General features: G+C 33.8%; 1 protein-coding gene and 2 long non-coding RNA genes across 4 annotated transcripts; 1 reads left to right on the top strand and 2 right to left on the bottom strand.

Moving 5' to 3' along the window:
• The first annotated feature begins 12178 nt into the window (after nucleotides 1-12178).
• LOC129905209 (uncharacterized) lies at nucleotides 12179-14396 on the top strand. Of its 2 annotated transcripts, XR_008770563.1 has the most exons (5): nucleotides 12179-12350; nucleotides 13366-13636; nucleotides 13723-13843; nucleotides 13930-14055; nucleotides 14115-14396. It is a non-coding gene; the product is annotated as an uncharacterized LOC129905209 (long non-coding RNA). The 2 variants fall into 2 exon arrangements; XR_008770562.1 differs by lacking the exon at nucleotides 12179-12350 and having other exon boundaries at nucleotides 12935-13636; nucleotides 14115-14392.
• A 9480-nt stretch (nucleotides 14397-23876) lies between these two features.
• Nucleotides 23877-30093, bottom strand: LOC129906806 (uncharacterized). Its single transcript, XM_055982733.1, has 4 exons — nucleotides 30081-30093; nucleotides 29047-29686; nucleotides 26115-26613; nucleotides 23877-26041 (listed from the first exon to the last, which is right to left on the bottom strand). Exons 1-4 carry the CDS (start codon nucleotides 30091-30093, stop codon nucleotides 24971-24973), a joined length of 2223 nt encoding a protein of 740 aa, XP_055838708.1. The 3' UTR covers nucleotides 23877-24970.
• A 2622-nt stretch (nucleotides 30094-32715) lies between these two features.
• LOC129905208 (uncharacterized) lies at nucleotides 32716-52952 on the bottom strand. The gene is made up of 3 exons (XR_008770561.1): nucleotides 37165-52952; nucleotides 35663-37095; nucleotides 32716-35594 (listed from the first exon to the last, which is right to left on the bottom strand). It is a non-coding gene; the product is annotated as an uncharacterized LOC129905208 (long non-coding RNA).
• Between the last annotated feature and the right edge of the window lie 19137 nt (nucleotides 52953-72089).

Genomic DNA, 72089 nt, shown 5'->3' with positions numbered 1-72089 from the left:
TTAAAATGAACAACAAAGCAAACATAAGCAATCACGAGCTAACCGAAGAGGAAGAGTACAATCTCCTCCATCCTTTCGCGAAACTCGACATGGAAGATGGAGCTAGCGCGATTGACGTCGACGATGACGTCAGTGAGTTCTCCTCAATCGCGAGCTCCAATTTTTCGAATTCGTCCAGGCGGAGCAGAATCTCAAACTGCAAAAGGACGATCCAAAGGCTGGGCACACTGGACTGGGGCCAGAAAGAAAGGATCAGGCTACACAACGCTCGGGCCTTTATGGACAGGGAGGGATTGGGGAAAGCTAGTCTTACTCCAAACCCCCCCTCTTCTAAAGGTCCGAGCAAGAAGACCGAGATGGGACCTCCTACTCCCCATGTTTCAAAACAAGGGAAGGACGTCTAGTGCCAAGACTCCGTTATTGGCAGACGGGCTATCGTCCAAAGAGGGTCTGATAGTGCGGACACACGTCGTTGTGCCGAGCGTCCCATCAGCCAAAACAATCGTAACACCTAGTGGTACGATTGACCAAGCGGGTGAGAAAGACTCAACTGACGAGGGTAAGGATAAGAGGGGGTGCAAGGATAACTTGGTAGGCCAATGCCCACAGGATATCTAAAACACTTCCTCGGAATCTAAACCCGCAAACCGCACTCTCAACACCAAGGGTAAGGACAATATGGGGTGCAAGGATAATTTGGTAGGCCAAAGCCCACAGGTTATCCAAGACACTTCCATGGAATCCAAACCCGAAAACTGCACGTTCAGCACTACGGTTAAGGATAAAGGGGGGTGCGAAGACAACTTGGTAGGCCAATGCCCACAGGTTGTCCAAAACACCTCCACTGAATCTGAACCCGTAGACCTGACGAACAACACGGTAAACAGCCTAGCTACGGTCATCAACAAAAGGACCAGACAGCGAAAGGCTAAAGCGATAAGCGAAATGGAGTTACGCCGCCGTCAACGTCGCAACGCTGAAAAGATTATCCGTCGCTTTGCCAAAAGGACTCCAGAGTCCCTTACGGCAAAAGAGCGAATCGCACTGGACAAATCTCAACAGCGTTTGCGTGCAGCGGCAGAGCAAGGAATCGAAGACGCACCTAGCTCCTCCAAAAGAACCAGGAATGAGACTGATTCACCAACCAACTCTTCGCCTAACAAGACGAAGAAGAAGTTCAAGACCTCCCGGGCTAGCGCAAAAGGCCACCAAGTCGCTATAGCTGACTATGGTAAGCCCACACGCAAGCTGACTGAGGATGAATGGCATCTCCTTGAACTAAGAATCCTGGAAGAAGTCAATGAGGCTATCGTCAAGAGCTGGACAGTTCCACTCTTCGGTAACCTTAAGACTGTCCACGGTTTCAAGGTGATGGACTGTGAGAACGACGTGACTCTCGAATGGCTCCGGGAGTTCATACGAAAAACGTCAGCTCCATGGCAAGGCGCCGAATTACGTCTCATTGACGTAAAGGAGATAAAGGATCTCAACAGACCTCTTGGTAAGCTGTTGGTCAAAGGCCCGACCCTTCCCAGCGAACGGCTTGAGAGATACATCCTATCTTTGAATAGTGATCTCTTGAGCAGAGAGTGGGAAGTGGTCAAGAATGAAAGAACAAATGATGGCACCGAAGTGGTGGTAAGATTGAGCCACAAATCTTTACCACTCCTGAGGAAGGCTGACTTCAAGGTACGCGTTGGAATCACTAGGTGCAAACTTAGGTTGATTCGCAACGATAGAAAACAGGTTAGTAAAGCGATGAACTTAAACTTTATTATATAAATGGAATTGAAAATCTTACAAATCAATCTTCACCATAGTAAAGCCGCAACCGCTAACCTTGTCTACCTCATGGAGAGTAGACAATACGACGTAGCCCTGATACAGGAACCCTGGGTTGTAAGAGGGAATATCAAGGGTCTACAATCTAAAGAACTACAGCTGTACAAGTCAAATCTTGACAGTCAAAATAGTAACCCTAGAACATGCATAGTAGCTAAGAGTTTAATCTTTTTCTTCTAACTACTTACAGCAACTCTGACCAGACCACGGTAAGATTGGAGCGAGATGGGCTCCCAATGCTCATCCTCTCGTCTACTTATATGCCGTATGACGGTACAGTAGGACCACCAGCAGATATCACTGAAACGTTGGTATCTTTTGCAAGTAAGAATAAATTTGATATTATTTTAGGTTGTGATTCTAACTCACACCATATGCAATGGGGTAGCACTGATACTAATACCAGGGGCGAGTCCCTTTTTGAATTTATTATCGAGAAAAACTTGCTCGTAGCTAATAGAGGCAACACCCCAACTTTTGTTACAAAAACACGGGAAGAAGTTCTTGATATCACCTTGACGAGTAATTCAGATACTTGCCAATTAGAACAATGGAAGGTTTTAGATGAAATCTCTTTTTCCGACCATCGCTTAATAGAATTCTACGTCCCTGATGCTGCCCGGCACATTAAACCTTTTAGGAATAATAGGCGTACCGATTGGCATGTCTTCAATAGGGAATTAGTAAAAAACATTAGTCACTTAAACAATGACAATAACCTAGACACAAATAGTCTTGATAAACTGACAGAGGAATTCACAGGAATTCTACGCGATGCATTGGACAAAAGCTGTCCTCTCATTGCCGCTGCGAAGAAAAACAACAAACCACCCTGGTGGACTGTTGAGCTCACTAGCATAAGAAAAGAAACAAGAAAACTGTTCAACCTTGCTAAACGCACTAGAACAGAAAGTGACTGGGAATCTTATAAAACCAGTCAGAGAAAGTTCAAGACAGAAACTCAACGAGCCAAACGTAGCTCTTGGAGAAACTTCTGTAGTACTATCGAATGTACTAACCATTCGGCGAGACTAAGGAGAATTCTATCCAAGACGAATACTTCTATAGGGTCCCTAAAGAGGCCTGATAATAGATGGACAGAATCCTGTCAAGACAGTCTAAAACTCCTGGTGGAAGCCTACTTCCCAGGTTGTAACTCTGAATTGGACAATGATTCCACAAACTCTTTGCACTCAATATGTGAAATTCCTAGAGAAATTATTACGAAAGAAAAGTTGATCTGGGCCATCAACTCTTTCTTTCCTTTCTCCAGGCCTAGACGGCGTCTTCCCCTTGATGCTGCAAAAAAGTAGTGAATTCATTGTTCCATACTTGATCACAATATTCCAAAATAGCCTAAAATTGGGGTATGTACCTAAAATATGGCGTGAAGTCAAAGTTGTCTTTATACCAAAAGCTGGCAAATCCAGTTACACAGAACCCAAAGATTTCAGACCTATCAGTCTAACTTCTTTTACACTCAAAACACTTGAAAGGTTAATCGATATACATATCCGCAGTTATTTAATACCGGATACTATATCACCCTTTCAGCATGCATACACAAAAGGTAGAAGTGTAGAGACAGCTTTACACTGTGCAGTCAGAACGATAGAAAAGTCACTTGTGGTTAAAGAATATACCCTCGCAGCATTTCTAGACATAGAAGGAGCATTCAATAATGTTCACAATAGTGCAATTGAAAAAGCACTCACTGATCTTAAAATAGAAGGCACGGTCATAAAATGGATCGTGTGCATGTTAAAAAACAGACAAATAAATAGTGAATTAGGTGGGTCACATATAAAAATGTACGAATACCCCACAAGGGGGTATTCTATCACCTCTTCTCTGGATTTTGGTGATGAATGAGATCCTCATCAAATTGAAAAACAGCGGCGTCAAGGTTATAGCCTACGCAGATGATCTAGCTCTTCTAGCGACAGGTAAATACCTAACCACTGTAAGCGAACAATTAGAAAGCGCATTATCCCAGGTCAGTAACTGGACCAGGAGATGCGGTCTTAAAGTAAACCCCCTTAAAACAGAACTGGTACTTTTCACAAACAGAAGGAAAATTCCTCCTTTTGCAGTGCCAAAAATTGATGGCACCCCACTTAAGATTTCGGATAAAGCGAAATATCTCGGAGTGATCTTGGATAAGAAACTTAACTGGGGTCCAAACATTCAAGAAAGATATCGACGGTTAAACTGCAAAACCTCGTAAGTCTAAAAATTCGAAAAAATATTATTAATGCAAACAATTCAGAAAATTCAGAGCTATCTTTTGGTATATTCAGCTTAGCAATGTTGTTCTGAACATTTTTCAGAAATGACAAAATTCAAACACTCGTATTGATAGATCCCATACAAAAACAAGAAACACAACATTTTGTTTTTTGATTTCTGAAAAACTTGCAAAAACGACTTACGAGGTTTTGCAGTTTAACCGTCGATATAAGAAAGCCACGTTTGCACTCTACTCATGTAATAGAATTCTTGGCAGAAACTGGGGACCAAATCCTAAAATAATCATGTGGATGTATACCGCCATTGTCAGACCCATTCTGACTTATGGCAGTTTAGTCTGGTGGCAAGCTCTGGAGAAATCCACGAATTTGAAGACCCTAACCAAAGTACAAAGAGCAGCTTGCATTAGTACTACGGGGGTGATGAGGTCCACTCCAACCGCGGGTCTGGAAGCAATCCTTAATCTCACTCCCTTAGATCTATTTGTACAAGAATTGGCAGCGAACAGCGCCCTACGACTCAGTCAAACCAACATTTGGAATACTAGTCAAAAGGGCCATACTACGATCCTTTCTAACTACGTTGGCTACAACGTTAGTACAGATTACATGACCCCCTACTTAGACTTTAACAAATCCTTTAATGTCAGTTTCCCTAACAGACAAGATTGGGAAAACAGTATACCTTTCTCAAATGAGTCGACTATCGTCATCTTTACCGATGGTTCGAAAATGAACACTGGGGTTGGTGCAGGTTTTTACTCAGAAAACCTCAACCTTGCCAGTTCTTTCAGGCTCCCCGATCACAGCAGTGTCTTCCAAGCCGAGATATTGGCAGTGAAAAATGCTGCTAAACAAATATCCATGATGGCGATATCACCTGCTGACATCACCTTTTTCATTGATAGCCAAGCGGCAATAAAAGCGATTTCTGCCACCTTAATCAAGTCTAAGCTTGTTTCTTGCTGTCGCAAAGAGCTTAGGGTTCTTGGTATGCAGCATAATGTAAGACTCTGCTGGGTTCCCGGCCACAGTGATGTGTTCGGAAACGAAAAAGCGGATGAGCTTGCAAGGGAGGGCTCAGTGCTTGATCCCTCTCTCATAGACCTTAACATTAGAATCCCACAATGTGAAATAAGGCGAAATATCGTCAACAAGATTTCACAAAAAACCAACGATAGATGGAACCTCCTAGAAACCTGCGGTCACACCAGGAAACTATGGCCGAACTTCGACGAGAAAAAATCAAATAAGATCTTACTACTTAGTAAGCCTTCTTTAAGATCCCTAATAGGCGTCAACGGGTCATAACCTACTGGGATACCACAAAAAGAAAATGGGGCTTTGTACGGATGATCTATGCAGAGGCTGCGGTAATGAGGACGAACAGGAAAACACTGTTCACTTCCTCTGTCACTGCCCAGCACTCTGTCGCACTAGGAAAAAATTCTTAGGAAACTACTTCTTTAATGAATTAGAAGAACTAGCGGAACTCTCAGGCAATAGCCTACTGAACTTTGTCAAGTCCTCCAAATGGCTCGAACAACCATAGCATTCATAGGTTAACACTTTTTTCATGAAGTTACAATACTTCAGGGTATCACAAGGGATCTACATTGATCTAAGTGTGACGGTAACAATATCAACTGTCAGCCCACATAACCTAACCTAACCTCCTAAATAAACCCACCCAAACCCAACACCTTAACACCAGTTCCAGTCCGGCCTCCGACGATGTTCAATCCTACCAGCTAGCTCCAGTCATCAGCATCCTCCCACGACCTCCTAAACTCCGCGACGAAGAACCCGAAGCATCACCACCCCGGTTGAGGCCCATCCTGCCTTTGCACGAACGTCTGCACAATTATTACGAGACCAGGAAGCGGATATTCGGCACAGAAGGGACGGCTGTCTCTGAAAAGGTGGACCGACTGAGGAAGAAGTTTTCGGAGAAGAAGAAAGCCTTTAAAGCCATAGAAGCGACCACCCTATGCAGCTCAGATGACTTACGACCTTATGCAAACGTCAACATTTTTGGAGAGTCTGTCCTAGGACTATTGGACAGTGGAGCCAGCATAAGTTGCCTAGGTGTCGATGGACCCGAGTTCCTGAAGAAGCATGGCCGAAACTTCTCCAAACTTTCTTCTGAGGTCAAAACTGCCGATGGAAATCAACAGCGCATAATAGGGAAGATCTATGCGGATATCTGCTACAAAGGGATGACGAAAACAATGCCACTGTATCTGGTTCCGTCACTGCAGCAGAAACTGTACCTAGGAATCGACTTCTGGAAGGAATTCGGCATTGCGCCTCAGTTAATCTCTGAACTTTCAGCAGTTCAGTGCCCAGTCGAGAAGGCACGAACTCACCTTTGAGCAATCCAAACGGTTAAAAGATGCCATTAACTTGTTTCCATCCTCTGCCGTTCAAGGCTTAGGAAAAACATCTCTAGAGGTACATACTATTGATACAGGTAATGCAAAGCACATTAAGCAACGTCATTACCCGGTTTCTCCAGCGGTACAGAAACTCCTATATGAGGAGTTGGAGCGCATGCTTAAACTTGGGGTGATCGAAGAGAGCAATAGCGCCTGGAGATCTCCTGTAGTTTTGGTTCGTAAGCCTTGCAAAAATCGCTTATGCTTGGACTACAGGAAAGTCAATGCGAAAACCAAGAAGGATTGCTATCGCGTCTGCAGGATACTCGTTTCATTTCGAGCGTGGATCTTAAAGACGCATTTTGGCAGATCCCGCTAGAGAAAGAATCCCGAGAAAAGACGGCGTTTACTGTTCCCGGCATGCCCCTGTTGCAGCTTACTGTCATGCCCTTTGGCCTCTGCAATGCTCCACAACGCATGGTCAGATTGATGGACAAAGTGGTACCACACCAACTGCGAGAAAAAATCTTTCCGTATTTGGATGACCTCTTGGTAGTTTCGAGCACATTCGATGAGCATGTGGAGCTGTTGAAAGTTTTGGCAGGTCGCCTGAAGGAAGCAGGATTGACGATGAACGTCCAGAAGTCGAAATTCTGCTTCAAGGAGCTGAAGTACCTAGGCTACATTGTTGGAGATGGCTGCCTGAAGACGGACCCAGATAAAGTAGCAGCCATTGCTGATTTTCCTGTTCCGACTACATCTAGACAGGTCCGACGCTTCCTGGGACTCGCAGGATGGTAACGACGTTTCTTGCGGGATTTTTCAACGCTTGCGGCACCGATTTCAGACACGCTGAGGAAGGGGAAGAAGTTCCAGTTCAACGAGGCTGCGCTGGAGTCCTTCAACCTCCTCAAAGAGGCCCTGACATCCCAGCCGGTGTTGGTGCACCCGGATTTCACGAAGGAGTTCATCATCCAGTGTGACGCATCCGACACAGGAGTCGGCTGCGTTCTGAGTCAGGTTGACGAGAGTGGTAGTGAACGTCCAATCTACTATCACTCACAGAAGCTCAACACAGCCCAACGCAACTATAGCGTTACCGAGCGTGAGTGCCTTGCTGCTGTCATGGGAGTGCAGAAGTTCCGTGGCTATGTAGAGGGACACCCATTCAGGATAGTGACCGACTATGCGAGCCTAAAGTGGCTGATGGGACAAAAAGATTTGAGTGGACGGTTAGCGCGATGGAGCCTAAAGCTGCAGGGATTCGATTTCAGCATCGAGCATCGCAAGGGTACACTAAACGTTGTGCCGGATGCACTTTCACAGGTGCATCAGGTAGATGCACTGGGTTGTGATGTCTCGCAGCTGGAAGATCCTCACGATGTTCTGCATATCGACCTTGAGGACCCAAGTTTTAAATCTTCGGAATACCTTAATATCATTAAAGACATCGAAGAACAAAAGGAAAAGCTACCTGACCTTCAAGTCTCGGAAAATTTCGTGTATAAGAAGGTCAAACATTGCACAGGGAATCCTGTTGAGGACGACCTTATTTGGAAGCTTTGGGTCCCTGAACCGCTAACCGACCGCTTAATTTCCCTGGCTCATCGACCACCTAGGGCTTCGCATGGTGGAATCGCGAAACCCCTGTACCGGCTGCAGCAACGATTTTTCTGGCCTAACATGGCAGCGCAAGTCAAGGTCTTCCTAGAAAAGTGCGACATCTGCAAGGCCTCGAAAGCTCCGAATGTTACCCTTAGACCTCCTATGGGTAAAGCCTTCGTAGCCGAGAGACCCTTCCAGATGTTGTACATCGACTTTTTGGGCCCGTACCCACGCTCGCGAGACGGAAACACACACATTGTAGTTGTGTTGGACCAGCTGACTAAGTTCGTGCTGATAGAGGCTATTCGTAGGGCGACAACGGACATCGTGCTGAAGTTTCTCTACGAAAAGGTATTTTGTGTATTTGGCGTCCCAGAAACTTTATTGTCGGACAACGGGAAGCAATTCGTCAGCCGGGAGTTTCAAAAAACCATGGACACCTACGGAATAACTCACGTTCGGACCGCTGTTTACTCGCCACAGGCAAATGCTAGCGAGCGGGTAAACCGGTCTATTCTCGCCGCCATCCGAGGATATATCGACAGCGATCAGAGAAACTGGGACAGCCAACTGCCAGCCATCGCCAGTGCCCTTCGAACAACAGTCCACTCAGCCATCAACATGTCGCCCTACGAAGCGCTCTTCGGTCATGGTTGCTGGAACACGGATCCGACTACAAAATCTTAAGGAGGTTGGATGCCCTCAACAATTCGGGAATCGACATTATCCCAAGGTCTGCTAGGATGAACATCATCCATTCCTACCTGAAAACCTCCTTGGCTAACGCCCATTCTTAATACGAAAATGCGTATAATTTACGGAGCAAAAGCGCAAAGTTTTCCGTGGGAGACGTAGTGTTCCGGAGGAACTTCGCGCTCAGCGAGAAGTCGAAGAAGTTTTGTGCAAAACTGGGCCCAAAGTTCCTTAAGATGAGGGTGTGTCGTCTAGTGAGTAACAACCTTTACGAACCTTCGTTTGCTCTAAAAATCCCTCTTAAAAGGTCAAATTTGGTGTTTTAACTAAAACGACTTTTAAATTTAATGCTCAATTAGTTAATGATGCCAAACTTAAAAAAAATCCTTAAAAGAGACTGAATTAAACGAATTTGGTTTTAAATTTTGAAATTCCCTTTTTTAATGGCGATTTAAGTTTAATGGAGAGTCAATAAATTGGACCTTATAACAAAATCAAACTAAAAAAGCTTTGCTCAGGGATTTTCTTCGAAAAGTTTTTTTTTTTGGTTGACAATTTAGGTTTAATTTTGTCTTTTTATAAATCAAGCAAAAAAAAAACCGAAAACCGGTTTTTCCAAAAACCGGTTTATTGGCCCGGTTTAAAACCGGTCGGTTTAAATGAAAGGAAAAAAACCGGAAAAACCGAAAACCGGTTTTTGTACTAACAACCGCCATCCCTACGACTCCATTAAAAATCTCGCCGAAATAAGAAGTTTTGTGGGGAACGGCACATAACACGCTAATAAATAATAAAAAAAAATATAATATAAAACTTATAATAATAACCACCCTAACATAATACTTACCTCCTAATAATACAATAACAACATAATAAACAATACTTACATAAAAATAATATAATAATACCTGTAAAATAAAATAACTTAATACTTTCCTTATAATAAAACAATAATAATATAATAAAACATTCTTACCTATAAATAATATAATAATACCTGTAAAATAAAATAACCTGATATTTACCTTATAATAAAACAAAAATAATATAATAAAACATACTTACCTATAAATAATATAATAATACCTGTAAAATAAAATAACCTAATACTTACCTTATAATAAAACAAAAATAATATAATAAAACATACTTACCTAAAAGTAATATAATTGTACCTATAAAATAAAAAAATAAATAAAATATAATAATATACCTACTTACCTTTAATAAAAATCGACGATAAAATAATACTTACCTTATAATACATACAACAATTATAATACATACAACAATAATAATACAAACAGCAATAATAATAGAAACAACCATAATAACAGTAGCAACAATTATAATACAAATATAAACAATAATATAATATAAAATAATAAAAATACATAATCGACCGACCCGCAGTGTGAATTTAATTCGACACAAAATTATGCCCAAAAATAAACAACAACAAATGCACATCATTGCATAGTTTTTCTTTTTTCTGCGAAGTACCGCTGCCCACCATGTATGCTAAGGGCCAGTTGTACAAATTGAGGGTTAACCCACAGATCAGCTGAACTCGAGTTAACTCTTGAACCAGGTTCAACTTTGAGTGTGTTGTACAGTTGTGGATCAGGTGAGAGTCAGCTGAACCCCAGTTCAGGTTTATATACAAGAAAATTTTAGTATATATATACTTAATGTCACTGTCAGTTGTCCTTATTTTATAAGGCACAAGTTCGTGTAAATAAATCTTCTTTTTATTTCACTAAAAATCAATCTATTAATTGCGATTCTTGATTAGGAATAAAATACACAAAAATAAAGCATTATTTTGGTGAAGTTAGTTTTTTGCCACTCCTAATGGCAGCTGGACCATTCATTAATCAAATGGAAAGTGGACTGACTGATCAGGAGGATTCTAGGGTGGTTGTTTTATTTGTTTTTTGTTATGTTTTTATTTTTTTTTGTGGAAAATTGTATTACCTAATTTATAAAAAAAAAATAATAAAATCAATCAATAAAAAAAGTAAAAGCTGTGTTATTATTTTGTTTATTTTTTATCATCACAAACACATCCAAAACAAATAAAAAAAATACCCCAATCATTTGGGAAAAGCAAATTAATTTCCACCACCTATTAGCTGAACTGTCAAAAAGTTCAGATCAAAGTGAGAAAACAACATTTTTTTCACTAAAAAGTGTCTGATCCATGACTGAACCACTGCTAACCCACCAATATCGGTGGGTAACATCTGATCGTGGTTCAGCAGTGGGTTAAGACCTGAACCTCGATTGTACAACACTGCAAATGAGTTGAACCGAGTTCAAACGTTGATCCGAGGATGAACCACGTTTGTACAACTGGCCCTAAGCATAGCAACGACGTGCTTGGTAGGGAAGAAAAGAAAACCAAATCCATTGCCACACAGCTTGCACTTGCAGAAATTTTAACTGCTATGTGTATGGTGTGATTTCAAGGGCAAGCTAAGTAGAACTTGTTGCCGAAAGATAGCGGTCCACTATATGGGCTGATCGTGTGCAACGGTTCTACTTAGGCAAAGGCAGAAAAGAAAAAAAAGTATGCAAGTGCGAGCTGAGTGGTGATGGGTTTTTAGGACAGTTCGGGGCGGTTCTCGAACTAAAAAGGAAAAAAAAGTAGTTAATAAAAACTTAGATAAAAAAAAAGGACAAAACCAAAAGAAAGACATAAAAAAAAAGAAAAAAAAAACCAAGTGCGGAAATAAAGAAAAAAAAAAGGTTATGCGTGCGTGGTCGGTAATAGGTAATTATACCTAATAAAAATAACTACCTACGAAAATAAAACCTATTTTATTAAATAAAATAAATAAAAACTAAGTGCCTAAACTATAAACCTAAAGATAAAATATTTTACTTACCTGTCAATACACACAGTGGGACAAGTGGAAAAATTAAGTGAACCTATAAAAGAAAAAAAAAAAAAGAAAAAGAACCAAAAAAAAGAAAAAAAAAAATTACAAAAAAAAGGAAACAAGTAAATAAAAATTGGGAAACAAATCTAAAACAAAAAAAAATCGTACCTACCAATTTTTTTTTACCAATTAATACTTGCCTGATACCTCCCCTGAAAAAAAAAGTTAATAAAATTAAAAGAATAATAATAATAAAAACAATAAGTAGCAGAACACCAGCAGCACCAGCAGTAGCAGCAGCCGCAGCAGCAGCGATCCAGCAGCAGACAGCACTTCCCCCTTTAATAATAGTGTCCCCGTCCTACCCCATTTAACAAAAAAAAAAAAGCCAGTTTCCCTAACATCCCCTCGTTTATTTTTTTGTGTTTGTGTGTTTAGTTTTAAGTTATAATTGTAAATAGAATTAAGTGAAAAAAAAAAAAAATTTGCAAAAAGGTATAAAGGTGTTTAAAATAAAAAGAAAAAAAAAAAAGGAAAAAAAAAATTAAAAGAAGAAGAAAAAAAAGATTATTCGAAAGTGAATGAACAAAAAGAAAGAAAATTTCCTTAAATAATTATTAAATTTTGTCCACTATCTACAGCTCCAAGTCCAGAGCGGTGCACTGCTGCGGAAATTCATAAAAATATCATAAAAGCGAGTAAGTAAATTTTGAATTCACTTAATTATTTGAAGAATTTCTTGGTTTTGTTCCACTATTCAAAATTGAATACTTATATAAAGAAACAGAAAAGTTTACCTGAAAGAAAAAAAAAAGAAAATTAATAAAATAAAATATATATATAATATTAATATATAATATTATAGATATTAAACACAAGTACTTACCAACTTACCTGAATCCTTACCTAAATACTTACCTACACTGAAATAAAAAAAATAAATAAATAAAATTAAATACTTACATACACTGAAAAAAAAAAAAAAAATTTTGAAAATACTTACCTTACAATAAATAAAATTTTTTATACTTACCTTTTATAATTACCTACACTAAAAACAAAAAAAAAATAGAGATTACATTATATATGTATATATAAACATATACCTACTCACAAAAAAAAATACCAAGAATAATACAAATTTTTTTTTAAATTATTTTTATAAATTGAATAATATAAATATACTCATACACTGAAAAAAAAAGGAAAAATTTTTATAAAAGAAAAATATAATGTATAAAAATAAATACTAGCTTTACACTAAAATAAAAACATTAATAAATTTAAATTTTTAATACATACCTTATCCTGAAACCAAGTTGATATAAACTTAAAAAAAATTAATTAATACTTACCTTATAAAATTGTTTAGTTTATAAGCCATTTAATAAATGTATTCAATTAGTTGAAAACCAGAATTTTTATGGTTAAACAGTTAACCGTTGAAATTTTTATCCTTTTTGAGAAGCTCAATATGGTGTTTAATTAAAAGTTGGGTCAGAAGCAGAGTAAAGCTGGATGATTAGGGGATTTTAGGGACAAGTTGGTTCGGGATTAGGGGCTACCACACAATACTGGAGGTCGTGGTAGCCATGGTGGTATCTAAAGGATACATGGGTGGGAAAATCCTCCGAGGGCCAACAACATCTGGACCCTCGGCCCTACTGGAGTCACCGCTCCCCCTAAAACTTTTAGCATAATTTTTATTTTCAGCATATGGACAGCATATGGAGGACATGAGGACAGTTCGTAACAACAGTCCAATACTTCGGCTCCAAGAACTCACCCCCATCCAACGAGCAACGGCCGGTTGCCAGCATGCCGAACGGGGGCCGGAGTACTGGACACCCCACCCCTCTGCCTCTTGCTGCCCGGACCAGCCTCATGTACCTGTACATATGAGGTTGTAAGGGTGGTCTACGAGGAGTGCAGAGGGGCGAGAGTCTATTTCGTTACACAGACAGGAGATCATCATGGCTGCTAGGTAACATAACATATATATTAATCTGAGTAATACCGATGTATATATATTAATCTGAGATTTTAAATTATTGTAACTTCTTTTTCAAGGCGATAGTGGGAAAATAAAATGGAGGAAGCGCTCACGATAGCTTCGTTTGGGGCCAAAGTGAAGAGAGAGCGATATTGGAAAGAAATTATTTATCAGACAGGAGATCATCATGACTGCTAGGTAACATAACATATATATTAATCTAAGTAATACCTTTGCATATATATTAATCTGAGATTTTAAATTATTGTAACTTATTTTTCAAGGCGATAGTGGGTATCCCATAGGGCCTTTCCTAATCACCCCTTATAGAAACGCGGATGAAAATTCTCGTGAACTGAACTTCAATTTTATTCATTCACAGGCCAGAAGAATCGTCAGTTGTTTAAAAAGTTTGTTCAATTACGATTTTTTTTTAATGCTCAAAACTTAATCAATTTAACTAATTTAGGTCGATGGCGTATAATAATGGAAGAAAGGAAGTTAAGATACAAGCCGAAAAGAGTTGTAGAACTAATAAACGTCTGCGCTGCCTTGCACAACATTTGCTCAATCCGTAATGTGCTACATCCAGAACCCGAAACTAATAACTCTCAACACCATGGCCTTCAAGTACCTCCACCTGGAAATAACTCTTCGATTACTGAACCTAAAAGAATCTGTGACAGTATTCGAGATGATTTTTATACCAACTATTTATTTAAAAGCAATTCCGCTAAACTTTGTTAATTAAATAAAAATAAACTAATTTCACAGAAAATATTTGCTTTTCTAAAGCTTTTTATTCAAAAATATTGCTTTTCTAAAGCTTTTTAAGAAACTTAACGAGCAAAACGCTTTAACAAAATACAATACAAAGTAAACCTAAATAAATACACATTCATAACTGTAAACTCTATAAACAAAACACTTAAAATTAATTTGGTTTGTACTTCCATGTTCTATAAGCCATTTTTTCCTATAACTCAATTACTCATTTATCATTTTAAACGCATAACAAAAACAAACTACAAATGTAAGTATTTGTTTTGTTTTTTATTTGCGAATAAAATCATAAAATGATTAGATACTGAGTGTAGAAAAAACTTGACTATAGTTGTAGTTTTGGGATTACTTGGCGGCCTGAGAGTTGAGTTCTAATAAATTTTAACTCATTAACTACTTTTGCCACTTCCAACTCCCTCTTCTTGATTTCTAATTCCTCCTTCTTTAGGTAAGTTGCATTTTCATCTCGTATTTCACCAAGAGTTTCCAATTTTATTTGTATTTTCTTTGTCACTGCCATTATGGGGTGAATGTGTTAAATCCTCCAGAAGTTGTGCGATGTCATCACTCTGGTGATCACTATTTTCTGCTGGGTTTCTTTAAAATAAAAATTTAACCATGCACACACAAGAAAATAAAATTGAAAAATACCTTGTGTAGCACTAGCGGAGCCAAAAGAAAGGCCACCTACAATGCCGGTAACTGCTGCTTCCATACTGCACACAGCTGCTATGGCTTCGTCAGTTTCGTCCAGCTCTTTTAAATCAAATGGACCGCCACCAGTTTTTTTTATGGAATTTTTGTTATCTGTGAGTTTCTTTTTTGTTTTGTATTTGCGAATTGTCCAAATCTAATACAATATTTGTTTCTTTATTTTTTCAATTTTCATTATAAATTTATCTTGTTACTTACTCTTTTCCATTCTGCAACAGATTTTGTTGGTGGGCCATTTGCATATTGCATTTAAGGACCTCGCCAGTTGCTCCCATTTGTGCTTCTGCGATGTTCGCCCTGAGCTCGACAAGGCAATGTATGACTTTGCGAGCTCGGGGTGGTTTTCCATATACACCGATATCATTTTTATTTGGGCTGTTGAGGCAGTCCTTAACAAAAATAAACATTTTTCTTACATTATAAATTATTATTATTATTTATAAAATATGTATACTTACATTTTTGTAAGAAAGAAAATTACACTGGTTAACAAAATTAAACTTTTTTTTTGTTGCCGAAACAAAAATATACTTTTCTGAAGGTTTTCGGTGTGCTGAACTCGAATCCGAAGTAAAAAAAAATTAATCAGCTCCCGTTTTTTAAATATATTAGAAAATGCTGTACATCGGACCTTATTCTTTTGTATAAGGAAAATTTTTTGAGCGTATTTAGTAACGGTTTTTTAAGAACTATTTTCCACCTTTTTAAATCTGTTTAAATTTTTCCGATATCTTTTTTACTGCCCGAGATATCCTTAGTTGTTTGGCCTCCTTTATTATGTATGAAGCCAAACTGACTTACTTCATTTAAAGATATCTTGGGCTATTGCCCGAAAGATAGAAAATAGTTCTTATAGAAACCTTTACTTAAAACGCTCAAACAATTTTCCTTATACAAAAGAATAAGGTTCAATTTATAAGTTGAATTATATTCAATCGCTCCACTTAAAATAAAAATAATTTTAATAAATTTTTATTATTTTTTTTATTTTTTTCTTCGTTATCAAAAGAATAAGGTCCAAAGAACTCAAAAAAAACTTTTTTTGATTCGAGTTCAGCACACCGAAAACCTTTAGAAAAGTATATTTTTGTTTCGGCAACAAAACCCTTGTAAACCAATGTTATCAATCACTCGACAGTCGATAAATTGAAACACAATGTGACTTTGGCGAAGTTTATGCTTAGGCTTTGGTGAAGAGATAAACAAACATTTTTCCAAGGCTAAATAGAGCAACAACATTTTGCATTGTTTTTGTTTTCAATGATAAAATTATTGACATCTTTTCACCACTCCTACTGACAATTCGCGCGTGAACTCGTCGATAGCTGTCAGTTTATAGAATGACATTTATAATATGTTAGTGCTGCCAAGAACTCAAAAAAAATTAGTGATCACGTTACGCAGAACAAAAGAAAGGGGGCCATTAAAAGTGACGGTCAAATACCACGGCTTAGCATTAAAAAACAGCTCAAACGTGCACTTTGTGATAAAAGCATGAAATTTACATCATTGGTAGTACTCAATATAAGAGCCTACCACTTTTTTTCAAAGAGCAATTGGTAATATTCTGATTCTAGCTCTTTAAGTAAAGACTATTCATAAAGAGTTCAATAACTTTTAACATGATGGTCGAGACACTTTGGTATTAATTTTATTCGATCTTAAGAAAATACCTCGAAATCATGTATCATATTAATCAAAATGTTTCATTACTTATACTATGATATGCAATAAAGCAAGTGCAACACAGAAAAAAAAATCTATGACGTCACGATTTCGAGATATAAGCAGATCAAAATTAATTTTTATCTTCGAAACGTGACGTCATAGATTTTTTTTGACTCCGGATTTGAATTTAAAACGCTAAAATCTATTAGAAAAGTATATTTTGTTTTACGGAAAAATAAATTCTCAGTTTTATTGGTGGTAGTTGAAAAGTAGTAGCCAGAGGTCTTCATTCCTCGTGCTCTCCTGAGGAAGTAGTGGAAGATCTTGTACAAAAAGGCTACCAAGCCCTTGATGCAGTCAATCTATTTAAGAATGAGACAATTAAAAACTCCTCTGGAGAATCGACGACAAGTAAGAGGTTACTACCTTTATTCATGCTAACTTTTGACAGTAAACAAAGTGTCGAAGAGATTTATAAAGTAAGATCAATCTTGGGCATAGCTGTTAAAATTGAACCACTCCGAAAATCTAAAGTTGTTCCGCAGTGCAAACGTTGCCAAGCTTTTGGTCATACCCAAAAATACTGCAACCGCGAGTTTGCTTGTGTAAAGTGCGAAGGAAAACATGCAACTAAAAATTTTCCGATGAGCAAAGATCAGAAAGCAAAATGTGTGAACTGCCAGGGTAATCACCCGGCAAGCTATAGAGGCTGCCCAGTTGCCAAGAAAAGAGTTCAGAAGCAAAAATACATCTGCTAGAGACAAACCCAGAAACACAGTAAATACCAATTTAACTGCTGAAAACAATACTAAGAATGAACCGCCTAAAACAGCTGTTCAAAGTAAAAGCGATGAAAATAAAGCCTATTCTCAGATTCTAAAAAATGTGCGGAAGAATGAAGAGACTTCCATAAAAGAAATGCTACACCTCATTCTTCAACCGATACCCAACAAACGCGGCTGAAAATAGCTTACAGCTTGTTGATAAGATAGATGAAAGTGAAATACCAATTGTAAGATTAAAAGAAATAAAAAGTATGTGTTTACATCAACTATCAAATAAAAAATCACCAGGTTACGATCTTATTACTGCTCAGGTTATGAAAGAAATGCCTTTGAAAGCCTTCATAAAACTCCAATATATAATAAATGCATGCATTAAGCAACGGTATGTCCCACACCATTGGAAAATTGCTGAAGTTATTGTCATACCCAAGCAAGGTAAGCCACCTACAGAAGTGACGTCTTACAGACCAATATCGCTTATACCAATTATGGCAAAAGTTTTTGAAAAACTGCTTCTGAAGAGACTTAGCAAAATTATAGAAGAAAGAAGGTTAATCCCAAATCATCAGTTTGGCTTTAGAAATAAACATTCCACGATAGACCAAGTTCATAGAATAACGGATGTAATAGAAAAAGCATTAGAAGAAAAACAAGTCTGTTCAGCTATTTTCTTAGATGTTGCTCAAGCCTTTGACAAGGTTTGGCATGAGGGACTTGAGTACAAACTGCAAAGGGATCTTCCCAGACAGTACTATGAAATATTAAAATCGTACATCTCAGACCGATTGTTTAGAGTAAGGTACGATCAAGAATATTCGGAATTGAAGAAAATAGAAGCCGGTGTACCACAAGGAAGTGTCCTAGGTCCTACCCTGTATTTATTATACACAAGGGATATCCCAGTTGGGAATCACACCATAATGGCTACTTTTGCAGATGATACCGCAATTTTGGTACCCGACAAATGTGTCTCTAGGGGAGCAGTAAAGCTGCAATATGCCGTCGACACAGTCAGAGATTGGACCGAAAAATGGCGTATCAAACTCAATGAAACAAAATCTTCACATATAAACTTTACAAATAAAAAGATAAACAATATTCCAATATTCATTAATAATCAAGCTGTACCTTACGCCAATACGGCCAAATACCTTGGAATGACTTTGGATGCAAAGCTAAAGTGGAAAGAGCACATCAAAAAGAAAAGAGAAGAACTAAACTTGAAATATAGAAAAATGTACTGGTTACTTGGTAACAACTCTGATTTATCAACCCAAAACAAAATAATGCTGTATAATCAAGTACTAAAGCCTGTTTGGACCTATGGTATCCAATTATGGGACTGTACAAAGAAAACAAATACCGAAATCATCCAAAAATTCCAAAACAAAGTCCTTCGTGGAATAGTTAATGCACCTTGGTACATAAGAAATAGCGATCTACATCGTGACTTACAAATAGAAACGGTTACAGAAGTTTTTAAAAAATACGCTGTATCCCATAATCAGAGACTGCAATGTCATACCAATTCTGAAATGGTGTCCGTCTTGAATACTAGAAACCATGTTCGGAGATTAAGAAGAACCAAGCCTCATGAGCTTATGGTCTAAAAAAACATGGGAAAGTATTAAAAGTTTAAACTTCCCCCAAAGTGATTTTACAAAGTTAAGAAAGAAAAATCTGATGTCGATCTCTCAAGATTGGTCCTGATAAAGAGGTGGTTTTAGTGGTTAAGAGTCCCACACTACTTAGTGTCGAATACTGCCAAGTGTCTTTTGAAGATTTCCTCCCGTCAAAAAAAAAAAAAAAAAAAAAAAAAGTTTTATTGAACATTGAAACTTTTATAAAAAAGTTATATAAATAACGAAGTCTTTCCAATCGATGTTTTATTTTTTTTTTACATTCACAAAGGCGCCCCAATTTTTTTCTATTTTACATTTTCAACGGCGCTCGTATTGTTTGTCCTAAACTTTTTGAAGAATGAAGGCGCCTCCCAATTTTGGGTTAATTTATTTGGCTTCCGGAAGGACAATGGTGTCCAAAATCTTCGTTCATCTTTGAAGAACAAGGCGCCCCAATTTCTTTTGAAAGACTAAAGCAATCCTAATATTCCTCCTACCAATTTAATTTTTGCAAAGGTGCCCCTATAATAATGAATAAGGAAAGAGAAGGGAGACGGACAGAATCCCGAAATTAAAAATCCAGAAAGCCCAAAATCCAGAAAACCCTTAATTCCGAAAACCCAAAAACACAAAATCCCGAAAACCCACAATCCCAAAATCCCGATTTCCCGAAAACCCAAAATCCAGAAATGCCAAAAATTGACAGCTTCTCCATTTCTCATAAAAACTACGTTTCTGTGCGTTGTTCCCCCCTCCAGGGCACTCTAAGTCATTTCAATTAACTGTGAAAAAAATCAGAGTTTCTCGGGTTTTCATTTTACATCGAACACCTCAGAGCTTTAGTTTCATCAGCGAACATCGAACACAGAGGAAATAACTCTGGTTGAAAAAGGAGCTACAAAAAACGCTTGACAACGAATTCGGAGCGACCCAGAGTGCCCTAGAGCTCACAACGAACAAACCTTATACTTATAAAGGTATGTTGTTTTCGATTGGCCGTCCGGAAGCGCCTGGAATCATTAAAAAGCGTGCTGCAAGTTTTTTATTCTCCTAGTGAAAAAACAAAAACAAAATAATTGATTTTTCACCAATACAGATATTAAATTTTAGAATTGGGTGGAAGCGATTCAAAGTTTTTTATTGGATTTCAGAATGAGTGAATCATTGAGTGATTCCAATTTAAAACGACATTAATGTACCTTGTTGAAAAAGTTTTTGAAAAAAATATTGTTCAAATAAAACCAACTGTACTTTGTACTGTAACTTTAAATGTGTTTAAACAAAAAAGTCAGAGATAAAGGTAGTCTTGTCAATTGAGCCTAAATGACATAAATAATTATTTTTTTTTTAAGTTAACCTTTTTAAGTTAATACACTGCACATTTTTAATAAATGCATTAACAAGTATATGAGGGGTAAGACATAATCTGCTATTGCTTTTTTTCGTGATTTTAAAAAATTGTTTTTAGATGAATTTTTTTTTAGAGGCGCCACTTGCAATCTTGCCCAGGGGCGCCGGTAGTGCTTAAACCGGCACTGCTTAAATCGTGGGGGTCATGACCCCCCCCCCCCCCCCACCCAAAACCTCAGATGAAAAACAGAAAATTATAAGGCAAAAAGGTGGAAACGAGCTTTTAAACCATAAGAAGGGTTTCTTTATTGTTATGACTATGCTTTAGGAAATGATTCATGGGCATATTAGCAAGAAGTCGTTTTTAAATGTAAATATAATGAGGCCATGAGAAAAACTTTTTGATTTCTTACACATTTTTTTAATGAAAACTTTTAAAACCTGAATAATCATATAATTTTCCATGATATAATAACTATTACATGATTACATGTATTCCGATCCACGAACGCCCGGATTTTTATGCAAATGCATATTTTTTTTTGGACAGCCTTAGAAACAAATGAATCAGATAGTTTTTCGAATCAAGAGATTTGCTTTAAAGTGGCATTCAACTGTTTGCGCATATTTTGGTATAAATGCATATTCTTGCTTAGTGACCATATTTTTACAATAAATGCATATTTTTCGAGCATATTTTAAGAAAAATAAATTTAAGGACCTTAAACTAATTTCTCCGATAAAACATTTCTATCTTCATCTGGAAAAGAATACTGTTGAGAACTTGGCAGCACTAAACACAACCCCAGCTGACTTTCATAAGTTTTAACTATAGGTTTCTCAGTGAGGCTATAGTAAAACTAGAGGGTTGAAACTCGCTTAGTAAACAAGTAAGTTTGATGAAGGAAGCAATTTCGAAAATAAATGCAGTAGAGTCTTCAATGGGTCAATCTATTTACAAAAAAATAGAAAATGTTCTTAAAAAAAAAACGAAGGATACATAAAAATGATTAGCTCTTTAATTAATGCTCCACTAACGTCTGTGGATTTGGAGAGGTCATTTTCCATGTATAAAAGTTTATTAAAACCAAATCCCAACGTTTTAGTTTTGAAAACTTCAGGAAGCATTTCATGATTCATGCTAACAAAACCTTTTTACGAAAATAATGTACTAAGATATTATATAAATGATATATTTTTTACTAAACCTACCTGAATTTAATGTTAATTTTATTTACTATTTGTTGTGAAAACTTTCCATTAATAAAAGATTGAATTATTTTTTATTTTATTTAAATTTTTTTTTGTTTACTTTTGTATTGTACTGAGTATTTTTGCAGCATATTTTAAATTTATTAAGGCATATTTTAGATTTTGATGGCATATTAAGTAATTTTAAGTGCATATTTTAGGCGCATATTTCGTGTTTTAAGGGCATAAAAATCCGGGCCCTAATCACAACTAATCGCAATAACTTAATTTGATGTTTTGGTTTAACAAGATATACGCTTTTCTTTGTAACAAATCTGTGTGGAGGAAATTTATTTCATCCTCAACATACCTATGAATTTTTTAATTTGAACATTTTTTTTCTTTTTAAAGCTAACTTTTGCTTTCAGAGATCACATTTCTTAAAATGCGTATTAAACATAATTATAATTATACTATTTTTACTCGGTACTTTTTTATAGAACAAAATATTTATGATTTGATGTTTCCACAAAAAAATAATGATGCTGAAAACATCGCTCTTGGAAACATCGATGTAATCGAAACTTCAGTTTTTACTTGCGATATAGGTACTATAGGGCAAGTTTAGGATTCGTAAAAAAAATCGAACTCGAGATAACAATTTTACATGACATTACGATGATGGAGAATGCCAAAAAAGTGGGTCCGGCAATTCTGTCTGTCTGTCTGTCTGTCTGTCTGTCTGTCTGTCTGTCTGTCCGTCTGTCTCTATCTGGAGCTGCAGCCTAAACGAGTGAAGTGATTTTCTTCAAACTTGGTAGTTAGCAGTTTTTGGTGATTCCCTAGAGGGGAAATTGAAATTTTTTTTTTATGACCAAAACTAACGGTACCTGCCATATAACGGAAATAGAAAAGTTAATTTTTTTCAAAAACGGCTCTAACGATTTTGATTAAAAATTTTGTGTGTAATACTACACATAAGGGCCAACTTTTTAAATAAAAAAAATATTTTTTGTACCGTTATTAACGGTACCTGTCATAGAACAGTTTTTTTCGTTTCTGAATATCTCGTACAAAATTAACCCGATTTAAATGAAAATTTTTATACAAAAGTGTGTAAGTAAAGATAATATTAAAATTTTAGAAAATTTTCAAAAAACGCATTTTTGGTTTTTTAAAAAAATATTTCAAAATTTTTTTTTGAAAAATCAATTTTTTGAAAACGGATCAATGAAAAATTTTGAAATTTAGTTTTTATGTGTAAATTAATTATTTCTTCAAAATGGCATACCAACTTTTTTTTTGAAAAATGTTAAAAAAATTTTATATATAAAAAATTATTTTTTTAAAAAACGGCTCCTACAATTTTCAAAATTTTTTTTCTAAAAATACCTTTTTATACGAGAAATAAAATGGCATGTTTGTTTTTTTTTTTTTAAGATATTTTAAAACGGAGTTTTATTAATTATAAAAACAGATTTAATTTTTTTATACTACCTATGAAATTTCTTCAAAATATCGAATTTTAAATTTCTTGAATAAAAAGCTTTAACATTATAGTTACTTTAAGCATAAGAGCAAGTACGTGCGACCCCAGTCGTGCAATTTATTTTTTAAGTGAAGCGCACCAGGCGAGTTCTATCTAAAACACGAATGTGGAAGAAAAACATTTCTGAATTATTTTCGTACTTTTAGTATAGTTGAACCATAAATTAAGGTACCTTCCACGTAAGAATTTTGTAAAAATATAGGTAATTTTCTCAAACCGGTCCCTGCGATTTTGATAAAAACATTCAACTGCAATCGCAATGTAAAATAAACAATGGTCAACTTTGATTCAATTTTGAAAAAACGAAAAACCATTCCGAAAAACAGTTTAATCAAAGTGGTTTCTGTTTATTTTAACTAGGTTCAAGATTCACACAGTGTAGAACGGTTATTAACTTCTAAATTTTTTTAAAATGACAACCTCATTAACTTCAACAGATTTTTTTTAAACAAAAGCTTTGATTGTACTAATTAAAAATTAAATATAGACAAATTAATTTTTTGGATTAAGAAAAATATATACATATATTTTTTAAATATCAATTTTTCGAAAATTGGACATATATTTCAAGTCTTAGTTTTATGTCGTGTGTGAATTTGGTTAAATTTTTAGCCGAGGATAAGTTTTTAACATTTATATCTATGTCTGTTGAATACAGAATTTATCTTAGCTTTATTTAGTTGTGAGAATTGGGATACATTTCTTAGTTGCAAAACAAAAGAATTAATGGTGTATGAAGCATTTATAAATATTAACAATTTACAAACAAGCGTTGACCTAAGAATTTTATTTTTGCGTTTACATTAACTTTAAATTTGTTTTCATCATCAATAAAAGCTGTGTTTTATTTTTCTCGTGATCCAGATCAGATCATTATATTTATTTGCGAAACAATAACAAACAAAATCCTGCTTTTATTGTAATCTATCGTGCGGCTTAAATCGACTCGTGAAAAGTCGGAATTACTTTCCCAATTTTCTTTCTTTATTTTTAGCAATTTTTAGCATATATTTTGAGCACTTGACCATTTTTTTAAAATTATTTTGGAAGTAAGTTTTTTTAATCCTGTGACCCCCCCAAACCAATTTTCTAGATCCGCGCCTGCCAGGCAACCCATGTACAAACTATTTATTTAGACACTACCTTTGAGAAAATATAACTTCCAACTTGTATAACGATGAGGGTAGATCCTCCTAGGCGGGATCTTAGACTAAAATGAATAGTAGATGTTGCTTGGGTTTCTTGTTTTGCTATAATCCTGTTTTAGTTCGGATATTTAAACAGTAAACTGAATCTGGTTAAATTTTCTTCAAATGTTTCATCCAAAATTAAATCCAGTCCGTTTAAGGTTTCCTGACGCTGATGGCCTTCGTTCTCATTACCCAAAGTAAGAATTTAGTAAAGCAAACAAAATTTCTTTGATTTTCGTAAATTTTGATGACCTTTTAACATATTTTTTCAATATTTAAATTACATGAAATTTACATCTTAATATTACTCAAACAATTATGTACATACATTGTATAAACGTATCTTCTTAATGATTTAATATAAAAAAAATAATATCTCCAATAAAAAAATGATCACAATCTACAATACATATTCCTAATAACACCAAATACCTGCATTATGAGTATTATTATGAATTTTTAAATATTTTGTTCTAACCTAGAAATGGGAATTGGGGAAATGCTGGAGGAAAAAAGTTTCCAAATGAAGCTGTTGGTTCAACAGGTAGAGAAGTTGTGATAAAAGTCGGTATGTTCGTGGACACAACATTTGTTGAAAATATTGTAGTTAGTGCTGTTTTCGCTCCGAATGTAAGTTTCAGTATTCTGCTTAAGGTTTGTGTTAAGACTGTTGGCAAGAGAGTTGCTGAGGTAATGAGCTTAAATTGAGGCTGTTGTTGCAAGGCAAATGGGTTTAAAGATGCAAATGGCTGGGGTTGAGGCGTTTGAACGACTGGTGCTCTTGAGGCTAATTTCGAAATAGTGCGATAGCTTGTTTGTTGTCCTTGTATTATTGGGATAACATGCGGTTCATACAGAGAACTCATTGGTATAGCTTCTGGTGTAGGAGCTATAAGTTGTGGAATCTGAGCATTTTGTTGAATTAATTTTAAATATGCGATTTGTTGCAACTGTTCAGGTGAAAACTGAGAGAAGAAACTCTGTGATGGTACTCCAGTAATGGGTTTTTTAATAACCTCTTCACTGAAAAGTGAAGAAGGTGCTTCTAATGAAATACTGCTATTACCCTCATCTTGAACACCATTTGTGAAATCACCGAGTTCAAGGTCCAAGTGTATTTCCGAGCCGGATTCGTCGAGTTTACTGTTGAATTCATATAAGTTATTATTTCCAGCGCAAACGGGTGTAGTTTTTGTTGAGGTAATGACTGTCGTAATGTCATATGTTTGCAAAAAAGTCAGATAATTTGTTTTTTTATCCATAACAACTATAGGGAAAACTTGAGTTTTAAGCTTGAGTTGCGATTGAGTGTAAGTTTCGACAAAACTATCCAACGACGGAGTTTCTGTGGCATCAACGAGATTACACGCGGGAAATGTTGTAATACTGCTTTCCTGAAGTAATTGATTTATTTGTGTTGTCGTTGCCAAAATGTTTTCTATCAAGGGACCTTTTATTGAAGATTTGTCCGTATAATCCGTTTCTAGCAATTTTTCTGTTGTAGAAGTTACAGTTACGTATCTTGTCTTTTTTACGGTGCCTATCTGAAAAGAAATTCGATTTAATCAAAACTGAATTCAACTAAACAATGTTAATTTAACACTATAAAAAGCTTACTTGAAAGGTATAAGGTGTTTTGATCGTGGCGACTTCATAATACACGTCTTCGAAATTTGATGGTGTGATTATATCTATATTGAGAGTCTCAACTGGGTACAGCATTGAAGATGTGATTTCTTCATCGACTGAAATATTATTTGCATTTTTTTCATTTTCAGTGATGGAGGCTTTCATCGTTGTTTCCAGTATAGATGAAGAAATTGCAGCCACTGGAGTTTCGATTGATGATGTTACTAGCGCGGGAGATATTGAAGAACTTGTGGGAAATAATTCCGAAGTTTTTCGTATGTAAACTTTTGGTTTCAGAGATGATTTATATTGCCATCTACCTGTAGTACGAAGTTTAATATTGGTTGCAGATGCTGTTGGACTTACTTGAGCTATGGCCGATGGTTGAAGTCTTTGTCTAAATGGACTACGTCTTGAATCGACAGATGTGAAGGATGTTAAAGCATATTCACTTTCTCTGTTAGAACTTCTTGGTGATTTACTTTTACTATATTAATAAGAAGAAAATAAAAATATTTCGTAAAAATCCTATAATAGAGCAAGATCCCAGGGCCGCCAGACATTACTTATTTTCTCAAGAAAAAAATGTATGGAATTACGTAGTGCTAGGACATACTATTAGTGAATGGATACTGGCTATCTTGTGCCGACGGCCATTTTACCACTAACAGGTGCTAAAGGTACGAAAAATACGTAGTTACTTTTCTTATTTTCTCAAGGCTGATTTTTATATATGATACTCAGGGAACAAATACATTAATTTTTGTAGGATGCCAGACCCGTCGGATCTGCCTAACACCTTGCCAGACACGCATTTTAGTATACGGGAAAGTTAGATTTTGTTATATGGAGGTCTGGGAAAAAATTTATAACACATTTTGACTTTAGGACTCGAAAGAGTATCAAGACACGAGTCGAAAACCACATTTTGAACAATCGCATCTAGAGTCATTTGGCCGCCATTTTGTTTTTTAATAAAAATTTCAATTTTTCACATAACTCATGTATTTTTGAATCTACAGAAAAAAACTGTATTGCAAACTTGAAGATAATTTAATTTACTACAATATATGTTAAATTACTTTTTTCGATTATACCTTCGGTTTAAGAGTTAGGGTGGTTTTTTTTTTTGAAACCATATTTTCGTCATATCTCATTTATTTGAGCTTTTTTAAAAATTAACTTGAAGTAAAAGTTGTAGATCTTTTTATTACCTTCAATTATTACATTAACGGTTTTTCGATTTGACAGTCCGTTTTTGATCTGTAGGAAAAAAACTTCAAAAAGGTTGCAATTTTTTAATATAGGAAAAATGTTCTAGTACAGGGTAATTTGCATTAAATATAACAACAACCTAGGCGTGTAGGTTGCACTCAGACAAGAACAAAATCGTATAACTAACACTGCCAGACCCATTCCGACAGCCATTTTTTTTGCCAGACACCTTAAAACTTTGAAAAAAATAGTTTAACTTTACGTATTTTCTCAAGCTTCATTTTTATATATGATACTCAGGGAACTAATTCAATAAATGTTTCTAAGCTCACGCTGCGCTGGCGCTGATACACATAGCGAGCATTTGTGCTTGTCTGGCAAGGTGTCAGGCCCATCCGATGGTCTGGCAGCTTACAAACATTTATTGAATTAGTTCCCTGAGTATCATATATAAAAATGAAGCTTGAGAAAATAAGTAAAGTTAAACTATTTTTTTCAAAGTTTTAAGGTGTTTGGCAAAAAAAATGGCTGTCGGAATGGGTCTGGCAGTGTTAGTTATACGATTTTGTTCTTGTCTGAGTGCAACCTACACGCCTAGGTTGTTGTTATATTTAATGCAAATTACCCTGTACTAGAACATTTTTCCTATATTAAAAAATTGCAACCTTTTTGAAGTTTTTTTCCTACAGATCAAAAACGGACTGTCAAATCGAAAAACCGTTAATGTAATAATTGAAGGTAATAAAAAGATCTACAACTTTTACTTCAAATTAATTTTCAAAAAAGCTCAAATAAATGAGATATGACGAAAATATGGTTTCAAAAAAAAAACCACCCTAACTCTTAAACCGAAGGTATAATCGAAAAAAGTAATTTAACATATATTGTAGTAAATTAAATTATCTTCAAGTTTGCAATACAGTTTTTTTCTGTAGATTCAAAAATACATGAGTGAAAAATTGAAATTTTTATTAAAAAACAAAATGGCGGCCAAATGACTCTAGATGCGATTGTTCAAAATGTGGTTTTCGACTCGTGTCTTGATACTCTTTCGAGTCCTAAAGTCAAAATGTGTTATAAATTTTTTCCCAGACCTCCATATAACAAAATCTAACTTTCCCGTATACTAAAATGCGTGTCTGGCAAGGTGTTAGGCCCATCCGACGGGTCTGGCAGCCTACAAAAATTAATGTATTTGTTCCCTGAGTATCATATATAAAAATCAGCCTTGAGAAAATAAGAAAAGTAACTACGTATTTTTCGTACCTTTAGCACCTGTTAGTGGTAAAATGGCCGTCGGCACAAGATAGCCAGTATCCATTCACTAATAGTATGTCCTAGCACAACGTAATTCCATACATTTTTTTCTTGAGAAAATAAGTAATGTCTGGCGGCCCTGGGATCTTGGACTATAAGTTCTATATAGCCCATAATCTCGTAAAGGCCCTAATTACATTTTTCTTACTTCTGAGTTATATAGCGAAACACTAAATCTAATAACGCAATTTGCATATAAAAATGAAAAAAATCAAAAGTACATTTTGAATTTTCTGACTTATTTGAAGACCTAAGCTAAAAAAATAAATGAGAATAAATCAGAGACAATGCCTTAACTGCAAATATGCAAAAAAACTAAATTGAAAATTGATGTTAGATTAACGAGATTATGGGCAGTATAATGCATACACACAAAATAAAAACTCACTTCTTTTGATGGCCTTTTGGTTTATGCTTTCCATTGTTTCCATGTTTTCTAATATTGTTTTGTACGCTTGACTCCGATGATGAGACTGTTCTACTCTCGTCTTGTGAAGTTCTTGTTTTATATTTTCCTCCTTGTCCATTAAAATGTCTTAAAGTTGGACTTTCAGTTCTCACCACGCGCTGCGGTAATGATGATGAAACATGACTCTTATTTAAAATTCGTGAACTACTTTGAAGTACTTGAGCATACTTCCCTGAAATGTAAGTTCCAATTACACTTGTTTCATGTATTGTTGTAGTGCCATCCATTGCCACTTTTCCGCTCAAAGTTGTTACTAGGCCCACTGGATGAAAATCCTTTACGCTGGCCGTTTTTTTTAAACCATGTCGTTTTCTTGGCACTAAATCTACGACATGATAAGACTCCTCAGCAAATGTTTCTGGTTGGCGAGATAGTAAATCATAGTCTGGTTGATTTGAAAAATCCTTAAGCGCAATTTCAGTATCTTGAGAAGTTGATTTCTTATTCTGATTTGTATTTGCAGATAATTTAGTTGGATGAATTCCAGGTGGTTTTTCTTGCACAGATAACGGCTTAGTTTTAATAATATCCACTTTGTTTGGAAGTAAAGCTGAAATATCTATAAAAAGCAAAAATAAATAAGGAAACAATTAAATACCTTTTTTATGTATATATATGTAATGGGTTGAGTATGCTATTCCGCCTTTTATAGTTCCGTTTTGTTTAAAACCCGTTTTCTGGGGATAGTACGATAACTAAGGCGGTAAAAATTAGTACCGGATTCTTGTAGAGGAGTCAAATACAAGTATTATTTACTATATAAGGGGAGGCTCTATCTCCCCCAGTTTCGGAAGGAGGGGAAAAATAAAAAAAAATATTAACAATGACGGCAACACTTACAGTACCTTGCCATATTATTAGGCCCAAGCGAAAAAAAAACAATTTTTTGCTTCATGTTGCTGATTTTTTAAAGTTGTTGTCGAAATATCTTAATTTTTTTGTGTGTCATTTACTTGCACTTATCATGTACATGCGGATTGACTTAAAAAAGTTAAAGAATTCATAAATTTTGATATTAAATAACGTGTAAAAGGGAATAAGCTCCAAAAGAAAATTTCTATGGAATTCATGATCGGAAAATTTCCAGACGGGTCCAATACTTAAATTTTTGTATCGAGGAATAACGTGACCTTCTTAACTTTATGGCAAAAGCCCCATCTTGCATAAATATTGAACTCTGATCGTCTGGTTATTAAGTAATGTTCTCAGATTCGGGGTAGTTTTTTCCTTCAACGAGCAGAGCTATTCACAGTATGTTTCCAACTTTTTTTAAGTCAATCCGTATCTACATGATGAGTGTAAGTAAATGAGACAAAAAAAACTAAGATATTTCGACAAAAAGTTTAAAAATTCAGCAACATGAAAAATTGTATTTTTTTTCGCTTGGGCCTAATAATATGGCAAGGTACTGTACAGTTATGAATGATACCTTTTTCGAAAGCCAGAATTTCACACATTGTTTTAAATTTAAAATCAAGTAATTTCAAATAATAGTTTTTGAAATATATAATCGATTGGGCAAAAAAAGTTAAAAAAATTACATTGAATACAATTTTTGTAAGGGCTGTGGATTTCAATACAAAATTTTCTAATAAAATAAACTGCTTAAATTGATTTCTTAGTAAACGCAGAACCATTATGTTTCTATGCCGTCTAGGTTTTGAGTAAATTGAAAAATAGGAAGACTACTTTTTTTTAAGAAGAAATTTGATTGCACGTGTTTTAATGATGTTATTGTTAATATGGGGCTTAGTTCCTTTTCTGGCAAGGGACCAGGCAAAATACTTTAACGCTGTTGACATTGGTGCCTGCCTGGCGACTTTACATACCCTAAGCGGAGCAACGAAGTTGCGTGAGCGGGACAGAGGACCCAAAAAGTAAAGTTAAAATCCTGAGAACCCACGAAGCGGGCCCAGCGGTACTGTTTACCTAAAACACTGTTGACATTGGCACCTGCCAGACGACTTTAAATACCCTAAGCGGAGCAAGGGACAGAGGATCTAGTGCTTTTCTTGGAGATACGGAAACAGTTAAAAAATTAAGAATCTGAAAAAATTAGTTTTCGTGTTTTTCAATTTTCTCCAAAATTATATGTATATAGTTTAAAGTGTTTGCTCAGGAATCGATTGAGGCAATTTATTTTATCAATCAATTTTGTATTGAAATCCACAGTCTTAGCAAAAGTAGTATTCAATGTTTTATTTAAGCTTTTTTCACATTTTTTGACTTCGATTATTACAAAAACTATTGATTAAAATAACTTGATTTGAAATTAAAACATTAAGTGTAATATTCTGGCTTTTGAAAAAGGTATCTGTTGAAGTTGCCATTGTTTTTAAATATATAATAAAACTGACCTAAAATTTTAACCCCAGTACATTTATAGGATCACAGTATGTTATCACACCTCAAATTAAGCACACAATTGTCAGTTATATGAAATACATATGAATCGTCGCTTTTATAGAAAACCGATATAACTTAAAAATTCAGTTTTTTTAGTTATTAATGCCAATATACTGGAAACTACACATTCATAATTTCTGTAAACTCAGTATAAATTTAAAGGACTTGCATCCTATCACACAGCTGATTCTTTTTCTTCAGTTTATGAAATCAGTATGGAGGGAACGCGTCGTTATTCTGTATTCCAAAATTCTGTATGACCAAAATTCTGTATGACCAAAATTCTGTATCTGAAGAAAAAATTCTGTATGAACATAATTCTGTATTCCATTTTTCTGCTTTTCTATTATTCTGTATTTCAAAATTCTGTAAAACCAAAATTCGGTTTTTCAAAATTCTGCAAATTCATTATTCTGCTTTTAAAAATTCTGTAATTCTAAATCTCTACATTAAAACTTTTCCCTGAAGTAAGCAGAGCAAGTACCCCAAAATTATATCAAGTGCTCCCCTACTTTTGAAAAAACTTAATGTTCTGCTAACTCGATTTAAAGTTAGCAGAGGAATTACCAGAAAATGCCTTAAACTGTTAGTTAAAAATTCGGGTTTGGTATAATATTAAGGTGAGAAACAAAAACTCAAAAAAAAATTTTTTTTTTCAAAAATAATTTTTTATCTGTGATTTTCGAAAAATTGAATAATTTAGTGCTTAACTAATTTGAGTTAAGTACCCAATTTTCGAAAAAATTTCCGAGATTTTCCATTAAAAAAAAATATTGTCATTTTCCATACAAATTCATGTTCTACTGTTCTACTAACTTGAATTAGCTTTTTTTTCAAAAAATTCCACTTTTTCGAAAAAATTGGACAAAATTCAGTACTCCAAAATTCTGTAGATGATAAAAGAAAAATTGTTTTGATAATGAAAAAAGTGCGCACTTCATTTTCCATACAAATTCATGTTCTACTGTTCTACTAACTTGAATAAGCTTTTTTTTCAAAAAATTCCACTTTTTCGAAAAAATTGGACAAAATTTAGTACTCCAAAATTCTGTAGATAATAAAAGAAAAATTGTTTTGATAATGAAAAAAGTGCGCACTTTTTTCATTATCAAAACAATTTTTCTTGAAAAAAGTGCGCACTTTTTCATTATCAAAACAATTTTTCTTTTATCATTTACAGAATTTTGGAATACAGAATTTTGGAATACAGAATTTTGAAATCCAGAATTTTGAAATCCAGAATTTTGTATTTACAGAATTTTAGAATACAGAATTTTGAATTTACAGAATTTTGAATTTGCAGAATTTTAAAATACAGAATTTCGGAATACAGAATTTTGGAATCCGAATTTTGGCCCATACAGAATTTCGACCCCAACCCCAGTATGGAAAATTGATACCTAACCTTGAAAATTTAAAACAACTTTTCTGAAGAATTAAGATTTTTGAGTTATGCGGGTTTTCTTTAACAGCGATGATATATTAAATTTAACTTCATTTTGTTTAATAAATTTTCTTTAACAGCGACGATATATTAAATTTAACTTTATTTTGTTTAATAAATTTTTCAACAAGTATCAATAAATAGAGCAAGGTACATTTTTGCAAGTCGAAATTAGAATGGTTTTTAATCTATATGTAGGTCTTTCGATCTGCCGACCTTCTAACAAGTTTCGTTTAAATTTTAGTTCGTTGAGTGGCTGAGTTCAGCCAGCATTGTTGCCGCTACAGCACTTCCCCGGCAGTTGAATCTCAGAGAACTCGATTCAACGACATCTTAGAGGGCGTTCGATGAGGAGTCCTCTTCTGCTTCTTATTTCCGGTTGGTCTGAGGTGTGGTTTGTTGCAAAAGATACTTTTTTCTTGGATTTGGTAACAGGTGGTATTTGTATTGCAGGGTTTTTTCATGTATTTTTAAATTTAAACCGAAATAAGGCTGTAAATGGTCGATGTTTATTGTATGTTTAATACCGTTAATCAGCTGCTTAAGCGTTTTATTATTTCGCGGTATTATTTCAAATTGGCCGTCAAAAGGTCGCTTTAAAGGTTTTCGGATTTTGTCTACCCGGACAAACAAGTGCGTGCAAGTTTCGAGTTCTTTGAAAATAAAAGTTTTTTCTTGGCGTTTGCGAGTAGGTGAACTTGGCTGTATTCTTTTAAAATCTTGATTCAATTGTCTGGCGAAACTGGTGTACTGAGGTTTTTTCGGATACGAAAAAATCTGAGGGTAAACGTATTGTTTTACCAAATGTGAGCTCTGCAGAACTTGCTTTGAAATCTTCCCGGTAAGCCGACCGCAGGCCTAGTAGAACAAATGGAAGACTCTTTGTGGATCATTGTGACATTTGAGAGAGGCTTTAAGTGTTCGGTGCCATCTTTCAAATAGACCATTGGCTTTCGGGTTATAAGCTGTAGTTCGATTTTGTTTAATCCTTAATCTCTAATTTCTTGCATACCTCGTTAAAAACTGCGATTCGAATTGCGCTCCTTGATCGGTTACTACTGAGGTAGGTATGCCATAACGACCAAACCATTCCTTAAATAACGCGGTTGCTACTGTTTCAACGTTAATGTCACGCAAAGGAATTGCCTCTGTCCAACGAGTGTATCTATCGATGATGGTAAGGAGGCAACAAAAATCTTAAGATGCGAGTAGTGGTCCGACTGACTATATCGATATGAATATCATCAAAATGTTTTTAGACGGGTTCAAAATGTCCGAGAGAGGTTTTTACATGTCTTGAGATTTTCGATTTTTGACAACCTGAATAGGAACGTGCCCATTCTCTACACATTTGTTCATTGAGGGCCAAACATATTGTTAGCTATCATTTTGACCGTGAAAGTAGTACCAGGATGTGCCAAGTTATGAATACTATTGAAAACATCTCTACCAAAAGATGTTATGAAAAGTCTTAATTTGTTGATCGATGTGTCACAAATCAGAGTGGATGACGAGTTTGGGATAGAAACTTTTCGTAGCTCAAGTGACTGTTTGCCTAGGAAATGCTTTGTCTGATTTCTGCCTTAAAGCATATGTGAGTGGTTTGTGGTCCGTAAGGATACGGAAGTTTCTGCCTTCTAAAAGGCAACGAAAATAGTTGATAGCTAAATATGCCGCTAGCAACTCCCTGTCATAAGCACTGCATTTCTTTTGACTATCATTTAGCTTTGCTGAATAAAAGGAAAAGGGTTGCCATCCTTGAATATCCATTTGCTTTAATACGCCGCCTACAGCTACATCTGAACCGTCCACGTAGAGTGATATTTGCTTACTACTTGCTGGAAAAGCTAGAAGAGTTGCGTTTCAAAGTTCGTCTTTGCATTTTTGAAAAGATTCATTTGGTTCAGTATCCCAGATAATAATTGATTTATCGCTTTTCTTTTTTCGCCCTTTGAGAAACTTTGTGAGCCAAAAATTTTGATACGGCTGCTGCTGGTATAAACCTCCTATAAAAATAAAGCATTTCCAAAAAACGGCGAACTTCTTGGACATTTATTGGGCGCTTACATTTTTTTGTGGCTCTAACCTTCTCGGGGAATGATTCAATGCCCTGAGCCGATACCGAATGGCCTAGAAATTTTATCGTGGTTTGAGCAAATTTGCACTTGTCCGTATTGATAGCTAAACCGTGCCTGGCAAATAACAATTTTAAGGTGTTCTAAGTGCTCAGAAAAATTTTCTGAAGCAATGAGTATGTCTTCGATGTACGGAAAGCAAAATGGTAAGTCCCTTAAGACTAAATCGGTGAACTGTTGGAAAGTTTGTGCGGCATTCCTCAGTCCGAAGGTCATCATTGAAAACTCAAATAGACCAAAAGGAGTTCAGATTGCCGTTTTTGGAATGTCATTCGGATGGACGGGTATTTGGTGATAGGCTCGAACTAAATAAAAAACGGAAAAGATCGTTTGCAAAATCTTGAATTGGTGGGGTAGTATAATTGTCAGGCACTGTGGAAGCATTAAGCCGACGGTAGTCCCCACAAGGTCTCCACTCTCCATTTTTTTTCTTAACCAGATGTAATGGTGAAGCCCAAGGATTGCTGCTGGCCGGCATATAACTTGAATTAAAAAATTGAACTCTTTTTAGCTATTTCTAACATATCGGGAGATAGTCGACGTGGTTTACCTGCTAGTGGCTTAGTGACACCTGTTTCTATTTGGTGTGTTACTTCTTGCTGTGCTGGTCACACGAATATGTTACCGTTGGATATAATATTGTAGTTTTTAATGAGATTTATAACTTCTTGGCTGTCGCGTCTTTATTTAAAAGGGTCAATTCACACGAGGGCCTTGTACTCTTTACCTTTTGATTTTTGGTTATGGAGGTCCAATAAACGTTTATTTCTAATGTCGGCTAAAAGACCAAAGGCTTTTAGAAAGTCAGCTCCGATTATCGGTTTATCTACATACATCTGCATATATGAATATCCAAGTAAACTTGCGATAAAACCCTAAGTCGATGGTTATTTTCTAGCGTCCGAAAATTCGAACTGGAGAACCATTTGCTGCATATAATAATCGTCCACTAGGTTTGGGTCTCGGAAAAGCAGAAGAAATCGGAAGCACGAAGATGTCTGCTCCGGAATCTATCAGAAAACGGAATTGGCCGGAGGGGTCACGGATGAAAAGGCGAGAGTTTTGAATTAAGCCTGAATCGCAAGTCGCAATCGATTGAGAAAACTAAATTTCCGTTACTTTGTGCCCTTAACGCCTAAGCCTACAAGGTTGAGTACCTAAATTATCTTGCGTTATTACACCAATTTCGGTGGTACCAACAAATCGGAGAAAATAAGCGCACGTGTGAGTTGTAATGCCGCCGTTTCGAAAATCTCCGTCTTGGAGAAATGGACCTGCTGATTCCTATCATTAATTTGCTTCCTTAATTCTGAAATTTCTCTCTGCCTGTTTTCAAAATTTGATTCAATTGATGTTTCATTAGATAAAACCGAAACACCAGTTTGGATGGATGTGTTGCTTAAAATTCTATCTGCAATACCTGCTACTACCTCAGAGTCTCGGCATTTCCTATAACATCAGCTTGTACAGCCGGTGGAAGTCTTTGTATCCATAGATTTCTTAGAACCGATTCCGAAATTTGAGTTCCTGCTTATGCGTGCATTTCACGAAATAGTTCGCTGGGTGTCTTATCACTTAAAGACGTGTCGTTTAAAAGTTTATTAAGTCGCGTTTCATGAGATTCCGATAGACGAAATAAAACTGTTTGTTTAAAATTTTCATAAAGCGAACTCGCGGGTGGCTTCATTATAACATCTTTACAATAATTAATCGGACGCGCGTCTAGTAAACCCAAAGATGTAAAATATCACGCGTTATCTGACCTATCCTGTCATTCTAATGCAACAAACCACACATCATGATTATCGGGCCAAAATGGCAGATTTTTGAAATGTAAAGCGCTTATTTTGTGCTCTACTGTATTCACAACGTTCCCTGAGCCTCCTCCGACGGGTGGTGTGCCGTTTGACTGGACATCTAGCTCTTTCATTTCGGGCATATTGAAATTGAAGGCTTGTTAATGGATTCGGCAAATCGTAAAACCTTTACAAGAAAATTAAAGAAAATTTTAAATAAGAAAATGGTAATTGAAAGTTAAAGAAAAAAATATACTCAAAAAAATTAATAGCGAGAATGAAATTTAGAAATTATTAAATGCTGATTCATTTTAAAAGTTAAAAATAATATGAGCCAAAAAAAATTAATAAAGAAATTGAAAATTTAATTAAGAAATTGTTAAGTGCTGATATTATTTCAAATGATGACTTGATGAACAAAAATCCCACGTTGCGAAAATTTTTTCCGATGTAACAGGCTGGGTTTCTTCTAGAATACGGTAGTTTTAATATTCGGATGATAGCAGATTTTCGTTTCTGATTTTACTGCCGTCGATGTTAAGGTATTTGTTGTAAGTTTCTTCTGATACAGCGGGGCCTTGCTTTAGTATTAACTGTTTGCATACACAAAACCTTGTGTTAGTAGATCAATAGATGGTCGCCAGCTCTGATGCTCTATGTGCGTATATTTGTAAGTATATACATATATATAGGTGGACAATGTGACGTCGCTTCTGCTTGTGGGTTATAAAATATGATATTTCTTAGCACATATTTAGTTCTCGTGCGTATATAGTTGACGATAAATGAACGTTATTTATTGCTTCGCTTCGTTTAATATAAATTAAGCAAGATCTCGTTTTTTTTCTTTTGCGAACGTGTTCGCTAACTGGGTCACCAGTTATTGGATCACACCCTATTATCACAGCACAAATTAAGTACACAATTGTCTTGTTGCAAGTCGAAATTAGAATAGTTTTTGATCTATATGTAGGTCTTTCGATTTGCCGATCAACTAACAAGTTTCGTTTAGGTTTTAGTTCGTTGACGGGCTGACTTCAGTCAGCATTGTTGTCGATACACATTTAAGCGTTTTAACAAATTACATATATCTCTTTTTCAACTTTCCAATCACAACTTTTGATTTCCTTCAAAGTCGGTCATAAATCATTCCAATCCTCATAAAGCTTTCGACTTGTGATTTGTTACATTTGTAGCTAGTAGTGGGCCATTCGCCATTAGTCAAATATTTTTGTTTTTGAAGTTTTCAAAATAATGTTAATCGAATATATGTAGCTAAAATAATTGCTTTTAATTTCAATATACAATTAGTATAGGTAAAATAGTACCTACATAAAATCAACAAATAAAAAAAATTGTTACACTCATGAAACTTGGCAAAAAGTTTGCTTTTGGGATAAGAACCAAGCAGAAAAAAAGTCTATAAAAACTTCAACAGGTATACGGAGAAAAAAGTGTCACCTTAAAATAAGATAATGCGCACATTAAATTTCAGCACCTTTAAATAAGATGATATCCTCTTAAAATAAGGTGATTCCACTTAAACTCAGTTAAATTTATTGTGAAATTCATCTTATTTTAATTTGAATGTTCATCTTAAAAAACCGACCAAAAATAAAAATTTTAAAATTATAGATAGTCACACTTTAGCTTTACTTGCAGTTTATCATACTCATTTCCAACAGTGAGATAGCACAGTGGTAAGGCACTGGCCTAGTAACCCAACAGTAGTTGTAGGTTCGATACCCGGTGGCTGCCAGTTTTGTTTTTTTTTTTAATTTGCGCATTCAAGAAATTAATGTGACTTGTCACCTTAACTTAAGGTGATGTCACCTTAATTTAAGGTGATGTCACCTTAATTTAAGGTGATGTCACCTTAACAAGGTGATGTCACCTTAATTTAAGGTGAAAGTCATCTTAGCAAAAAACCATGCAGAAATCCTCATAAATTAACCCCTTGTAGCCCCATGTGACATTTCTGTAACAAACCGAAAAAGATCGCCCAAAAGATGTAAAAAACATATTTTTATTCTTTTAAAGCTTCTTACACAATCTTTAAGGATTGCTTTATCGAAATAATGCGCCATATTTCTAATAAATAGCCCAATAGTTTTTAATTGGCAGTTAATGTTGAAAGTTCGGCTTTTTTGGAAAACAAGCAAATTTATATAAAAACTACGAAATTCAGAAAAAATATTTTTCGTGCATAAACTAACAGGGTTTTATTTTTGGATTTTAGGAATGCGCCTAAAAATAAATATTAGATAGCTTTTTGTTTGAATTTTTGCATTTATATACAAAAATAAATTATTTAAACTTTTTTTTTTACTGCTCAATATCTTCCTTTTGCCATTCTATAACATATCTCAAAAGTCTAGAAAAATCTCATGTCCGCTTGTCGCGATTTCGAGGTCAAATCGCGAAATGGAGATTTTCAAAATTAGCAAAAATAGGCTATGGTATTATATACACATATAATACATGCTTTCAAGGTATTTTTTAATGCTGATTCCAAAAAAATCTAAAATCAAGACAATCTGACGTCTCTGGAAACAGTTATACCTGTTTTTCATCTTTCAACCCATATTATTATAACAGTTGCTAACTTACTACCGAAAAACCCTTAAAAGGTATGGTAGCGGAACCAAATTTAGCATGAAGGTTTTAAGATACATTATCATTCAGAATCAAAACAATGCAATGCAAAAAACATTCATATCTATGACAAAATGGTATTTTTTGAGAAAAGAGGAAATTTTGGGATGTGCACTAAAAAACATCCAGGTACAATCTTGGAATTAGTGCTCATAGGCTAATTTTTTGGTTTCTATGTTTGTTTGGATATTCTATAATTTATGTCAAAAATCTAAAAAAATCTCGTGTCCGCAAGTTCTAATTTTCCAGGTTAAACTAAGTTAGGTGCAGATTTAAAAAAAATAATAGGAAAACTTTAGATTCTTTAATGTATACAAACATAACCCATATCATTTCAAGGTATTTTCTAACGCTGATTCCAACAAAATCCACAAACAAATCAATATGACCATCCCTGAAAAGTAATGCACCTTATTCATGTTGATCTGACACAATTATCTGAAGAGTAGTTTTTCAATTTTTTCAAACCTGCACCTTATCTTCAAACCAAGAAAATTAGTACTCGCGGACATGAGATTTAAAATTTAAAATTTAGAATTTCCTCTTTATCATATAGATAACAACTTGAAAAACGTTCAAGGAGGTATTTGACAAAAACTTTTTCAAATTCCAATAAAAGTTTTTGTTTTCTTCCTTTGATTCTTTATATACTGAAAATGATGGTGTTGGCTACTTTAAAATGTGACTCCGCGGCACTTTAGCAATAGTAATTGACTTAAAATACGTTATTTTTATTAAAACCAATAATTTCAGCAAAAATATATGTTTATATTTACCCCCAGAATACGTTGTTTACATTTACCCATTATGAAAAATATTCTGGGGTAAATGTAAACACATGCAAATCGAAATAAATGTCCTGTATTTTAAAATTTGCTTGTATCACATAGAATCTACATCAAAATTAAAAACAAAAAAGTATTTGCAAATTATACTGACTTAATTGAATCTGCAAAAATATTTAATTTTTCTGAAAGACTTACGACTTGTATGGCACTTTAAAAAATTATCTTTCACGGAAAATACGCTCGTCGAATGAATTCTCTCTTGACAGCAATGAGCTTGACGTATAAGTTAAAGGATACATGCGTCCGCGATTTGTACTTATGTATGCATCAAAGAGATTTAACTGAAGCTTGTTATGAGCCATGTTTTCATTTACCCCTGTTTACATTTACCCACATTGACCCTAATGAATTTATTGAATTTTTAAAAAATACGTGTTTTATTATAGCTAAAGCCCTTTCGATTGACTTTATTAATTTTAAAATTTACGATGTTGGGTTACAAGGGGTTAAGGTGCGATCCGCTTAATTTTATGTGGTTTGTTTTCTCTGTGTAAAATATAACCGAAACCCATGTGAAAAACATGCTACACTGATCAAATTCGGGATGAAGGTTTAAAATAAAGCAGAAACAAAGTTCTTAACCCTTTCGAACCCAAGGTATGAAAATCAATATTAAAAAATGTTTTTTCAGTATTTTCGTGTCAAAAACATCATCATCAGAAATATGAATAGCAAAAATTTATTTTCCAAAATATTACATGTTAGTAACATGCACTGCCTATGACCACCAAAAAAAGTAGGACAACTGAGAAAATTACTTTTTATAGAACAATTATGTATGCTACTTCTTCTAAGCCAAAACACAAAACACTTTTTGGATTGACATTTTTTATATATTTTTTCAAAATTATGACCATATTTAAAAAATTTTTTTTTGCAAAAAAAAAAGTATGGATTTCAGTCCCTTTTTTGATAAAAAAAAATTAAAAGTATGTATGATATTTGACTAATTTTTTGTACTAATCCAGTAACTAGGCATTATTATCTTCCAATTAAGCCATCGAAACCTAAAAAATTATTTGATGGAATATTGTTTACGATTTTTTAAAGATATGTTACATGAGAGTAACGTTGGTACCCAAAGGGTTAAAAATATTTTTGGAGAAAGTGTGTTTTTTTGATGGGTTGAGAAAGAATCATTGGTTTTTTGGGACTAAATACAGATTTTACTGGACTTATTTAATCCTTTTTCCCATGCGAGAGACAACATTTTTAATAAATTTCGTAAGAGTAACTTTTATAACATTGATATTATCGGACTTATCGTGGATTTTCCCTATTTCCCAAAAAAAGAACACGCTTTCACCTAAAATATTTGTATAGACTGCTTGTGTTGTTGGTTTCTGTTTTAAATGATACATTTTAACCAATTTGGTAACAATTTTGTCCCAGATTTTCTGGTACAAATTCTGAATTCATCATTTCTTTAAAAAAAACATTTTACTCAAGATAATTTTGTAGACTTTTTAGATTCTTAACTCTTATACGAAAAGAAACTATTTTACCAAATTTAAAAAATTATTAAAATGTATGTCAGCTGCTACGATACCTTCCTCACACACAACTCATGCCATCAAAAAAACACCCTTTCACCAAAAGTATTTTTAAGAACTTTATGAATTCTTTGTCCCTGCTTTATCTTAAACCTTCATCCGAATTTCACATGGGTCTCGGTTATATTCTATTTGGTGAGGTCAAAAAACAAGCACCCTTGTTTTTAATTGGCTATAATTTTTCTTTATTTTTGTGTCTTTAGATTCAACATCAAAAATACCCTAAAATCATATATGATGATTTTCCACAATATATTATAATATATCTCAAGTTCAAAAAGCAGGATTTCCGATTATGGGATTCAAGGCAGGTTATAGCGATCATTAAAACGGATGAAGAAACATTTTTAAATCGACAACCAGCGGTATTATATAAGATAAAAGAACAAATGCCACACTAATAGATATGTAGAATATTACCTACTGAAAAAATTTGTTTTTGCAAATAATATTTTCAATTGAACAACCGCTTTGTTTAAAATTAATTCCTTTTTTTTTCTGATCCAAATAAGCAGTTAAACACAAAAATTCATAGGTGTTTAATAAAAAATATTTGCTGAATAAATTTTTTTTTTGAAAACAATTTCTTAAATGATTTCCTATCGGTAAGTAAAGTATAGCCTATCTAATTGATATTGACTTTGTTGCTATATCCCGCCTCTAAGTCAAAAAATGGTTATGAAATCCAATAATCAAGGGAATTTTATTTGTGGAATGTGTTCGTGTAGGTTCATGTCAGTTTATTTGTATAGTATGGTTGTCCGTTATTTCTCAAAGTGGTGTTTTCAGAGGAGACATACCTTAGATCAAAAGTTAAGGCCCTAAATAAGGGAAATTGAAAAAAAAAAATAAAAAAGTTATTGCATGCCTATTTGTATTTTTATTTTCCCCTCATATATTATTATAGTTTTATAAAGGGCAAATTTTTCAATCGCCAGGTAAACAGTCAGATAGCACTTATTCTTAGGAATAAATGTTATCCGTTCGTTTCACAGTCAAATAAGGAGTTATTCCTAAGAATAAATGGCTTTCAAAAAAAAATAAAAATACCCTTATAATGTTGTTTTTCATTAGAAAAGAAAAATATTTTGTTGAGAAATTCTTATCGATTTGCTTCCTGCAGTATCAAGAAAACAAAGAGTTGTTAGAAAAAGGCCGGATCATTTTTCTCAATGGGAAGACAACGATTTTCGGAGAAGATTCTTTTAAGTAAAAATACTTTAATTAGACCAAAATTGAAAATAAAACAAAAATGTTCTATAAACTAAAACAAAAACAAACGTTAATATGAATTATTCTCTGTTTCTAAAATATTTTTGTTGTAGGAATCAGTGTGTTTCGCGTTTCGCCACTTGCGATTATTAATATCAAGCGCGTTTTTTTTTTCAAAAATCAACAAACGCCTAAAATGCAGAAATTAAAAATTGGTATCAACATTTTTGGCATTTTCAGGTGACCAAGATGACGAAATAAAAATAATATAAAAGTTAATACAATATAAGTTCAAGTGACCTCAACTCCAACTTATATTGAATTGTATTCAATCACTCCACTTAAAATAAAAATAATTTTAATAATTTTTTTATTATTTTTGTTATTTTTTTCTTCGTTAAAAGTTAATAGTTTTTATTTAAAAAGTGGATAAAATTTATTGTTCAAAAGCAATCCATCCACTATTGTTTCATATATAGAAGCCCCAATTTAGATTGTTAATCAACCTACAGTGAGTAAGATGGACTTTCAGACTCTATATTAAGAATTGTTTCCCAAAACCCTCACACTGAGATCGCAATTGCGGGCGATTTCAATGTCCACAATTCGGGTTGGCTTCGACATTCTGGCCAGACAACACCCGAAGGAAGATTATGAGATTATGTATAAATCTTCGCTGAGTTAAATCTTTTAACTCAGCTTGTTGACGAGCGACTCGGATTCCAGATATTTCAGGTCATGCTGCTAGCACTCTTGATCTGTTCTTTTATTCTCATCCCTAAAAAAAGGGTAAAATTATCTTCTCTTCTAGGCACATCGGAACATTGTGTCATATCGGTAGATTTTGCGTATTCCGCCGTTATAAGAAAAGTAAAAATCCCTAAGCGAACTGTTTGGCAATATGAGAGAGCCAATTGGGATGGCCTGAACAATTTCTTTCGAAATTTTAATTGGTCATTGTGCTTTCTCGAGGTTAACGTTGATGCATCAGCTGATATGATATCTAACGTTATTCTTAACGGCATGAAAAATTATATTCCTCACAGAATTAAGAGTATCACCCCCAAAGAAAATTCGTGGTTCGATTCGAGCTGTTAAGAGGTGATAAGGATGAGAAAAGAATGTTTTCGGAAATATAAAAATGACCCTACAGTAGAAAAACAATTAAAGTTCAAACAGGCCAAAAATATCTGTAACGCCCACATTCGGAAGACTAAGTTTTTACATGATAGGCAAATTCGACAAAAAATAATGTCATGTCCAAAAGGTAGCAAAAATGTTTAGTCTTTTGTCAAAAACATCAAGGACTCAACTACATCTTCGATCCCAACGCTTTTCTTCAACGGCATTGCAACTGTCAGTTCTTTCGACAAAGCCAAATTGCTGGCAGCACAATTTGCTGCGAATTCTACGCTTTCAAATAGCAACCTGGCTCCTCCCGAGCTTGAGAGTGTAAACTTTACCATGAAGCAAAACATATTTTTTCGCACTCGCTCGGTAGCGAGAGTCTTAAACGATCTCAATATACACAAAATCCGCTGGTCCAGATGGTATCCCCGCCATTATTCTGAAGAGGTTTTCTTCTACTTTGGCAAAGCCACTTCGCAAAATTTTCCATCTATCCCATTCAACTGGACTTTTTCTGAGCAGTTGGAAAACTGCGTATGTCCAACCTGTTCCCAAAAAAGCCGAATCGTTCTCCCCATCCAATTACCGGCCAGTTGCACTAACGTCAATTCTTTCCAATCTAATCGTTCAACACAAGTTGTGTTGGATGGTTATAAATCTGACATTCACTACATAAATGCTGGTGTGCCCCAGGGTTCCGTTTTGTCTCCGACTCTTTTTTTTATATTCATAAATGATCTCTTATCAAAAACTACTAATCCAGTGAATTGTTTCGCCGACTACTCAACCCTTAGCTTCTCATATTCATTTCCTACTTCACGTCCCTGCTCCTCGGATATAGAGCGTGAACGGTTGCGTATGATTAGTTCATTGAATTCTGATCTCGACAGTATTGTAAAATGGGGATACGAAAACCGATTAGAATACAATGCTTCGAAAACCCAATGCTGTCTTTTGTCGTTGAAATTCAATGTACCGCCTTTGCCACTATCCATGGTGTACCTGCATCAATGAAACCGAAAAGCTATCAGTACTAGGTAAAGGTACGTGTGTTAATGATGATCTACATACGTTGGAACGACCACATATTTCAAGTTGCCAAAAATGGTGTTAAATGCTTAGGTTTTCTTAAAAGATGCGGGAAATTCTTCACACCTTCAGACTTGGCCTTCATTTATAAAACCTACGTCCTACCTAAACTAGAGCATAATTCACACAGTTGGTCAGGTGCTTCCCAAACATCTTTGCGCCTACTAGATAGGGTACAACACAGAGCATTAAAACTGATTGGCGATGGAGCAATTACTGAATCAATAGATTCTCTTGAACATCGTCGTAATGTAACCTGACATTCACTCTTTTATCGCTTTTTTTATAATCAGTGCTCTAGTGAAGTAGCTAGTTGCATTCCTCCCCTAAAGAATTTTAACCGCAATACACACCTCGCTAGGAATGCCCATAAATTCTACCTGGAACCAACTTCGGCCGTACAGTTAAGTATAGAGACTCATATTTTAGCCGTTCAACTCGTATGTGGAATGCTTTATCTGGCTCTGTCTTTCCTCCGCATTACAATCTACAAGGGTTTAAAGTCAATGTACATCGATGTCTCCTACTAAATCCTCTCCTCTTTTCCTAAAAGCTCGCATTGTGTTTTTATAACAATCTAAGGGTATTCATAACCCCTTGATATGCGCGTTAATTAAAAAAAAAAGTGGTTGTCTGTAAAGCCGGTTTACGGATGATGATTTTACGTGATAAAGTAGTAAGAAAACAGGTTGTGTGCTTTTGTTTAAAATTAGTTTACGGATTTGGGTTATTGCGAAATGGTTATAACTTTTTTCTAAATCGTTTTTTTCGACCTGGGATGAAAACTCAGTGAACGAAATTAATTTTTGTTTACGTTTTTTGTCTTTTTTCCATAAAAGCGGTTTTATATAATTTTCTGGAATTTTTTTCTGAAAAAAAGTCACAAACCAAACTTGGGGTTTATGCAAACCCCAAGACTTTAAATGGACTATTTTCAACAATTTTTATTAGGTATATTTTGGCAAAACCAAACACGTGTTATCATAAAAAAGACACCGCAACTGTTACCTTAATCAATAACAGAAAGAGACAATGCATCAAATTGTTGATAATGAACAATTAGAGGTGCATAAAAGCTTTGGGGTTATTGCATTATTTTGTGTGCCGTAAACTAGGGTTAAAATGAGTCAATTGAAGCGTTTATTCATTTCAAACAATCATAATTTACAAGAAAAAGCTAAACAAAATTACCCTTTTTCATTTCTCATTATATTAATTTTTACTTGCGATATTGGTATTTTATTTAAAAAGCTTACAAAAACAATTATTCCATTAAAAGGCAAATTTTAAATTTTTACAATGCGCAAAAAGTATTAAAATAATTTATTAAAAACAATCATTTCCATCACCCAAAAATCCATTTTTATACCATCAGAAAGCTTATTATTTCAGCTCAAAATATTTATTCAGATTTCATAAAAAAAAGCAAAAATAACATATAATTTTATCTTCTCACCTTATTGAATCAATTTTTTTAATGATAACCTATAAAATATTTTATATCATGTGAAAGCTTATTATTTTACCTTTCATCAGCGTTACCGTTGAATATTTTTGAAAGGTCGCTAAAAGAAAGTTGCTTTCAGAAAAAAAGGTCGCTAATCTGAAAAATTGAAAAAAAGTCGCTTATTTGCCGAAAAAGTCGTTATTTGAAAAAAAGTCGCTAACACAAGTTGAATACATTTAAAGAGTAGATCCAGTAGGTACAGTTGGTTTTATTGAACAATATTTTTCAAAAACAATTTCAACTACATTAATGTCGTTTTCGATTGGAATCACTCAATGATTCACTCATTTATTACTTGAAGTTTATGTGAATATGGTGGCAAATCAATCCTACAAGACCAGGGAAGAAAACGTAAACAAAATCTCAAAAATCTTCTGTGAACACATTCTATTCTGTTGACATGACACATGAACCGCGTATGGGGCCCATACAATACAACCGTATTCAAGAGTAGAACTAACAAATGAAACATACAGAATTTTAAGCACATAAGGATCACGAAAGTCACGAGCAAATCTTTTAATGAAACCAATATAATTGTAATGGTTAGTGAATGAATATTATGAATCCAACACCACACAGAGGTCAGAGAAATTTGATAGACTAATTGAGACGTGTTCAACAAATAAGTATATGACAGGACATCGAAATATTTTCACGTCATCGGCATAAATTAAAGCCATAGAGTTACTTAAAACAAAAGGAAGATCATTAATAAATAAGACAAACAATACAGGACCAAGGTGGCTACCTTGTGGTACAGCCGAATTAACTTTAAACCATTGGGAACATTCATTTTTAAATACAATACTTTATAATCTATTTTTGAGATACGAAGAAATCCATAAAATAAAGCGATCGTTAAGTCCAATGGTGCTTAGTTTCTTAATTAAGGGGTTATGTCTAGTTCTCAACCAACAGTATATAAATGTCCCTTGCCCTTTTTCTTATCTCTCATTTTAATTTTTCTTCAAATTCACTTGGCGCACTCATGATCTGCGAGAATCCAGTGAAAACTGAAAAGAGCTGTTGATCGTCTGCAGCGTGATACCTATCCTTTTTCTGGCTTTGTTTTTTTTTTGTTTGTCTGATAAATACCGCGAAAGAAAGTGAGAGAGAAGAACATAAATAAAATATACCAAGACTGGAAACTCGGCGGTCAACTGACGTTTGCCTACAAGCTGCGAGGTGTGGTGAATGTCGTGAACCTATCGTTGTGTTCGTGTCCGATGTGTGGTGAATGTAGTGAATCTATAAATGTGTGCGTGTTAACGTCATTTACCAACGTGGTGGCTTTCACATATATTCACAGACAGCACTGTACACAAAAGGGTTTTGGGGGGAAAGACGTACGAAAGTTTCCAGTCTTGCTATTTTTTGTTTATGGAGAAGAAGATGGATGCACCCAGGGTTCAAACACTGCTCCGATCGGAGCAAATTTGCTCCACTTTTGAGGGAAAAAATAATCTACTCCAACGCAACGCTCTGATTTTTCGCGATATACTCCACTTTTTCCACACGGTGAGGAGTGAGGTGTGGTTTAGTGGGGTGCCTATTGTTTCGCCTTTTTTACTTCGATTTCTGTTATTTCGTTTTTGACACAATTTTTTTTTATTAGTTCGCCATCCTTTATTTGGGTTTTCGTTTACTTCGTATTTCGATCACTTCGCCCAACTATAACTTCGCCTTGTGTCTTCTTGATTTTTATTTATTTCGCATTTTTATTACAAGTCCAATGAGTTGTTTCGACAAGGTTCATTCCGCTTTTAGTTTATTTCGGCATCTGGTCATTCCGTCTTCAGTTTTGTGGATTGTTTTGGGTTTTGAAGACTTTTGGATTAAAGATAAGCAAATCGTTATAATTTAAGAGATCTGTTACCTTAAATTGTAACGAATTCGTTTTTTTTTTTTCTTTTTTGGGCATTTTTAAAATTAACAGACACTCGAAATGACGCGAATTGTTCGCCACCATTTGTTTCGCCATTTTTTTGTGGATGTTAATAACGCCCTTAGGCTATTAACATCCACAAAAAAATGGGCGAAACAAATGGTGGCGAAATAATTAAAGTCCAAGTGAACTTAATTCGACTTAATTCCAAAACGAAATAATGAAAAAACGAAGTAATCAATAATAAAATAAACTAAAAACGAAGTCATAAGAAAACGGAATATAAGTTTTGTCGAAATAAAGAAAAACGAAATAAATAAAAAAACTAAACAACGAAAATACGAAACAATAAAATAGCGAATCGACTAAGACGAAACAACCAAAAACCGAAATAAGAAAAGCGAAACAAACCATACCCGGTTTAGTGAAGTGGTTTTGTTTGTTTTTGATTTTATTATTATCAATAAATTATTATAAGCTGAATTGTTTTGTAAAACAATTGCCAAAATTAATAGTGAGTAGTTTTATTATTTTTTTTATAATATATATTCACTGAGAACCTACGATTTAGTAGTTTATTTTTTTTTGCCCTTCTCCCATAAATTTTTTTTTTTATTTTAAAGCCGTGTCGCGCCGCCGCCAACGTTTTTTTTTGTGTGTTTTTGTTTACATATTATTTTTGTTGATTTTTTTTTAAATGTTGATTTTTCTTTGCGAGGAAAAAGAGAGAGCGATTGTGAATTTAATTAAAATTGGTTTATTCTTGTTTTGTTTTTTCTTGCTTTATTTGTGTGCATTTTTTGTTGTTGTTTTTGTAAAATCGACCACTGGGGATTTTCGAGTTGCCCTTCTCGTTCTGGCCAGTGCACAGTGGGTCCCGCCATAGGTCAAAAATAAAAAAAAGTAAATGTCAGTTTTTTTAAATCCAATGATTAAACAACGTTCTACAATCTCCCATCGAACCAAAACCAAAAAATGTTTGACGGTTACCCCTTTTTTCATTTCTTAATAGCCATTCAAAGTCGGTATATAAAAAAAGGTACAGTTTTCTTATCGCTGCAGTTATAAGGTGTGAACTTGCGACAGTGATAGCGGGTGTTAAAAAATTGTGAACAGTATTAAATTGTTATGGATATTAAACGAGAAGGTTAATACTTCCTAAAAACATAGATTATATTGTTAAATAACATTAAGGCTAATTGTAATGGGGCTCGTTAGCGAAGCAATTTTAATCATTTTTATTTAGCTTAGTTTTCATTAAATTGGAGATTTAGTTGGTTTGACTTCGAGTGCCCTCTACAATTTTAGTTCTCAAATGAAGAATACTGTCCTACCTTTCGAAATAACAGCGCCGTTTTTTCCCCTTTTCCCCTTTTCGAGTAATACAAGTTTAAATGACGTTACACGGAGAAAAAAAAATTACAACGTTAAACTAAAAAAATTCCTTTTTGGCACTATTATTTTTACAAAAGACTGAACTAGAGGGTAAGGGTAAGGTGCTCGACTGACAGTAAGGTTCCATTTCCGGCATTAACAATTTTTTTTTAAATTTAGAAAAAAAAATTTTTTTTACTTTTTTTATTTTTCTTCAAAATAACGAAAAATTTTAAAAACTGACTTGATGCATTTTTTTGCAATAATAAATCATATAAAATGATAATACAGGCGTTTCATTAAAAAAAATGGTCATTATATTTTTGACCGCACTTTGTATGGGAGGTTACCCACTGTACAGTGGGTTGGTTTGTAAAGTCGTTCACTGGGGAATCCGTTCGAGCTGCGTGTTCTCCCTTCTGGGTCTGGCCAGTGTGTTAGTTTGTAAAATCATCCACCGAAGTATCGGTTCGAGTTGTGTCTTTGTTTTCTTCTCGTTAACTGTCGGTGGGTTGGTTTGACTCAGGGTTGCAAAAAGCTCACATTTAAGCTCAGCTCAAAGCTCAGCTCAAATTTGAGCTAGATCAAATTTTGAGCTAGCTAACTTTTGAGCTAGGGTTTGAGCTGAAAGTGAGTTGAAAGTGAGCTTAGCTGATGGTTGAACTGAGCTGTCGCACAGTGTGTCGAGCCCATACAAAAGTTTATCATAAATACTTGCAGGTAAGTTTTTGGAGTTTTAATATCTTTTTTTGTGTTTTATTGCGAAATTAACATTTATTGAAGAAGCCACTTGTGAGCAAAATTAATTTTGCTCACAATCCGAAGTCAGAAAAATTCTATCATATCACGTGTTTGAAATATTCCCGTTAGAAAATCTGAAATGTCGTTTTTTAACAGTTTTTGAGGTTATGTTCTTAAACTTGGTGATTTATTTTAAATAAATTTGTGACAGTTTCTAAAAGAACTAAATGTTTTCTTTTAAAGCCCGTTTAAATCTTTTCAATATCTTTTTTCTACTTTGAGAAATCTTAAGTTGAAGTCAACTTGTTTTGTTTATCTTCTCTATACAAAAAAATCGAATGTTTATTTGCGTTTCATAGCAAATCCCGAATAGTTTTTTGTCAATCGCTTTCAAATTTTGAAATAACGTTTTATTTGCATTTTCGTAAATTCTACACAGTAGAGCGTGGCCGCACAGTGGAACGTCTAGTACAAAATTACGGACATTGGGTGAAATTTTTTTTTTCATTCTTGTACATATTTTTTGTTTGTTAATCATAGAAAATTGTCCCTTCTTTCATAATCCACAAGTTATTTTTATCAAAATGTTTTGGTTTCCAAGATACAGAGTCTCAAGTCGGGACTATTTCACAAGAAAAAAAATGATGTTTTTCTTAGAAATTTTCATACTCTTATATCTGGCTCATTTTTTAAGATATCTTCTTGAAATAAATTTTGTTGATAAGATACTGATATCTAAAATATATATTTAAGAAAAAATCTTAAAATTTTATTTCTTAATAATTCTAAAACACGTTTTTCTATAACCCTTTTTGAAAATTTCTCTTCAACTTTGAAAAGGCTTTTAAAAAAATGCTCACATATGCCCACTCTCTTAGTAGTCTAGAATGAAAGCTTAATAGTTCGTGTATAATATTTTAAAAAATTTGGATCCGACCGAATCCGACCCCGTTTTTTAGAGCACCATCTTTATAAATTTAACCATTTAGGTAGTATTTTTTTATTTATTTTTTTTATTTTTTCCTATCTGTAAAGGGGAGGGTTGGTGTTATTTGGCTAGCTTAGAGTGACATGGGGTAGTTAAAACCAAGAATGTAACTACTGAATACATAACGTAAGGCAGATTGACCAAAAAATAAAGAAAGAGTGAGTAAAAACAATTAATTTTTAAGGTTTTTTTAAGAGTAAAGCACTGTCAGAGTGATCAACGAATGAACGAACTGTAATTTTTTATGCTTATGTATTTTCTAACAAAATCTGGATAATAAAGTAGCAATCTAACTAAAATTTAAATTAAAAAAAAAAAAATATATATATATTTCAATTTCTAAAGCCCAGTATCCTGCTGAAGCGAAACGGAAATTTGTATAAAAAAACAGCACAACGAAAAATTTTGTTATGCTTTTCGTTTCACAGCACACGAGATTGACAAACGATATTATTAGGTACCTGTACTTAAATACTTGGAAAGTTTTCAATAATGTTTTTTCAGGTAAAATAATTCCTTGGTCCAAAAGAATTTTGCACTTTGTGAATTTTAATTTCTTCAAAATTATTTTCAAGTTTTAATTTATTGACATTATTTAATTTTGACTTTCGTTGCTGACTTTGGAGGCTTTTCGCTTCAGCAGCGTACTAGGTTAGCTTAAAATAATGTTATGGCTTCGAAATAAAATTTGTCTTACAAAACAATTTGTTCTCGGAATTGTTTCTTATTTAAGAAAATAAAATGTGTTTTTTTTTTTTTTTTTTTTGGTTTTTTGAAAAATTTAAACTCCAGTTTTTTGTTAAGAAATTTGTTCTAAAAATATGTACAATTTCATTTGTTCGTTCATTTGATCATTCGTTGGTCGCTCTTATGTACATTGTACATTTTAATTTGCAATTTTAGCTACTTGTCTTTCATATTTAGCTGTACATAGCTTAATGATTTTTTGATAAATAATTTTAGTGTATAAGTAGGTATGTATATCGTATTTTGTTTGCTTTTTTGTTGTTTTTTTTTTTAATGAATCCATCATTATCTTTTAAATTAATTTCATTATTAAGTTGACAATATCTATATTTTATCATATTTTTTATGTTTATTTTGGTATTTTCATAATAATACCAATTCATTTTTAAATAACACATATTTACATAAGATAATCCTTTTTAAGCTATTTTTTATTCATAATAATTTTTTTGCAAATAATCGGTATTTTAAAAGACTGTTAACAAAATATGTAAACGCTTTTTTTTACTTAATAAATAAGACAATAACGTAAAATATTAATTTTATGTGTAGTAAAATAAGGATTTAGTAGTTTTTGTATGTTAACAGCTATTTTAAGTAAAAAAAAATTAAAGAACTAAATATTTTTTGTGATTTTTTATTGGATTCAATTCTGCGATTTTCAAGAAGCAATATAGCGAAAACCGTTTTAGGATCCGTTCATTAGATCAGAAGTTACAGTCCCATGACCACTTTTTCATAGTTTCGATCCACTGTGGGCCGGGTCAAGTAATTACATTAAAAATTTAGTATGCAGAAAAATATAATTTTTTTCTTGTTGAAAACAATATTTAAAATATTTTTAATTACATAAACAGCTTTTTGTTACTTGTGTATGGCTAAAAATTATTAAAAACATCGATTTTTTCATTTTTGTGATCCCCTTGAAGATGTTTCTCAAAAAATTAATTATTTTGAGTACTTGACTCGTAGCACATAAATGTGAATATCTCTGGTAATCGCAAACAGAAGCAGACCAAACTTTGCCAATATTAAGTATAGGCCTAAGGCAAAATAATATAAAAAAATTATCGATATGACTGTATATGTTTTTTTTTAAATTAAGTTTAAAAATTAATTTTTTTTTGTTTGCCATTTATCAAAGAAATTTTAATAACTCATATATAATTTTATAAATTTAATTTTTTTTTTGTTATACGTTTTACAACAACACTCAAATAAACAAAATAACATTAACAAAATTTTTCAAACAATTACCAAACGTAAAATATACACTCTCAAAGATTCCCATAAATTCCTCAAAATATTTTCGATTTCCGAGGTACTCATGTTTCGGAGCTTATTTTGAATACATAACCTGGGTTATTTTCTAAGATAAATATGTTTTCATATGAGTTGACACTTCTTAATTATATTTTAATAGCAAAAATATTAATTTTTAACAAAAAAAACAGTGATTAATCATAAGGGGACGACACACTGTGTGTCGGTGAGCTGAGCTGCTGGGTGAGCTGAGCTGTGATGAGTGAGAGGTTACATTGATTTTTATTTGGAAAGTATAATGAAATATGCAAATATTTTAAACTTTTATAAAACACCATAGCTTAAGATATTTGGTTCTAGTTATTAATGGAATTATTTTTATATAATTATATTATTTTTTTATTAGGGGTTGAAAGTTTGGTAAAATGTTTATGACGCGCTTGGTCCATGAATAGGTTTGAAGTTATTTTTATCACAGGTCAATGAAAAAGATATACAATGTGTAGGTCGTGCAATATGGATAGGATATTATGAAAGGGTATGCATTAGTGTGGTTCACGTTATAAGGCAAAAAAATAAACCATATAATTCATTAGTTCCCCACGCATTATTTTGCTACAGACATCAATACCAACACATGCTAAAAGTTTTAGCCCTCTAAAGTTAAAGGAAGAGGGCGCTCATCAGCTTTGGAATATTAGACTTTGTTAAATGATTTTCATGTTTCTTTGGTTTTGAGTCACTAGCTCGTATTTCATTGATTAATTCTGTTTTGTTAACTTTAAGCAAAAAATACAGACGAATTTAAATGAACAAAAATTATTATCTGTGAAAATATCACTTAACTATTGGTTTTTTATGAAAAACTTTACCACATCATAACTTAATCCACTTGATAAATCAAAACAAGAGTTAATTACTAGGCATGAGGACCCAGCTATAACAGCATGTGAGCAAAAACTTTGAGCCTGTTGAGCGCCCACTTACACTTCACCTAAAAAGCTGAAATTTCACGTGTGTAATACAAAACACATATGCAACCAATTTTTGAGTGGGGAACAACGGAAATGTAAAAACCAAAAAATTGGACCACCCTAGTATGCATTTATTTTTTATTTTATTATTGTCACGCGTTTATTTTTGAATGAGTTTTGTGGTTTCTCAAACAGGTAGTTCGATAGATTTATTTTTTATTGGGGGCTGAAATATTAAAATATTATGTTATTTATTATATCGTAAACAAATATATTTTGTGGTTTCTGAAAACAGGTAGTTTTAAGTGTGTGGTGGACCCAATACCAAAAATATATTAGTTTTAATATCCATAAGATTTTTCGCGCCCCAACTTCCAACGCCTATGTCTCGGAATTTTGAGAAAAATGAAAAAAAAAATTTTTGATGCCAAAAGGTAGCGGGGACACTAACCTACATTTGGGTACAACTCCCATCCCTGTAAGTCCACGCGTTCTCTAACCAGGCGAACTTAAAAGTAAAAAAAAATCGGCACGATTCTGAAAAAAATAGGCATGATGTGGCGGTTTAACATGGAACGCGATTTTTTAAAAATCTGACAATGTGCAAAGCGTAGGCTCTTGACACAAGTTATTATTTGGCATCACTCCCAAAAATTGCTGTCAAACAGTTTAGCTTCCAGGAGCGTTCAAAGATTCGGGGATTTATTCTAAAAAAAAATTTACCCAAACTTTCAAACGCGATTTTCTCGGGTAGCTGCGAATATAAGCTTTCATATGGCACCACTCCCATGTCTCTAGGTCAAAGCGTTCAGCTCCCAGAAGCTTTTTCGCGCCCCCAACTTCCAACGCTTATATCTCCGAATTTTTTTTTATAATAAGAAAAAAAATATTTTTCTTAAAAAAATAGAAACACAGACAATTATATACAGATATCGCATCCCACAGAAAAAAATATCATCAAAATTTTTTCCAGCCGACACGTTTCAGCTGACAAGAGCTTTATAAATTGGAATCAAAAAGGAGAAGAGAATTTTTCAGCCGACAAAAAAGCTTTTTTTTTAATTTAAGAAGAGAACAATACGAAATGATCTCTTACGACCATGACCTTACTCACTCTCCCGCGAAAATAAAAAAAAGAGTGCATGTGGGTAGATAGAACATAGAAGTGATTTCAACTCGTCTTTGACTTTCCAAGCAATCAGCTGTTGTGAAACATTTCAAATAGGTATAATATCGTCGGCGTAAAGCAAAATTGTTCTAAGTACATAGGATTTTTAAGAACAATTTTGCTTTACGCCGACGATATTTACATAAACTGTATGTAATTGAATATATTTCATAAGAGAGTGTCGGCTGATTTTGAGATTTCATGGGCACTGGGCACCGATCAGACTGTTCAATTGTGTGTAGACATCTAGACATCCATATGAGGTGCAGAGTGTTGGTGAAATATGAACATGAGCATAGTGTGCGTATCTGCGTATACATTATACTCCAGTCAAAGCGTCATTTGACCTTGCGCAGAGAGGCACTGTCAGTTTTTATTTCATGGATCGATAGGGGTTTATTTAAAAGGCTTAAACCCAATTTCTCACCACCTGATCATTCTTTTTAGCGGAGTTATTCACAAAAATGCATTTTTTGGGATATTTTACTTCTAAGCTAATATCTTTGCTGCAGATTGTCGTAGACCAAAAAATAAACATACATTCTCACCACCTGATCATTCGTTTTAGCGGAGTTATTCACAAAAATGCATTTTTTGGGATATTTTACTTCTAAGCTAATATCTTATAATATTTTCTATGGTTGTATGTAATTTCATTGTATTTGAGTGAGTATATACAAAATGGCAGCCATTTAAAGTCAAATTCTTGCTGTTAAAAAACACATTTTTGTCATTATTTCGAAAAAACCTTATATTATGATTGACATTTTTCTAATTTATTTTGTAGCCCTATTCATGTCCTGCATTTTACAGAAAAAATCAGCCCTTTATCACCAAAGGTGGCCGAGCAATTGATAAATGAACGCATGCAAAACCGGTGCGAAAACACCCAAAAATATCGTTTTTTGGGAATAACTCGGCTTCAGAGTGTCCTACGACAAAAAATAAAGCTATTAATTGTTCGTTACAACATTTTCTATCGATTTAATGCACATTATTTTTGTTGAAACAAATAAAAAATAAGTTATATTAAGTCAAAGACGTTTTTTTGTTTAACAAACTTTTGCCTTATTATTTTATAAACAGTGCAAGTATTGGCTAACAAAATACAATACTGTTGTAGCCCTTTAAATTATCTACAATTTAAAAAAAAAATTAGCCCTCTACGACCCACACGAGCCGAGTTATTATAATTTTAAGAAAGCATCATTCCGTAAGAAAATTTAAAAAAAATTCGAATAATAGTTCTCAGTGAGAGGGGTTGTTTTCATTGTTTCTTGTTATAAGAGGATTTGTCTCATGTTTTTCAATGGGCGTTTGGAACTTTTTTAAAAAATTAATTTCTCGGCTCGTGTGGGTCGTAGAGAGCTATTTTTTTTTTAAATTGTAGATAATTTTATTTTGTTAGCAAATACTTGCACTGTTTATAAAATAAAAAGGCAAAAGTTTGCTAAACAAAAAAACGTCTTTGACTTAATATAACTTATTTTTTATTTGTTTCAACAAAAATAATGTGCATTAAATCGATAGAAAATGTTGTAACGAACAATTAATAGCTTTATTTTTTGTCGTAGGACACTCTGAAGCCGAGTTATTCCCAAAAAACGATATTTTTGGGTGTTTTCGCACCGGTTTTGCATGCGTTCATTTATCAATTGCTCGGCCACCTTTGGTGATAAAGGGCTGATTTTTTCTGTAAAATGCAGGACATGAATAGGGCTACAAAATAAATTAGAAAAATGTCAATCATAATATAAGGTTTTTTCGAAATAATGACAAAAATGTGTTTTTTAACAGCAAGAATTTGACTTTAAATGGCTGCCATTTTGTATATACTCACTCAAATACAATGAAATTACATACAACCATAGAAAATATTTTAAGGAAGAGAATTTATGTTTATTTTTTGGTCTACGACAATCTGCAGCAAAGATATTAGCTTAGAAGTAAAATATCCCAAAAAATGCATTTTTGTGAATAACTCCGCTAAAAAGAATGATCAGGTGGTGAGAAATTGGGTTTAAGCCTTTTAAATATACCCCTATCGATCCATGAAATAAAAACTGACAGTGCCTCTCTGCGCAAGGTGAGGCCCTTATTTCCGACGCTTTGACTGGAGTATTAAGCCGATGTCGTTGGGCGACATGCCCATAAACAAAAAATAGCAAGACTGGAAACTTTCGTACGTGGGGGTGTGGGCAATAAATAGTTCATTTTTAATAATCGTCGAACTTCTTACAATTTTAGTTGCAATAATTATTTTTTTTAATGAAAATATTTTTCTGTTGTACCTAATACAATTTTTTTTATTGATGCAATTTTTTTTCAGTTGCAATAAAGGTTTTTTTTTTTTCAATTAAATTTTTCATAACCAAATCGCAAAGTGGCTGCCCTATGCCCTCGATAGCCTCACGAATTCCATCTTTGAGGTCTTGAATCGACGCTGGGCTGTCGGCGTAAACCTTATCTTTCACGTAGCCGCAAAGGAAGAAGTCGCAAGGTGTTAAATCACAAGATCTCGGCTCGGTGGCCAATTGTGATCACCTCTTCTAGAGATAACACAGTCCGGAAACTTTTCCCGTAAAAGATAGATGGTTCATTGCTTGTGTGGCACGTAGCGCCGTCTTGTTGAAAGTAAACGTTGTCCAGATCAATACCATCCAATTCCGGCCATAAAAAATCATTAATCATCTCTCGATAGCGCAATCCATTGACCGTAACTGTTGCTCCAGCCTCATTTTCGAAAAAGTAAGGTCCAATGACCGAACCAAACAGTCACCCGTTGAGGATGGAGAGGCTTTTCAACAATAACTCTTGGGTTTTCCGAGCCCCAGATGCGACAGATTTGCTTGTTGAGGTAGCCTCCGAGGTGGAAATGGGCCTCATCAGTCAAGATGATTTTTCGATGAAATTCCGGATCATTTTCATACACTTCAAGGACCCAATCAGCAAAGACACGACGTTGTCGATGATCAGCCGGCTTGAGTTCTTGTGTTAACTGAACTTTATAGGCCTTAAGACCCAAGTCGTTATGCAAAATACGGTGTAATGACGTTTGTTGAATGCCTAATTCCAAAGAACGACGAGGAATGGACAAACCTGGGTTTTCTTCAACACTTTGGGCTACAATAGCAATATTCTCAGTTGTTCAAGGGTTTTATTCTTCACACCACTAACTTGTCCTAACAGCTCGAATTTGTCCACCAATTTCTGTATTGCGGTCCGACAAGGTGATTCACGACGACCCAAAAATGTTTTAGTTTTACGAACCGTCTCTGCCTAATTTTCACCATTTTTATAGAGAATTTTAATAATTTCAATGCGTTGTTGAAGCGTGTATCGTTCCATTTTTATTAATGGCGTAGTTTCTACTTGTCAAATGTCAAAAAACGACAGCTTCAAAAGTGACAGCTACCGAAATATCTATTCAAAATAACAATTCTTATTGGAAACCCCTGTACTTGCGGTTTACGATTTACGGACAAAAAGCGAAAAATTGGGTCTCGCAATAATTTTGTCTGTCTGCCACTATCTCGATCTGTAGCGATTTTCCTACTTAAAAATTGGTAACTAAGAGTTTTCGTGATTCCGTAGAAGGAAAATCAATTTGTAGTAGGACCAAAACGAACAGTGCCGGTTTAAGCACTACCGGCGCCCCTGGGCAAGATTGCAAGTGGCGCCTCTAAAAAAAAATTCATCTAAAAACAATTTTTTAAAATCACGAAAAAAAGCAATAGCAGATTATGTCTTACCCCTCATATACTTGTTAATGCATTTATTAAAAATGTGCAGTGTATTAACTTAAAAAGGTTAACTTAAAAAAAAAATAATTATTTATGTCATTTAGGCTCAATTGACAAGACTACCTTTATCTCTGACTTTTTTGTTTAAACACATTTAAAGTTACAGTACAAAGTACAGTTGGTTTTATTTGAACAATATTTTTTCAAAAACTTTTTCAACAAGGTACATTAATGTCGTTTTAAATTGGAATCACTCAATGATTCACTCATTCTGAAATCCAATAAAAAACTTTGAATCGCTTCCACCCAATTCTAAAATTTAATATCTGTATTGGTGAAAAATCAATTATTTTGTTTTTGTTTTTTCACTAGGAGAATAAAAAACTTGCAGCACGCTTTTTAATGATTCCAGGCGCTTCCGGACGGCCAATCGAAAACAACATACCTTTATAAGTATAAGGTTTGTTCGTTGTGAGCTCTAGGGCACTCTGGGTCGCTCCGAATTCGTTGTCAAGCGTTTTTTGTAGCTCCTTTTTCAACCAGAGTTATTTCCTCTGTGTTCGATGTTCGCTGATGAAACTAAAGCTCTGAGGTGTTCGATGTAAAATGAAAACCCGAGAAACTCTGATTTTTTTCACAGTTAATTGAAATGACTTAGAGTGCCCTGGAGGGGGGAACAACGCACAGAAACGTAGTTTTTATGAGAAATGGAGAAGCTGTCAATTTTTGGCATTTCTGGATTTTGGGTTTTCGGGAAATCGGGATTTTGGGATTGTGGGTTTTCGGGATTTTGTGTTTTTGGGTTTTCGGAATTAAGGGTTTTCTGGATTTTGGGCTTTCTGGATTTTTAATTTCGGGATTCTGTCCGTCTCCCTTCTCTTTCCTTATTCATTATTATAGGGCACCTTTGCAAAAATTAAATTGGTAGGAGGAATATTAGGATTGCTTTAGTCTTTCAAAAGAAATTGGGGCGCCTTGTTCTTCAAAGATGAACGAAGATTTTGGACACCATTGTCCTTCCGGAAGCCAAATAAATTAACCCAAAATTGGGAGGCGCCTTCATTCTTCAAAAAGTTTAGGACAAACAATACGAGCGCCGTTGAAAATGTAAAATAGAAAAAAATTGGGGCGCCTTTGTGAATGTAAAAAAAAAATAAAACATCGATTGGAAAGACTTCGTTATTTATATAACTTTTGTAAAAGTTCGGGGCGCCTGCGGCGCCCCTCAATTCTTGCGCCCCTGGGCGACGGCCCAGGCTGCCCCCCCCCTAAAACCGGCTCTGAAAACGAACCTTTTATTTAAAAGGTTGGGTTTCTCAAAAATTTTTGAATTTTTTTGAAAATTTTTCTTATTCATATTCATTTATATAAATCACTTGTATGCATATAAAATAAGAATATTGCGAGAAATATATATTGTTGATTAATGTAGATACTTAGTAGCTGATGCAGAATCAATAAATTTTGTATTAAACTATAATCTGAATTAAATTGATTATATTTATATTTATTTATTTAGCTACAAATTACAATAATTATTAGCTTTGAGATTGCAAATATATATACAATTTAGTTTTAAACAACTTTTTGACACATTAAAATCAATTAAATTAAAGTACTTATTAAACAATGTGCAAGCAGCATACAACGGGTCATGTGAACCATAGATCGTTCTATTAAATCTTTGATAAATAAAATCTACTGATCTTAATGAACGTGAATGAGAGTTTATACATATTTGTGACAAAAGATAATTTGAATCAGTTTCACCAGTTAAAATATTAAAAACAAATAAAACACTTGATGTAGTCCTTTGATGAATAAGTGATGGGAGATTGATCAAATTCAATCGCTGGGCGTATGGTGGTAAATGTCTGTTATCATCCCATGGCAAGTTACGAAGTGCGTACAAAAGGAATCTCTTTTGCACAGATTCTAAACGGGTAATATTAATACAATAACTCGGACTCCAGACACAGCTACAATACTCAAGACACGATCGCATAAGGGTTCAATAGGTGTGTTTTTTTTGGAATTGCTATCCGTGTCCGCAGTTGGCGTTTACATGCATTACAAAAACAATACGCAGCTGCCGATAAGAATACAAGCTAAACCAAGCTGCGGATAGAATTTTGACCAAGTGTATAAGTTTAAGTTGGAAAATCCTTCTGCGGATAGCTTTGCCAAAAAAACACGCCTAATATAATGTTTTTAATATATAAGGGACTTTGAACTCACTTGCAAACCGACACACAAATCCTAGACGGCTTTTAGCTTTATTAATAATGTAGTCGATGTGCATGTTAAAGTCAAGTTTAGAGTCCATTAAGACCCCAAGAGCACACATATTATCAACTCTTTGGAGAGGTTGACCGCACAACAGATATGTATTTAAAAAAGGTGACGGTTAAAAGTCATACATTTACATTTAGAAACATTTAGCTCCATATCATTTATATCACACCAAGTAGAGACAGTATTTAAGTCTTCTTGCAATAAACGATGCTCATCATTGTTTTTAAACGATAACCGTAGTTTAACATCATCGGCGAATAAAAGTGGATGGGAATGATTTATTATATTATTTAGATTATTGATAAAAATTAAAAATGAAAAAGAACCAATGTGGCTTCCATGAGGAACACCCGAGTGCACTATTTTCTTTTTTGAAATTTCATTTTTAAAACAAACATGCTGTGTTCTTTGGTGAAGGTAAGACTAACCAAGTTAAAAACCATATAGGGAATCCAATTTTTTTTTAGAAGTAATTTATGATGCACACGATTAAATGCTTTGGATAAGTCCAGGTATGCGACATCAGTTTGGCAACCATTTTGGTTCTTCGTAATAACATCATCCGAGCAAAACTCCATAAGATTGGTAGCAGTGGATTTATTCTTCATAAATCCATGTTGGTTAGGCGAAATTATGATTTTGTATCTTTCTTTTACTATTCCCAAGACAAGTTTTTCAAATAATCTTGGAATGCAGGATAACTTCACAATTCCTCTGGGGTTAGCAATGTTGCATTTATTACCATTCTTAAAAAGTGGTACAACATATGAGGACTGCCAAACGTTTGGGAAAACACTCGTACGAACTGATACATAAAACAGATAACACAAAGGACACGCTTAAACAGATATAAAACGTTTAACAATGAAAGGTGGTATTTCATCTGGACCATATGATGATGAATCATCAAGCTTCAGTACATTATCAATTATATCAGTTCTTTCAAATATTGGTTCAGATAAGTCTAGTTGGGGAAAACTTTCTAAAAATTTTAAATAATTTTCGATTTTATCACAGTTGTTATCACAGTTCAATTTATCACAGATGTTGTGTCAAGAGTTATCAAAGGTTTTTTTAAAGCTAATATTATTATTATTATTATTACAAATTCTTTATTTGACCAAAACTCGAAATACATTTGAAAAATTATATAAGAATATTAGCATGGCAAAAAATATATTTGCCGTCTGCCTGAAAATTGACATTTATCGAGAGTAAAAAAAGAAAGTTTAAGATTAGATATACTAAATTTATAAATAGATTATGTAGACAATTGAATAAATAGATTGAATTTAAATAAGCATAATATCCAAGTTTATAATATACATTTCCTCGTTACATCTTAGATAAAGATACATAAATATACATATACATTAGAGTGTCCCAGCCTATAAGGGCGATTTTTTTTTTCGTTTTTGAATACGCATACCCTTTAATTTTTTTATAATTGACCCTAATAACTAAAAGATAGAATATTATAGAAATCGGATAACGATAACACCAATACGATATTATTATGATACTCGATATTATTATGATCATCAAGTACTTACATGTATCAACGCAAGTCGGCACGGGTTGCTGTGGTCCTAGTTACATGAAATTTTATTTATACGTGTTTTAACACGATTCAAAAATAATTAGAGGGTATGCGTTAAAAAAAAACAACTATAATTTTTTTGGGACACTCTATTAGAGTCATTTGCATGTAAGTACTTGATGATTTCGCCGTATCATAATAATATCGTATTGGTGTTATCGTTATCCGATTTCTATAATATTCTATATTTTAGTTATTAGGGTCAATTAAAAAAAAATTAAAGGGTATGTGTATTCAAAAACGAAAAAAAAAAAATTCGCCCTTATAGGCTGGGACACTCTAATATACATATATTTAAAAATTTAAATTTACTCTAAAAAACTGTTTCGGTAATCTAAGGCATGATCAATAAAATTGTAAAGGTCCTTCCAACCCCAATCTCCGTTTAAAATTTGTTTCGCTTCCTGGTGATTGAGAAAGCTTTTGGAAAAATAAAGTCTTCGAAGTTCTTGTAGAATTGGACAAACGGCTAAAACGTGGTTGACATCTTCGATTTCATTTCGATTGCAGAGGTTACACCTGGGATTATCATTTCTGTGAGGTTTTGTAATTCAGATTTAGCATCTCAGTTCTTGCTTTAAACAAAGTACCTACCTATTTGATTTGCAGAAAGATTACTATTAAAATAATTGTTTACAAACAAAGTGTGATTGAGTTGCTTATAGACCAATCTGCTTGGAGAGGTTCGAGCCCTATTCAAGAAATTGAGATACAATGAATCATCAACCAATGCAATACATTCATAAAACCTACCTTTCCAATTAGCAAGAGTAGTTGTACTAAGGTTTAGATTAAATCCGTGTGCATTTGCTATTTCATACCATTCTTTAAACGGCAATAAATTCCTTCGGAATGCGAAATCCATCATTTGCTTATGAAGATTTTCATTTGACCTTTGCATTACTTTTACTATGTAATCGGCATTAAATTTAAGATTTTTAGGATAATCGGAGGGATACCTGATTCCACATGTATAGCGTAAGTTGGTGTATAATTTGGAAGTTTGAATATTCGTTTAAAAAAGAAGCGTTGCACTACCTCAAATTCATCGAGATCTTGGTAACCAAAAACTTGACTGGCATAGCATAAGCATGAGTTTATAGTAGCTTCAAAAACTCTAAATTTAGCTGAGATGCCTATGTACTTATTGCAGAAGATTTTGTTCCATATAATGTTTATTGCAGTTTTTGCAGATAAGCATTTTTCTTTAACATGGGGCCGGAAGTCTAGATTGCTATAAAATAGAACACCTAAATACTTAAATTGGTTAACCACCTCTATAGGTTCACGATCCAATGACCATGCTTCTAGCGGGTTTCTCCTTGGACGGGTGCTTTCAAAGATCATAATTTTTAATTTTGAGGTGTTTATATTCAGGCCCCATTTATCACAAAAGTTTTTAAGTCTATCCAATATCGCAGGAAGTATCACAGGTTTTATGTTTTTTATAAACAGTTTGAAAAAGGATAGCAAAAATTTTACAGATGGTTGTAGGATCACTAGCAGTAAGATTGTTATAAGTCATCAGAGTCGAAAAATTATTTGTTTTCTTTTTATTGTTCACAAATTGCCAAAACTTTTTCGGATCTGATTTGATTTGGTTTTTGATGCCTAATAAGTACCTAAAGATGTTAGTTTGCCTTAGTTTTAGCATGGAGCTCCCTTCTTACAGATGAGCATTTTAAATAATCCACAACCGAATTGGATGTCAAATAACGTCTATACAATTTTGTTATGAAATTTTTTAGTTTTTTAACTTATTTATTAAACCATTTTATAGATTCAGACTCAGAAAATGAGTTTTTAAAAGGAACGCACATAGATAGAAAGTTTTAAAGAACAGAATAAAACAGAAAACAGCTACTTTCCACATCAGTAATATTATGAAAATTTGACCAGTTGTAATTCGTTATAAGATTTAAAAACTGCGTAGATATCATCAATTTTACGGAAATCAGGAACTTTTTTACCGCGAACCGTTATATTGGTCTACATAAAATTGAATTTCAATTGACGAGTGATGGATTGAGTTCTTAAATAAAAATGTATCAGCTGCAGATATCTTTGTTAGTTCTGGAACATCGGGGAAAACTAAGTCCAAAATTTTGAAATTAGTATTTTGTATGTGGTTTACTTGATACAATCCCATATCTGCACAGTCATCAGTAAAATTAGAAACAATTTCTTGTGCATTTTCTCTTTGGTCCAAAGGGAAGAAGGGGGTTAAAAATGCACCACCTTCAGGATCAGCCATCCAATTAGCGTTGGGTAGATTGAACTCACCAAAGATGAAGCAGTTAGCATTAGGACATTTTTTGCATGAGAGATAGATAGCATCAGCATGAAGTTTATAAATGTTTTGTGAAGACAGAGGGGGAATATACGAACAAGTAAATACAAATTGACGATTGAAAATTACCGCCTCAACACATATAAATTCCATCGACATAAAATTTAAATGGTTTATACGATTAGAATGGTGTGATGATTGTACAGCAATTAAAACTCCACCTCCGTTTGTCAAAGTACTATTTGTTTCCGATCTATCACATCTATATACATATATTATACTCACTACACAGAATTTCATTATTATACACGGAATCATTTAGCCAGGTTTCAGATAAGATAATAACATCATAGTCACATCACAACATAAAGATTTATTATATAAGTCATTTAACTTTGATTTCATGCCACTAGTGTTATGATGGAATATGTTCAGTGTGTTTTTAGAAATTAATCGCTTTTTCGATGGATAGGTTCACTTGTATATTCAGCACCATTATGAGCTAGGGTAGCAATTTTTTTAGGTTTTCGGGGTCTATATTCGAATTCTCGTATAAAGACATGATTTGGCCAAAATCCCGGATTAATGGTGATATTAATCAAGTACTCAGGAACAGTTAATTTAAAGGACTACATATCTCTAGCATTTTTAAATTCATATTTCAAAATATTTACACCAATTATTCTTTCAATGCCCGATTTGATCTTAATGTAATTAGGAACATCCTCTTTAGAAGTCGATGCTTCCAGACGTGTCAAAAAAATAACTTTGGGTGGAGGAATAGCCCTTAATTGTAAGGGTAATTTATCAGTATTATACCTATTATTCTGCGCATTTAGAGAGCAAGTAGGTTGAGTATTTATTAATTGTTCACTATTCAAGGAGTCTCTTTCATTTGGTAAATAATTTTTCGGTTTTTAATTAAAAGATGATTCTTTAGTTGACGAATTATTAATTAGGTGAAGTTTTTTATTAACAGATTCCGAAGAATTTTCACCAGAGTTATCTGCTTTTCTTTTACTGCTTCTAGTCGCACGAGACTCTTTTATAATACCCGCAACCATTGATTTAAGTTCATTTAAGCAATTTTGAATTTCAGTTAATTTTGCACTATTTTTATCGACTTTATTGTAAAGTAATCTTATGTTGGTATTATTACAATTGTCACAAAAATAGTGGAAGTTTGGTACATTGCAAATTTGTAGCAAGTAACTTAGCATCTAATTTTCCGCAACTTACATGAGTGGAAGATCCACATGCACCGCTACACAAAATTATTTTTTCACTGGGTAAAATATCTTTAAGACAAATTACGCAAGCCATAGTTTCAATAAGGATTATCGGTCTGTTAACACTAAAACTATTGAACGCCTGAAAGTATGTCAAGGTTTACAGGATATAACAGGCCATCTTTCTTAAAAATATTCTCCTTATACCAGAATATTTTTAAGAAAGTTGGCCACCTAGGTTTCTATAGATTTATTTTATACCACAGGTGTTTAAAATTTTTCATAAAATACTTTTTTTACATTTTGCATCAAAAAACAGATTTCAAAATTTTTTTTACGAAAATGTGCAATAGCTATGAAATTTTTAAAGTGTTTATGTACTCATCCAATTATTGTAGAAAATTATAAAAAAAGAAATAAATAAAATTCATTCATTCGTGGTTGTAGTGAACGAAAACATAAGATGATAAAATTTAAAATACACTGAACGAAAAAAAGTCCATATTTTATGAACTGGTTGCGATAGAATTTTTTTCTATCTGTTTTTAGAACAATCATAAGTGTAGCTATAAGCCGTTTTAGGGTTGTCCATTCTCTATTGCACACCCTGTATATTTTCAGACATATTCTAAACAAAAATTCCCAGGGAAATGGTTTCGGGAGAAGGGCCCCAATCGGAAAAATGGCGAAAATTTCCATTTTTTTTTGGTTTCCCCATATTCTTAACAGTTGAGGAACGAAATTCAAGCTAAAAAAATAATGAAATTTCAGGAACTTTTCAGTTAGGAGTTTTTTTTTTCAGGAATAGGATTATGACGATTACAACTAAACTTCAACTTTTTGAATCGTTATACCTAAGAAACGGTGGGTCTTAGGAAAAAAACTGTCATGACACTTTTTAGATATAATAATCTGGTCTACAATTCTTGCATTGAAAATTTTTTGATAAGACTTACTGTTTTGCTGAAAATCGTGAAAAACCAGTTTTTGTGACCTTTTGACCCCTATAACTCTTAACGCGGACACGATATCAATGTCGATTTTTCACATCTTCATAACAAAGCCGTCATTAAGCTGTATACCAAAATTCAGCCCAGTAGGAATTTTTCCGCAGATAAAACCTAAAATTACTGGACTATATGATCGTGCCCTTAATTAACAATAGTTTGGATGAAGAAAGAATCTTAGTTTGATTTAAAGAAATTTTGCGAAATTTCGCAGTCTTTCATTAACTTTTCGCGGAGTACCACGTGTTTTCTCTATTTCTGATCTTATTTTTGAATAAAGTTTTTTCAATGCTGAATCAATATTTTGATAGCACTATGCTTAAAGTTAAGTAAATTAAGTATTAGTTATTGAAAAAAAAGAAAAACAGTTATGAAGCTCCTTCGGGGCACCTTTGACTTTTGCAATTTGGGCACATTTTTACGTTGATTTTGGGGAATTATTTATTTAATAAATTATTTAAAAGTAAATCGACATCATGTAAGTTTTTGGTGAACGGGCTTCAGGTCAAATGAAACAAATATCTTCTTTTTTGTCACAACGTTTCGTCCATGTATATGGACATCATCAGGTGAACAATGGTTTCTATTTAAGCATTGATAAATATTTAAAGAAATGTTTACAAATTATTCACAATACAGTAAAACTTACAAAAATTATTGTTACATTAAAATTAAATAATAAACTTCTTACAACTACACAGTATAAAGTTTAACTGACAAGTAACATGTCCTACAAACATAACATGAAAAATTATTCGAACATCACACACATAGAGATCATGTTGCAGAGCTTTTTCTTTTTCTCTTCTCCACCTGTGGGCTGACATCTTCCATATCGGTTCTCCTGTTCATCTTGTTGTCAGCATTGATGATATGTAGAGTCTCGATTATCATCCTTTTGTTTTGGTGCTCTTCTCGCTGCATAATTTTGACGTTATCATAGTTGGGGGAGTGTTTGTAGCTTATGCAATGTGATGCCAGTGCTGTCTTCTGGAGTGCGTCGCTCTTGATATCGGATTTGTGGCCTGCGAGTCTACTTTTAAGTTTTTGTTTAGTAGTTCCTATGTAGATTTGGTTACATTCTTCGTCTGTGTTTCCATTACAATTGATTTTGTAGATTAAATTTGAATGTTCCATTTTGTCTATTTTTGTTTTAAGATTTGAATACAGTTGTGAAGTTGTATTTGTTGATTTCATAGCTAATTTATATTTTTCTGTATCTAAAAGTTTTGCATTTTTAACCGGTCTGCTATTTCTTTTATATATGTAAAGGATTTGTAAATTTTGTTTTCTTTTTCTTTTGGTGGATGGACATTTCGATGTTCATATTGTTTTATTAGTGTATTTGTTATTTGTTGTGGAAAAGCGTTTTTTTGTAATATGTCTTTTATTTTAATTTTATTATTTATGTGGTATTCTCTGTCACTGATTGAAAGTACTCTATATATCAAATTTTTGGCAGTATTGAAAATTATTTGTTTAGGATGTCGGGAAGAGAAATTAATTAATCTACCGGATGAGGTTGGTTTTTGAAACCAATCCATTTTGAGTTGTTCTTCTTTTCGGATGACTAATGTGTCCAAGTATGCTAATTGGTTGTTCTTTTCAATTTCAACAGTAAATTGTATTTTTCTATGAAAACTGTTGAGTATATTTAATGTTTGTTCAATATCTTTCGCTTTAACAATGGCAAATATGTCGTTTAGGAGCTCTTCGAGGATGATGTCCGCTATTATGGGTGAAGCTGGGTTTACCATCGGCATGCCATCTTTTTGTTGGTACGTTTTGTTGCCATAAACCAAATAGTTGTTATCGATGATGCAGAATCTTATTAATTCGAGGAATTTGGACTTTTTGATGAGGGTGTGTTCCTTAATTTTATCCCAGTTTTTAGTAATTAATTCTAGTGCCATTTTAAGCGGAATATTTGTAAAAAGAGATATTACATCGAATGACACTAGAACTTCGTCATTTTCCGTTTCTAGCCCATGTAATTTACTTTTAAAATGGAGGGAATCCTTAACATTGAATTTAGAATCTGATGTAATGTTTTTCAAAATACTTATAGATATAGCACGGAACTTTTGTAGATGAACATATAGGTCGTAGGGGGAGACCCTCCTTATGGGTTTTGGGGAGTCCGTATAATCGGGGAGCAACCGAATTATATGTTGTCATCATGTTTTTTTGACGTTGGTCAATTATTTGGTTTTCAAATAAATACTTAACAAAGTTGTTGTTTTTCTCTTGCAATTTATTTGTGGGATCGTTTCGAATTGGCCAATATACATTTCTATCTTCCATCATTGTTTTCATTTTCGTGTCATAATCATATTTATAAATTGCTACCGTAACGTTACCCTTGTCCGCTGAAACTATGTATATTTCTCTATGTTTGTTCAGAAATTGTTTTGTTTCATTGAGAATATTAGTTATGTATTTATTGAATTCCGAAAACTTTTTCTTTTCCATACAATTATTGAGCATATTTGCAAATTTTCCTCGTGCTTTTTCTTTTTCATCATTATCATTTATTGTTTGGATACAATCTTTGCCGTCTGCTATGATTTTAAAAAAGGTATTAGAAGTGGAGTGGATGGTACTAGGTAGTGCGTATTTTGGACCTAAAGAAAGTAGGTATTGTATTTCTTCTGGAATGGGAACACTGGTTTTGTTGACAAACCACCTTTGGTTAAGCCGAATGTCGTATTTCTCTTTCATCCTATCCTTAAGCGATGTTAGTTTTTTGCCGTGTGCTTGTTCTAGTTTCTGTTTTCTATTGCTATTCTGTGTTTGTTCGTGGAAGATAAAGTTTGAATATTCTTCTTCTGACAAAGTTGATATAATAGAGCTTTCAATGTTTTTAATTATTTTTGCTGTGGAGTTTAAGCTTTTATATTTAGCGGAAATAAAGAGGTTCAAAACTTTGCAGTGGAAATTGAATATTGTTTTTTGTAAAGATTTTAATAAAGAATGTTTTTTACCGATATCTTGTTGAAATAATTTTTCTAGATATGTTGTTGTATTTTTGATGAAGTTTGGTGTCAGTCCAAGCTTTCTGCATTGCAATTTACTGTTGAAATTGAAAAGAACAACCAATTAGCGTACTTGGACACATTAGTCATCCGAAAAGAAGAACAACTCAAAATGGATTGGTTTCAAAAACCAACCTCATCCGGTAGATTAATTAATTTCTCTTCCCGACATCCTAAACAAATAATTTTCAATACTGCCAAAAATTTGATATATAGAGTACTTTCAATCAGTGACAGAGAATACCACATAAATAATAACAACTTCACAACTGTATTCAAATCTTAAAACAAAAATAGACAAAATGGAACATTCAAATTTAATCTACAAAATCAATTGTAATGGAAACACAGACGAAGAATGTAACCAAATCTACATAGGAACTACTAAACAAAAACTTAAAAGTAGACTCGCAGGCCACAAATCCGATATCAAGAGCGACGCACTCCAGAAGACAGCACTGGCATCACATTGCATAAGCTACAAACACTCCCCCAACTATGATAACGTCAAAATTATGCAGCGAGAAGAGCACCAAAACAAAAGGATGATAATCGAGACACTACATATCATCAATGCTGACAACAAGATGAACAGGAGAACCGATATGGAAGATGTCAGCCCACAGTATAAACATTTGGTGGAGAAGAGAAAAAGAAAAAGCTCTGCAACATGATCTCTATGTGTGTGATGTTCGAATAATTTTTCATGTTATGTTTGTAGGACATGTTACTTGTCAGTTAAACTTTATACTGTGTAGTTGTAAGAAGTTTATTATTTAATTTTAATGTAACAATAATTTTTGTAAGTTTTACTGTATTGTGAATAATTTGTAAACATTTCTTTAAA

This window comes from Episyrphus balteatus, chromosome 1 (genome assembly GCF_945859705.1).
Source record: "Episyrphus balteatus chromosome 1, idEpiBalt1.1, whole genome shotgun sequence".
Lineage (NCBI taxonomy): Eukaryota > Metazoa > Arthropoda > Insecta > Diptera > Syrphidae > Episyrphus > Episyrphus balteatus.
The sequence above is the reverse complement of the archived record's forward strand: the minus strand, read 5'-3'. Positions and strand labels throughout refer to the sequence as shown.

What these genes read in the sequence shown, in the direction of transcription:
- LOC129906806 (XM_055982733.1), bottom strand. An exon ending in CCAAAAGGCCATCAAAAGAA is followed by an intron (nt 26,614 to 29,046) that starts GTGAGTTTTTAT and finishes TTATTAATATAG; the next exon opens with TAAAAGTAAATCACCAAGAA. An exon ending in AAACACCTTATACCTTTCAA is followed by an intron (nt 26,042 to 26,114) that starts GTAAGCTTTTTA and finishes ATTTCTTTTCAG; the next exon opens with ATAGGCACCGTAAAAAAGAC.